This window comes from Haliotis rufescens, unplaced genomic scaffold (assembly GCF_023055435.1).
Source record: "Haliotis rufescens isolate VD_foot unplaced genomic scaffold, xgHalRufe1.0.p SCAF_30, whole genome shotgun sequence".
NCBI lineage: Eukaryota > Metazoa > Mollusca > Gastropoda > Lepetellida > Haliotidae > Haliotis > Haliotis rufescens.
Genome location: NW_025964002.1, coordinates 155,422 through 227,510, shown reverse-complemented (window position 1 = coordinate 227,510; position 72,089 = coordinate 155,422). Strand labels below are relative to the sequence as shown.

The window sequence follows — 72,089 nt, the reverse complement described above, 5'->3', positions numbered from 1 at the left end:
CGGAATTTGACGCTTTTTCGGCACAACATAAAAAGACTGCTTTTACCATTTAAATAATGTCTTGAATAGATAAACAATTGGATAGTTTACAGTGTATTTTATTTGGACAAGACACGCACCTGTTTGGCATCCATTGTACATAATCAAGTACTCAAAAGAATATTGCAAAACAAACAAAATTACATTCAATATAAGACATGTATCTGTTCATTATTATGTAATTATTGTTCATCATCTTGTCTCAAAATTGTACAATAAAAGATGCGAAGAAAGCTCTATTAGTATAGAATTATCAGGATAATCGTATTAGGATAATCGTCCAGCAACGGGGTACATGGCACGGGTTATATTTTAAAACTTTTTACAATTCTTGGAGAAATAAAGTTAACAGTTTAATATCCTGTGGTCACACTATTTAAGAAAGGATGAACCCATTGATCATATAATGCAAAACGAGACAAACAATTCATAAATCGTTTGTGACTAACTCGCACCTGGCGAGATAAGATTAGATATAACTGTTTTGTTTTTCAAACGGCATAAATAAAATTTCCGAGACCAAGACAATTCTTCTTAAAATGTGTGCATATATTTTAACGAAAAACATTATCCATTTTGTTTAAGCAATATCTTCAGTTTTAATTTTAAAATAAAATGAAAAAGCTATTCATCGACACTGTTTATACGAACTTATAATATTGACTATTACACTCCCTAGAAATACATACATGTTGCACTTACATTTACATGTCATCTTGTAACACTTGTCCAAACTAAAGAAATATTGTATACCACACCAAAAACTTATAAATTTCTTATGTAATCACTGTTCAAACAAACAGGAGATTATCAAAGGGTCATTTATGTTGTGGCCTATATCGACGTATGATATCATATTTAACATTGATTGATATTCAAAGTGAAATTAAATCTGTCCTTATTTACAGGTTTTCTTTATGGGTCGTTACTGACGTGTCATTTAGCCGACTTTGTTAAATCTTGGTACAAATGTGTATCTAGGGACACTATGCAATATGTTTTATTTACTTTACTACCGTGCTCCCATGGCAACGGAAAGCAGCATTTGCAGAGCTGTTTGATCGATATTCAGATTTCGTTCAATTTGGTATTTAGGTAAAATGTAATTTCAGGACTCAACCCAGTAGGTTTTCTTACAATCATGGCAATGTAACCGAGACATCTGATTGATCGAAATTTAGTTGTACGATTTCATTTGAAGATATTGTCATAACTTTGCACAGAAAGCACATTTTATTACACTAGCAACGGATTAGAGTCCTCTGATTGGTCGACATTTAGATAGTTAACCCTATCTAAGACTATTTTCCCATACTTATAAGTGTTCTTTGTGAAACTAGGTGTGGTTGATCAGCAAAACATCCAGTAATATAACCTCGTTCAGAAATCAAAGATGGTCTCACAGTTTTGTAATTTGCAGGTCTCAAACATTTGAATGAGTAAATATCTATTTATGAATTCCTTTTGAAAACCCTCGTGAATATAATCTGATTAGATTATTAGTTCATTGTACCCCCGCAACGAAGTTAGGGAGGTAATGGAATCAGCGTGTCCGCCTGTTTGTCGGTCTGTCCACAGAAAATATCTTTCCGGACAATTCCTTCAAAACTAATTGACTGATTTCAATTAAACATTGCAACTTTAAAATGTTGTTTGGCACATCGCATGTGTTGGGCACATCGGAATTATTGCCTTTTATTACTTCGTCTTTACAATTTGTCTGGACAACTTTTAAACTATACTGAACCGCGAAAGAAACATCACCATCGATAGATATATGAGAAACCTTATTTGTTCAAACACTGTAAATATATTAATAACAAGAAAGAAGTGAGCAAAGCTCACATACCCCGTTATCCCTGCTGGTCAACAACAAATAGTAAATAGTTTGTTAATTAATGAAATATTACATATTTCTAACTGATTTTAACTTCAATGTTTTAAAAACTAAGATTGAGTTCCAGGGACAATTGACCCACCCACCCACCAAAAATCTCCCATGTTACCAGTGTTCACTACGAGGAAGTAGATCACCATGAACACCTTTGAATAAAAATTTGATTGAGGAGTTACATAAGAAGTATTATCAAAAGGACCAAAAATTGTTGATATAAAAACACATAAAAAATGAAACAATATCATATAAGAAAATCAATAAATTAATAATTTCCATCTAGCCTTAACAGATATGGTAAAGAATTCATAAATTTAAACACAAAGCACAGATACTTATGATGATCGACATGTGTGGAAACATTTTTGGAAAATATATTAGCTATACAAAACCAGTCATCAAAATTTCTAAATTCCATCATGTTCCCATGAAAACAGCCAAAAGAGAAAACTTTCAGAATCTTATAAAAGATAAAAAACAATCATAGTGGTTAAGGAAGCAAGTTTGCTGAAGCTAGGATACATAATATTGTAAACATGGATCGTACAAAAACTCTACCAAAAATTTGTTTCACCATGATTCCATGGAAACAGCAAAAATAAAAAAAATCAGATTCTTCAAACTAGCACAAGGCATAAGTACTCATTGTGGTAAATGTGTGTAGAAGTTTGGTGAAGCTAGGGTGCATGGTTAAAAAGTTATGGGCCGTACAAAACACCCACCCTAAAAGTTTAAGTTTCTTAATGTTTCCATGGAAACGGCATGAATTAAAAAGTTCAGAATCTTCAAACTAGTAAAAGGCACAAGTACTCATTGTGGTAAATGTGTGTAGCAAGTTTGGTGAAGCTAAGGTGCATGGTTAAAAAGTTATGGGCCATACAAAAGCTCGGACGGAAGGACGGATGGAAGGACGGATGGAAGGACTGACAAACGCTCGGGCAGAAGGACGGAAGGACGGAGAAACGGAACGCTTTATACCCCCGATTTATTTCGTAAACGGGGGTATAATAAGCCATATTAAAAACTTGGCAAAACTGATCATCAAGGTCAAAATTAAAGTGTCAAATGTTCTTAAAGTGAAACACAACACCAGTCTCTCAGAAAATGGCATCACAAGTCAGTATCTCATGTGTTCACCATGTGCATTGATGACTGCCGTGCAACGTCAATACATGGAATGGATGAGGCGGTTGATGAAGGCCATTGGCACTTGAGCCCATATTCCAAGGAATGCCTGACGCAGATCAGGTGCAGTTGTCGGTCTTGGTCGGACGTCATTCAGCCGTCCAACAGGTGCTCAATTGGATTTAAATCGGGACTGAGGGCAGGCCACTACATGGTTCTGATGCCATTCTGCTGGAGGAAGTCTCTTCTTGCTCTCGCAGTGTGGGCACGGGCGTTATCACTCTGAAACTTTTGGTTGCGGACACGTGCCAAATGAGGTATGGCGTGTGGTTTCAAGACTTGATCAATGTACCGAGCTGCTGTGACACCATTGCCTCTCCCTGGACCGATGTTCTGGAAGACCAAAGGGTGGACCTCTCTGTGCAAGACCAATTCCACCCCACATCAAGATGCTCGGACCACCCCATGAGTCTCTCTCAACAACACAAGCATCCGAATAACGTTTCCCATGGCGTTGCCAGACAGTCTGCCATCTGCTGTTATGATACAGTAACGGCCCTCGTCTGAGAAGAGGACTCTTCTCCAATATTGGTGTCGCCAATGCTGGTGCTGTGTTGCCCACTGAAGACGGTCCCAGCGATGATGTGTCAGAATAGGTCCTCCGTGTGGCCTGTGACAGTGGAGGTGTCTGCTCGTCAATGGTCGATGCACGGTGTCCGCACTAATGTGTCGCTGGTGTGTCCCCATGGTCTGTCAAGCAGTTTCCACAGCAGTAACAAAGCAATCTTGAAGATGCTGTCGCACAATTTGATGATCCTAACGTCTGGTGGTGACCCTTGGTCTTCCACTACGTGGTCAGTCATCTCCAGTGTTGGTTGTCTAATATCGTTGCTGGAGCCTGTATATGGTCCTTACCTGGACTTGAAATGCATTGGCTACTTGCTGGTTTGATCGGTTTATTGTCATCTGCTTGGTTTTTTTATCATCAAATTTCATTTTTCCGGACCAGGTAAGGTTAAATTTTTGAAACTTTGACAAAAATTGCCAAGATATTGAAATGACAATTTTTCATGCAATGTTACTTAGGGTGACGTTTCTTTTGTGGTTCAGTATACTACATCGATTTCTTTCAGATATGTACGTAGGTGTAGCTATGGACACCGTGCGATATGACTTCATTAATTCCAGATAGAATGTTCTAGTTAGCTTATTTTTTATACATACATGCAAGATGTCTTTGTAGGGCATGAGTCATCCATCATGTGAAATCTATTCACAATCCAATATGATTTATTCATAAAATATGTCGAAAGATAGCATTTACAGCTCATCTGGTACAAAGTTCCGAGGTGAACTTATATCAGCTCCCCCAGAAGATCGAAAGGTCTGTACCTAACTGACATGAAATACTCTACAGGTCGTATGCCTAATGTTCTGTTTTCAATCAACAATGGTCTTACTACAGGATATGCTAAACTAATATATAAAAGGTATAGAATTCAAATCCGAATAATATACAACTTTAAGTGGTTTCTTGTTCATTCGACCCGGTACTTGGGAAACCGGTGGGTTGTGTTTTTTTTAAACAAAATATCATTGCATTGGAATTCCTGTCGTTTGTAATATATGGTTCTGGTGTATGCTCAAGTGTCATATCCGTAATACTGCTTCAGAATGTCCATTAATGTATTTCTAAAACTCTGTTAATGGACCGTTCCAACAACCCACCACCATCTTCATTATGATATTAGGATAGTAACGGAAATGAGGTTACCTTGCAGAGTATCGAAAAATAACCTTTGTAAAACAGTAAGTTTGATAGAAATCGCTTAAAAGGGTTAGAGGTCATAAACCCTTTTATAAATCCTGGAAATAGCAAGCATGTGGTCTTTGCAACAAGGCTGAACCCGCAACCCTTAATGTAAACATTTTTACACTAAGAGTAACTTTTACATTACAGGTTGTAACAGGGCGGCACCAATGGAAAAAATGACAACAATCAGTACCAATTTAAAAATTTATTTAGATAAAGTTTTGCATGCATTTGTGCACAGGTATGTACGGTATTTCCTTCAGAATTAGAAGCAATATTGATTATCACTTGAGAACTTGAATGTTTTCACCTGTAATGATAGTCCATCTTTTATATTCAACAGAGAAACCATAGGAATAAACAGGCCTGTGAATCAAATAGGCCTGATTGTATACATTCCCAGCTATGGATGTCTCTGAAACCTCCCCAAAGAATTCTGATCTGATTATGAGCATGATCATAATAAGCAACCTCTCCTACGCTGTGAACAAGTTACAGGAGTGGGAGAGAGCCAGACAAGGAGTACCCTTTGCCAGCAGTGTGTGACAGATCTGGTCTCTCAATGATTGATTCTTTCCAACTGAAAATAAGGGTGGTAACACTTACAAACATCTCATTAAAACACAGGATGTTGGTCATGTACACAAAGAAGCAGAAATCTTTTACAATTGAACATTCCATGACCTTCCACCTCCTTCCCCCAAGGGTGGTATGTCCCAAATCTGAACAAATAAAAACTTCTTGAATTATGAACTTCAAACACATTATCATACCTCAGTGAAAAAATTATGACATCTGATTGGTTTAGGCGACCTTGATAAAATACTATGTATCCCCCTGAGAGGTAAACAAATGTTTAAGGGGAGAATAAATCTCTTTTAGCCGGCTTCCAGGCAAAAGGCCATACACTTTTCAGAGTCAATGAAAGCCACGTGACACAGTACAAGTTAACGTCAGCTCAACTGAACAACTGTTTTCTAAAAATATTGAATTTGTTTTTATTTCCTATACAATGTTGATAATGATTAAAACATGTTGAAAGATATTTTCTCTGGCTCCGGCTCCTGGTGTAAAACCAAATGCAGGATGCACAAAATCACATGTACCCCTCATGATACTGCTACAACTTATAATGTGTGTATGACATATAGGGAGAATGTGACGTTCAATTATCTTCCGAAGTGATAGACAGCACACAAAACAAACATGATGTCTCCAGTTGGAATCCAAGAACTATGATTATGACATGTTCTAATAATTGAAAGAAGGCCAACATGAAATAAGATAGTCATCACTTGTCATCCCTGTGTCTTCAAGTCGTATAAACACAGAATCAAAGGGTCTAAAAATATTTGCAGCAAATCAAACATCGCTTATGTGACCTTGACTCTTTGTGTAGGTCAGTCATGACCCATTCAGATTACAGCCCGGCCCAAGGGTAATGTACCTGAGTTTATGAATGTTTCTCAAGGTTAACATAGAAGCAAACATTTTTTCAGATGATGACCTTTATGATGGCCTTGAAATTTGACATGCCTGATTAATTTCTGAACTGTAGTAGCCACCTCCATGTTACAGTGGATAAGGTATCTGCCCGGAGAGCTGAAAACAATCAGTATGTGTCACAAGACTCAACATTGATGCCATTTCAAAACTATTTCGGGTTCAGATAACTTAATGCTCCTGTGGTAGTATGGGCGCTAATGGATATCCACTCAAAGTCCAATTAGATGCAAAAGAGTATGGATGCTGGAATAACTGAACTTAGGTAAAATGTCACGTGTAAATTTGATTTTCCTGATCTGATAAGAATTACACTCAATATATTGATGTTTGGACAACCCATGTCAGATTTTCTTTCCTCAGTCACTTGTTTCAAACAAGGAACCGTTTTCTAAAAGAAGCAAAAGGCATCACATAAACTTTGCTGCTGATAGATCCTGTCACCCTCGAGCCCCGGGCCCATTGTAATGTCTGGACACTGAGTGTTCACAACCAAGAATACCTAGGACTCGCAGATTACCTGTATATAGATCCAGGTAAATCCCCCTGTTCTCTCTTGAATCTGGTTGTGTCAAATTATCACTGTAAATCTTGAAATCATCATGCAACTGCTGACCCCTAACTAAAAAATGTGACTCAATATTAATGCGACCTCCCCACAAGCCCAGCGCAATATTAGAGAGAGAAAATTACTTCCATGAATTTTACCCACTTAGCTTTGATCCAACAAAACAGCACAGAGAACAACTTATTAGGGCTGAGTAGATTACATCATTAAAATATCAATAAAACAGTCAATAGTATTATCCAAAATACAACAACACATAGTTGGAAATGGAATCTGTTTTGATGGATAATCTAGACATGTTATTTTCTTGCATTGACAATTTATGTTAAGTTTAAAAGAAATAAATTAATTGAGCCAACTCATACGTGTATGCTTATATACTAATACTGTCATAGTAAAGTATTCACAAATACTGTCATAGTAAAGTATTCACAATCATGTTCAAGTATGCTACTGTCTTTGGGAGGCTACCTCATCTACCTGATCAACCAGGATGGAAACAGTAAATAAAAAGATCAAAAACACATAATCATCATCCGGGTGTCAAGAGAAAATGACCAAACAGCAACTACTCACCTAAAACTGGTGCTAAGATTGCTAAGTATACTACTGAACATGATAACATTTTAGTAAACTGTTAGATGAGTGAAAGTGTCATTTGTGTGATGACTAGAGCTTATGTAATAACAAATCTGCAAACAAAGTAGCTGCCTTCACTGAACTATTTCCATCAGAAACGTGGTTGACCAATTTGTCATAGTGTCATTGCTGCTGCCCATGATACTGTTCTACATAAAAATACATCTCATCTTTCTGAAAAAATATAAAATAAGACGTGGTCAGATTCAGCCTTCATCAGGTCGTGACAAGTTAGAGATATGTCATAAATAACTGATAATAACAATACCTTGCACATCTACAATGAGCTCCAAGTGACATGGAATGTGCTGACTTACAAGGGAGGCTGGCCTGATGAATCACACAGGTGCTGCCAGTCAGACAAGTCACTTTTGTCATCACGTTATTGTTCACCATTCCACTGTAACAACTATTACCTATAACCTCAGTTTCAATCACTGGTTCAGTGTCCTTAACCTGCCAAACATTGGGCACCTGTTCAGTGAAGTCAACAATGTCAGGAACACTGTCAATCTGCAGCACATTGGGCACCTGTTCAGTGAAGTCAACAATGTCAGGAACACTGTCAATCTGCAGAACATTGGGCACCTTTTCAGTGAAGTCAACAATGTCAGGAACACTGTCAATCTGCAGCACATTGGGCACCTTTTCAGTGAAGTCAACAATGTCAGGATGAAGTTCTACTTGGTCAGGAACACTGGTATTGATCTCCTCCTACCCTGCTGCAGGAGAATCACTTTCCTTCACATGAACATTTTCAGATTCAGTCCTTCCAAACTGCTGTTAGAGACAGAGCCTTCCTCTTCTACAACATTCTGATCTGCACCTTCAACAACTGGTCCTTATTGACAAACGCCCTCTCTCTGTAAAAACCACTTGACAACTCTTCAAAGTTTCTTGTTGGTGAATCCTACTTCTGACACCATTTTGTGAATGGGTAAAAAGGACAAAAGCAAATCCACTCTTGATTCTCTTCTATTCAGCAAGGTAACCAGTATTCATGGTACTCATGACATAACCTAAGACAAGCACATAAAATATTCCATGAAACATTGCTATATGATCATTAGTGTACATCAGTTATTTAGGTGAAAATGCATTTGAACCACACAAGAAACTTAACAATATTCAGATGAAGATATATTGCCCAACACTTCAATTATATGATAAACTTAGTAAAATCGAAATATCTTTTACATTTGTATACTTTTCCTGCATTACTCTGTATTGCATTTACTGCTGTCTTTGACAGAGAGACGAACTGCGTGAGATCCAGCTGCTGAAAAAAGGTTATTCCCATCGGTAGAAGGCAGCCCCCTCGCAGAGTCGGCATGTGACCCAGAAGTCATGATGTCACATCAAAACACATAAATGCTTGAAAGATAACATCTGAAACTTCGTGGGGAGGCAGCGTAGTGAAGGGAGGTCACTTAGACTTCGTAATGCAGGATAAGTATACATATGTAAAAAATATTTAGATTTTACTAATTTTTTAAACTAATCCTGCATTACTCCGTATTGCATCAGACAGCATGGCCAGTGGGCATACCTTCAGATGTGATCCACAATAAACCCTGTCCAATGAATCCGCACCGCATACAAGTGATGACCGGAACATCTATGACCATTCCTGTCTTCAGGAGTCGATGCAAAAGGAAAAACTCCAATAGGTGACAGAAATAGAATGAGGCTAGTAGCCAAACACTACAACTTACCTAAGAGCGAAAGAGGAACGCAGTAGAGCCCTCTAATCTGAGGTGATAAACACCAGAGAGTTCGACGGGCCCTGCTCAGGGTATCGAAGAAATCAGCGGCGGCGGTGTCAATATCTACGACCATTCCCAAGAGCGAAAGAAGACTGCAGTAGAGCCCTCTAATCTGAGGTGAGGAACACCAGAGAGGTACACAGGTATCAGAGAATCAGCGGCATTGGTGTTTGCATTGGTGTCAACATCTACTACCACTCCTGTTCTTATATCGAGGTGACGATATATGAAGGATGACAACACGATACTAGGCATGTAGTCAACGGGTCGATGGAATGGTCTTGGGACGAAATTAGAATATCGACCGCTGTATCTGGAGGCCAAGGTTGAACTTATTCCATCCCTTGAACGACAATATAAGCGTTATCACTCTTATAGCGAGGGGGCGATGAAATGTGGTGCCTATCGACTGCCGTGTTGGCAGCAGAGGTCTATCTTTTCCATCATCTGTACATGGATGGACTGCGTAAGGTGTCTGGTTGAGTGGTTGCACCATGTGTACATGTAAGCATGCAAACCAATCTGTAGCAATACATTGCACTGCTTGCTATAGGTCAGTTGACCTAATTCCGGTCGCAGTTGTTTACAGTCGGAGTACTTGGCACGTGACATGTAAATCACTCTGTGCAGCAGCCGAAACAGATGGAAACGAGGTGCAATCTCCACACATAGACAATCCTCAATAAACTGTGTGGTAGACATACAAGTGGTGTTTTGCAAAAAAACGCAGGAGCACCAGAGCTTGGTGGGAAACCCGGGGAGCGCCGAGGAAGAACCTCTTTGAGGAACACTGGCGCTAAGGGTAGAGGAGGGTTGGTGCCGGCGATGTCGACGAAGAAGACAGTGGATGTCGCCGTCGGATGGCTGGGACGGTGCAGAGCTATATGATACACCTTGATATGCGAGACCAGTCAACGATGATCCCGAGATGTGGGTACCCGGTAGCTTATGACGAGGGGTCAAACAGGCTTAATGAGCTGGAACAGTGAAGATCTGCCAGTTCTGATACAGACGCTGTCCACCAGAAGCTCTGTTTCGATGGAAACCTGCAAGTCATCTCTCCTAAACCATGGCGCTTTAAACAACGGGGTTAAAGAGAACGTCGCAAAACAAAACCTCGTCCAGACAACCAGTGGGCAAGTTGAATCAGACCAAATGTCAACTGGTTGAAAACATTCCTCCCAGGAAGTTGACCGATAGTCACGATCCCAACGATGTATGGCGACAATTCTGCAGCAACAGTACGACAATTGAAAGACGTGGTTTCCCCTTGCCAATCAGTGTGACGATCTCAGTAATAGAAGGAGAGACAAAGGGTGCGATGTGGTAGTTCTGGCAAGGGGCGACAAGGGCAATGTTGGGATGACCTAGGCGCTGACACATGAGATGAAAACCTTGGGAGAAAGCTTCCATTCCAAGGGAGCTACCCTGTCTAACCTGGAACTTTCCAACATCCGGGAATGTGCTGAACCAGAACACGTATGCCCTGCAGAATGTCTGTTGAAGGAGGGAGTGAGAGTGTGTCATCCTCTGACAATCATGGGCACTCGTGAAGAGCAACCTCCTCGTGGTGAGTGCTGGGTAGCGCTAATAGCTCTTCCCCCGTGTGGAACCGGGGTAGAATATTTCCACAGCACCCCATTGCTGGTCGTAAGAGGCGACCAAAGTGGGCAGCCCGTTTGCCGTGGGTTGCGTCCCTGTGTCGGCGGAGGACGGGAGTCTGGTAGTTGAGGGCACTGGTTCCTGGAACTGTGTTCCTTTGCCCAACACACTACTTCGACCCTTACTTCGCCTAGACGGGTGGTATGATGGGCCCGGTCTTATCAATCGGCTGGTCATGCCAGGCCCTGTGCGTAATATTGTATATGCACACCTGTGTTGTATTTTACTGTATATTTTGGTCTTGGCCGTGCATAACTTGTGTGATTACTCAATTTTGGATGTAATAAATTGCCTAGAGTCTTACGCCAGAAGGCGGTGGCTCATGGGCCAATCTGGTGATGTTGACCTCTGTATTCTGTATGTCTCCAGTTTCTTGTCATGGACTGAACCTGCCTGGCACTACATCTGGTAGATAAATATAGCTATTCAAGTCATATTTGCTGGAGTATAACATCCCTGTATCCCTGGTGTTTGCATCCTGGATATCCGGTGCAATATAACACTGTCCTTGTTGACACTCGATGGCGGGTGGGGAACAGGGGTGCTGAATTATATTCTTTTCATCATGGCTCAACAACAATCTGGTTCTTCTCGAAATGAAAAAAAGAGACGTCTAGAGGAAATTGAATTTACAACTGGAAATGTTTCTCAAAATATTGATTCCTGGGCTCGATTCCTGGTAATTGAGGCTGCTGACAAACTACCCATCAAATTGAATCCTTTTGCCATATCTAAGGCTGTGTCTGGGATTTGCGGTGAGGTCAAGAACGTCACCCGTCTCCGTAGTGGTTCGCTTCTGGTGGAGTGTGCACGGAGACAGCAATCTCTCAATCTTTTATCTATCTCTACCTTTGCCAATATTGAGGTTGCTGTGTCTGTGCACAGAACATTAAATTCTTGTCGAGGCATTGTTCGTGACAGAGCTCGTTGTCTGTCCGACATGTCTGAAGAAGAAATCGTTTCAGAGTTGGGAGACCAAGCCGTTACTGAAGTTAAACGTTTCACAATGAAGAAAGACGGTGTCATCACAAACACTAATACTTATCTCATAACGTTTGCCCGTACATCCCTTCCACAGGCAATTAAAGCAGGTTATATGAACATCGGAGTGGATGTGTATGTCCCCAATCCGCTCCGATGCTACAAGTGCCAACATTTCGGTCACGGTTCCAAATCCTGTCGCAACTCTGTGGTATGTCATCGCTGTGGTGACAGCCATGAGAGCTCTGACTGCGATCATGATTTGAAGTGTGCAAACTGTTCTGGCCCACATGTTGCTTCGTCAAAATCTTGCCCTGTGTGGCAAATGGAATCTAAAATAATGAAACTCAAATGTGAAAGAAACATATCCTACCTGGATGCCAAAAAACTATTTAAAGATCAGACCACGACTCCATCTACCATTTCCTACTCTGCTGCAGTCTCTTGCTCTGTAGCAACATCCTCTATTTCGTGCCAGACTGACTTGACATGGGTCAAGTCAGAAAAACCTGTTGCTACTATTCAACTCACTGAACATATTACTGCCACTCACTCTAGTTCAGGATCTCAAACTGAGATTCAGCCTGAGAAACATTCTCAAACGTCTATGAAAGAACCTGTTAATCAGTCGAAAAAAGGGAAAAAGAAATTGCATAGAAAACAAGCACCGATCGTCCCTTCACCTTCAGACGTTCCTTTACAGAACTCATTTGGGCCTCTGGATATGGAGGTTACTCTGTCCTCACTGGACAGGCGGAGGAGTAGTTCCTCCTCACATTCACGCGAGCGATCTCCAATTGAGCCACCATGACTCAATTGTCCAACATAATACAGTGGAATTGCAGAGGACTTAGGCATAATTTTAATGAGATACAATTATTAATACAGGATTTTCAACCGTCAGCATTGTGTCTTCAGGAAACATACCTGGAAACTACAGATCAGTTCACCTTACGACAGTACAATGACTATCATTCATTTTCTCCTCCAGGAGATAAAGCAACGGGAGGCTCTTCTATCTTGGTGCGACAGGGGATAATACATAGTCCTGTCCCTCTTAATACCAATCTTCAAACTGTTGCTGTTCGTCTGACTCTGCACATTGCTTTTACGCTGTGCTCTTTGTATATCCCTCCTTCTTCTGATCTTCGACAGTCTGATCTTCAAAATCTGTATGACCAGCTCCCAAAGCCCTGCATCATCATGGGTGATCTGAACGGACACAACCCGCTTTGGGGAAGTGCAAATACCAGTTCTAAAGGAAAAATCATTGAGGAATTTATTTCTGACAACAACCTGTGTATTTTTAATGATGATTCTGCAACATATTTACATCCAGCCACTGGAACTTATTCTGCCCTCGATCTGTCACTCACAGACTCAAACTTGTATAATGAATTTGCATGGTCAGTCCATGATGACCTGTGCGGGAGTGATCATTTTCCCACAGTACTTAAAACTGTTAATCCTACTGATGAGCCACCATCATGCAGATGGAACTTTACCAAGGCTAATTGGTCCTTATATGAGGTACTGTGTACTGACACGATAAAACATCACATTTTCCAGAATATTCCAGATCCGATACAGTTGTTTTCGGATTTACTGAATGACATTACTGACCAAACCATTCCTAAGTCCTCTGCGAATTCCCATATTCGTAAACCATGGTTCACAAATGACTGCAAACAGGCCAGAAAGTGTAGGAAGAAAGCAGAAAAATATTTTCGCCGACATCCTACAGTCCATAATTTGAATAAGGTTAAAATTACAAATGCCAAAGCACGACGTGCTTTTAAACAAAATAAGCGTATGTCTTGGAGGAACTATGTCTCCAAAATAAATTCCCGCACGCCCATATCCAAGGTGTTGAATATGGTGCAGAAAATAAAAGGCAAAGGTTCAAGATCGTCTGTTCACCATCTTAAGGAAGGTGACACGTTATTAACGGATAAAACAGATATTGCCAATAAACTTGGAGAAACGTTAGCGAAACATTCTTCAACTTCTAATTATGTCCCGGAGTTTCAAAAATTTAAGAAACAACAGGAGAAGATCAAAGTTAATTTCACTTCTGATAATGGTGAAGACTATAATGAAGTCTTCTCATTACATGAGCTACATACCGCCCTTGGGCAAGCTCATGACACAGCAACGGGAGCTGATAACATTCATTACCAGCTTTTAAAACATTTACCAGATTCTTGTCTGGAGACACTTTTAGACATATTTGATCAAATATGGACATCAGGGAATTTTCCTACTTCATGGCATAATGCCATTGTAGTCCCAATACCGAAGCCTGGCCGGGATCATACAGATCCCTCTAACTATCGACCTATATCCTTAACAAGCTGCGTATGTAAAACCATGGAACGAATGGTTAATAATAGATTAATTTGGTATCTGGAAACCAATAATCTAATTACAAATATCCAATGTGGTTTCCGAAAAAATAGAAGTACTATCGACCATTTAGTACGATTAGAATCCTTTGTGAAAAATGCTATTGTAAACAAACAACACGTAGTATCAATTTTCTTTGATCTTGAGAAAGCCTACGATACTACTTGGAAGCATGGCATTTTAAAGGATTTACATGATTTTGGTTTGAGAGGCCGTTTGCCTCATTTTATATCACAATTTTTAACAGACAGACAATTTCAAGTCCGAGTGGGTTCCACCCTGTCTGACCATTATAATCAGGATCAGGGTGTCCCACAAGGCAGTATATTGTCTGTCACCTTGTTTAGTATTAAAATTAATAGTCTGTCCAAGGTTTTAAGTAATTCAGTGGATGGATCACTGTTCGTGGATGATTTTAATGCATCTTGTTGTGGTAAAAATATGCATACCATAGAGAGGCAGTTACAAATCTGTCTAAATAAAATTCATAAATGGTCTCTCGAAAACGGGTTCAAATTTTCTATGTCTAAAACTAACTGTATACACTTCTGCAGAAAATATAAGCCGCATAAAGACCCTGAATTATTTTTGAATGGCACCCCTATCAAAGTTGTTAAAGAGGCCAAATTCTTGGGACTCATCTTTGATAGCCATTTAACTTTCTTACCACACATTAAATCTCTTAAAGCTAAATGCCTGAAAGCACTCGATTTGTTGAAAGTTGTTTCTAATTCCAAGTGGGGAGGGGATCAGACTACCCTCCTACACTTATACAGGTCACTGATCCGTTCCAAACTTGATTATGGCTCCATCGTCTACGGTGGAGCCTGTAAAAGTAATTTAAAAAAACTTGATACTATCCATCACCAGGGACTGAGGCTTTGCCTTGGAGCCTTTCGCACTTCTCCTATTCCAAGTCTGTCTGTTGAGGTGGATGAGCCTTCTCTTAAACAACGCCGTCTGAAACTATCTTTACAATACATCACTAAATTATATTCCAATCAGTCAAATCCAGCCTTTAATTGCGTATCTAATCCTTTGTACGAAGATATTTACAATAAGAAAACATCTCTTGTTCCACCCCTAGGAATAAGAATTAAATCAGTCATTTCTGCTGCGAACATTAACTTTCAGGATATAGCTCCGACAAAACTTTTTTCATCGCCTCCTTGGCAGATGGTAACACCAACTGTAGACCTCACATTAACAAAACTTAAGAAATCTCCATATTCACTGCAGAAGCGCACGCAATTTTAACAGCACTACAATATATCAAGAAGAAATCAAAATATAAAGACTTCATTATATTTTCAGATTCACTTTCGTGCCTTCAGGCTATTAAAAATATGTCATCTAAACATCCATTTTTAATTGAAATTCTTGAGTTATTTAATGATCTTGCGACTGGCCAATATGACATCGTTTTTTGTTGGTTACCAAGCCATGTTGGGATTGTTGGTAACACACTGGCTGATGCTGCCGCAAAAGCAGCACTCAACAAATCTGTGACACCACTTCTTTTACCATACAGTGATTATAAACCTGTCATTAGATCTTACATCAGAGATCTAATGCAGAAGAAGTGGGACACCCAAGTGGGTATAAATAAATTACATGCAATAAAAGCGAATATCGGTTATACCTACTTGGGTTGTCAGTCCAGATTTGAAGAGGTCATTTTAAGACGATGTCGTATTGGCCATTCACGTTATACTCATGAATATATTTTAAAAGGTGAAGATCCTCCATTCTGCGTCCCTTGTGATGAAAGAATCACGGTCAAGCATGTCCTGCTTGACTGCATTGATTTTTCCATCACAAGGGATAAATATTTCAAGGTATCAGGTATCAAGGATCTTTTTTATCAGGTAAGTAGTCATTTAATTATTGGTTTTTTAAAGGAAATCGAATTACTGCATAAATTTTGATTGTTATAGTTTGAAATTAAATAAATAACTTTTATAATTGGTAGAATTATTCAGTAACTGGGATTGTTAGTGGCTATATCCTCGAAGGGGGTTAAAGTAGTGTAAAATTATTGTCCCCCTGAGAGGGTATGTAAGACCACGTCTTTCAAAGTATGTTTATTTCTGCTCGTTTTTAGACGTAGTATATATGTTCATTTATTCTGGCTAGATTTGTCATTAATCGCCAACAGCGGAAGGGATGATGTAAATCCGGCTGGGGTCCATGCAGGTAGCAAAAGTACTGTAAGTCCCCATGGACCCTAGCATGGTGATCTACCTTCAGCTGCTGGCGATCTATAGCCCTTTTTTATATTGTACCGTTATATATAGTGATATATTTTATAGTTGTATGCTAGTTTTAAATATTAATCTGTGATATTCTAGTAATTTTACTGTCCATCGTTGACAGCTTTTTATGTTGTATACATTTATGTATTATTAATGTACTTCTCGTCACGATATGGCTGAAATACTGCCGATGTGACGTTAAATCATAACTCACTCACTCACTCTGACAATCATGATGTTGTCGGAGGAGATGGCGAGTTAATAGTACTGGAGGTGCCCCTGCCAGTGTGATATCATCAGATTGCCTTCACCTTCATGCTGTTGATGTGCCAAGTGCGCTGTACGCAGGACCACAACAATGAGGTCACGTGGTCCTCAACCTGTAGAGGTGTCTACAAACAGGTGGGACATCAGGGATAACTCTGTTAAGGAGATGCTTCCTAAGATGTTTGACTCTACTGTCCTACAGCTGAAATGACTCCTGAGGTGAGGGGGTAGAGCAACAGATAGGCCAAGGGTCCTGACCTCTTAAGTAAGGTGCCAGGAACTGTTGGATCAGGTGCAAATTATAGTTGACCTCAGCTCGTCACATCCTGGGCCGACGTGAGTACTTGCCACTGACAAAGTAATAGCGGCTGTTGAAGAGCGGCCTGTCAGATGTAAGATACGGCTGTCTGGAAGACTTCAATAGTCAATTTCAAGAGTGTCTCTGATTGTGTCGTTCCTTGACAATACATTGCAGCATTACGTACAAATACACTGCATGGCTCCCATTAGGTCAGTTGATCTAATTCTGGCTGGTGATGTTTGAAGTCAGAGTGTCCTTGACACATGACATGTAAATCACCCTATGCAGTAATCTGGAATCCTGCATTTTGTCGTAGACGAGGTTCAAGCCCCACACACATTAATAGACAAGTGGTGTTTCTGAGTTCTGTATAGAATGTGGAATGTGTGATAAGTGTGTCGTGTGGTCCTGTGTTGTGAATGATGATTCTGTCAAATCGTATTACAGCTAACTTCTGTCTGCGAGGTCTGACTGCAAGGTTGTGAGCTATGTCTGCCGCATCCAATGCATGGATATGGAAATCATCCTTACACACCTGAGGAATCTTGAACACCAAAATTCATCATCCAATGCTAAGACCTTCAGGATCAGGTCCAGCGGAATAGGGGTAGGCTTGGACCAATAGTGTCTTATTTATCCACACCTGGGCCTGTGTCTGCTGGAACATTGACTACATCATCTACAGCCAGGAAGGATCCAAGGAGGGATCCAAGTAGGGAGCCTGGAGGAGCTGTTAAGGCACAAGCTGGAAGGGTGGGGTCAAGAGCACTGGCACTGGTGTTGATGACAGGCCTATCTCTGGTTTGTTTGGGCCCAGGGTGGTGCCAGTGTCATGGTGGTCACAGAATCCCAGAAGCGATGAGAGCAGCGATGCACAGTGTAGCTGCTCAGGAGTGAAGTTCCGAATCACGGTGAGCCAAGGGCGCCAATGCTAGCACCAGTAGTGCCCTTTGTAGTTCGGGACTGGGGTGGTCATAGACATGTTGACATGTAGATATAATTTCCCATTAACATAGACAGAAGAGACAATGGGGCGGATGCATCTTGAGGGCTAGACGCTGGAAGGGGCTTCCAGCCAGACGAAGATGGAATAGCCTTAGCTAGTGGAGATGTAGCAGTACTTGGAGAAGGCTGTGGGAGAGAGGTGTATGCATAAGCTACATTTTTAGCTGTCAAACATGTATCGGAGCAGTCCAGACAAAGGGTGGAGGTCCAGCCAGACTTGTTACCTCGGCACTGAGTACAACGGGACATAAATCTGCAATGGAGCAGAACATGTAATCACAATTCGGTTCCACCATGATTGTGTGTGTATGTAATATTCTAAATCCCAGAACACTGAGGTTATGGGATAAGATTACACAAAGAAAGGTGAATAAAACACTTTAATAACCATAGGGAAGCATAGGTACAACAATGTATAAGAAGTACCAAGCAACATAAAGAATGCAAAATGCATGACACAAAAGAACGTGACCACGTAGTGTGAGTGAGTGAGTTCATATTTAACATCACATCGGCAATATTTCAGCCATATCATGACGAGAAGTTATATGTTAAGAATACATATATTTAGATTGAATAAAAACCTGTCATTGATGGACAGTAAAATAACTAGAATATAACAGATTAATATTTAAAACTAAAATACGACCATAAAAATATATCACCATATGTAACAATACATAATAAAAAAGGGCTGTAGATCGCCAGCAGCTGAGGGTAGATCACCTAGGGGACTTACAGTACCTTTGCTAAATCCCCAGCCAGATTTACATCATCCCTTCAGGTGATGGCATATATTGTTGTCAAATTTAGCCAAAGTTTTAATGCGATGACACGTGAAGTTATCACTTCCGTGGTCACATGGGAGTTGTGTTATGGGATTAGTCACAGAACCAGTTGGAACAACTTTTCTGCAGCAAGACCTCACACAGCTCTTCTTTCTGGTTAAGGTGTAATGCAGGACAAGTTAAAAAATGATAGAATGAATTCACATGATAATGAAAGGTGTTTTTATGTTTATGAAATAGATCGCTTTACTTGAAAACCACTTAATACTGATAAGTAACATAATACCCCAAAAGACAGTGATTTGTTTGGTACAACTGAAGTATCATGTGTAGCTGATGATCAGCACTCACCACCAAGGAGTCGACAACAGCCAAGACAACTTCAGCATCCACTTGAACAAGAGATCTCCATGACTCCTGTTCAAAGAAAAAAAACCTGCTGTTATGGTTTTAACAAAGAGTCCCATCGGGGATTCAAACCAACACTGCCAGAGTGAGGCACCTCATCGCCAGCACACAAAGTCAGCGATCTAACCCACTCAACCACCAAGGCTTCCACAAAAATGAAAGTCTGACAACTGGTTGTTCAGATCACGTACTTTGCGTACCCCTCTGACAAATGTAAATTGGCATGGCTCCCATGGCGGAAAGCTATGGACACAAAATTGCTATTTTAGAGAGTTGTCAAATGTAGAAATGATATACTTTGGATAACACTTTCTAAGTATAGTACAGATTCCAGTACTTTTCGGGGGTTGAGTCCCATCGGGGATTTGAACCCACACTGCAACCTAAACCTTATGGTTTTGTCTCCAACAAATAGTGACCATAGAAACATGACAAAGTCTGAATGGCGACATTACTACTCATTGACACAGTAAAATAATGAGGTTTACTAACAAGGACAAAATGAAAAAGATAAAGTAATTAACTACTTGCAACACATTGAAATCATAATCCATAAACCTGAAACATTATAATTACTTTAATCATGAATGATAGTGAAGTTTATGCAACAACAATCGATGATCATGAGTATAACACTAACAACTGATAGTACACAAGGCAGATCAAATATTAGTAAACAAAGTGCAAAGCGACGTAAGTCATGTTTTGTCTGAAGCACCTATGCCAAACGAGATATAATGACTCATAACAGTAATTCAAAATACTCATATGAACTGAGATAAACACAGTAACTGAAATATTATTTGTAAAAACAAAACATCTGGATGGCAACCCTCAATTGTACAACAATATGTACCAAACAGAATAAACATGTGGCATGCAAAGCTTGTGGTCTCACAGTGGTTTGAATTAACAAGTAAAATACAACAAAATATGACTACATTGTATTCGCAAATCAATCACAAACATACCAATAATATGCTACCACCAAGGGGATATTTGTTGAGAAAATGAAATAACTACAGTTGAGATAGCTCGCTGAGAAAGGACACTACATCAGTCAAAGCTTGGCACAAGGTACACCAAGGCAAAAATCGAAATGTTTGTTACAAGAAATTTGAAAAGTGAAAATAATAACTAATTATATGAATTTGGAAAGCCATAAGCTTAGCCAATGTTGTAGTCTACAGAAAAAATGTAATTATATAGAAATCAAATTGCATTTACATTTACTTCCAGAAACTGCCAAAGATTATGGGCTTACAAGCAAAAGACTGTAGATACAATACCCGGTAAGTGTGTATTAAAACTCCTTATAAACCTATTCATTGGGATCGCTATTAAGTAAGAGACTTCTTTCTATAGGCATTAAAACCTATTGTGAGGTTTTACTTTCCAGTCGGGTTAAATCTCATAAACAGGTATGTTGTAATGTCCCTGGGATTTTATAGGATATTCAAGTCATATTTGCTATAATATCCCAGGGATTTTATATAATGTCCTGGGTATTTTATTAATGTAACTTCCGTTCAGATTGTAACATGTAATGAAATGTAAAATCAAATGACAAATGTTTTCTTTATATTCCCGAGGATCGAACTCGCAACCTTCATATCTGTAGCCCAGTAAGTGTACCACGAAGCTACAGAGGTGTTGATAAGCCACACTGCTTTTTAGAATGTCCTTTTCAAGATCTGTACGCCAGCAACAGATATTTTACGCGCGTTTCCTAAGGTTCATGGAAAGTATGTTCGAAGCATAAAAATTTTGATAAATGTTGTTTTAAGTTTCTTTTTTCGGTTTATAAGTATGGAAAAACACTTTCCCTCGGTTTTGGTAGACAGAGCATACCCTGGGGGTCGGGAAAAACCGGGGAGGCTTCGCCCCCTTGGTTTTTCCCTCTCCCCAGGGCAGGCTCTGTCTACCAAAACCTTGTAAGCATGATTTCTCCAATACTTAACATTTAACACTTAACCATTGATGGGATAGGTTGGCACAACCTTCTTTTGAGAGAAGAAGAGGAGAGGTTCATTTCATTCAACCCTTGCTGGGACAGGAAGGTAGGGCCATCTTTCGAGAGAAGGAGAGATGTTATATATCCTTTAACCCTTGCTGGGACAGGAAGGTAGGGCCATCTTTTGAGAGAAGGATAGATGTTATATATCCTTTAACCCTTGCTGGGACAGGAAGGTAGGGCCATCTTTCGAGAGAAGGATAGATGTTATATATCCTTTAACCCTTGCTGGGACAGGAAGGTAGGGCCATCTTTCGAGAGAAGGATAGATGTTATATATCCTTGAACCCTTGCTGGGACAGGAAGGAAGAGCCATCTTTCGAGAGAAGGATAGATGTTATATATCCTTTAACCCTTGCTGGGACAGGAAGGTAGAGCCATCTTTCGAGAGGAGAGATGTTATATATCCTTTAACCCTTGCTGGGACAGGTAGGTAGAGCCATCTTTCGAGAGAAGGATAGATGTTATATATCCTTGAACCCTTGCTGGGACAGGAAGGTAGAGCCATCTTTTGAGAGAAGGATAGATGTTATATATCCTTGAACCCTTGCTGGGACAGGTAGGTAGAGCCATCTTTCGAGAGAAGGATAGATGTTATATATCCTTGAACCCTTGCTGGGACAGGAAGGTAGAGCCATCTTTCGAGAGGAGAGATGTTATATATCCTTTAACCCTTGCTGGGACAGGTAGGTAGAGCCATCTTTCGAGAGGAGAGATGTTATATATCCTTGAACCCTTGCTGGGACAGGAAGGTAGAGCCATCTTTCGAGAGGAGAGATGTTATATATCCTTGAACCCTTGCTGGGACAGGAAGGTAGAGCCATCTTTCGAGAGGAGAGATGTTATATATCCTTGAACCCTTGCTGGGACAGGTAGGTAGAGCCATCTTTCGAGAGAAGGATAGATGTTATATATCCTTTAACCCTTGCTGGGACAGGTAGGTAGAGCCATCTTTCGAGAGAAGGATAGATGTTATATATCCTTTAACCCTTGCTGGGACAGGAAGGTAGAGCTATCTTTTGAGAGAAGGATAGATGTTATATATCCTTTAACCCTTACTGGGACTGGAAGGTAGAGCCATCTTTCGAGAGAAGGATAGATGTTATATATCCTTTAACCCTTGCTGGGACAGGAAGGTAGGGCCATCTTTCGAGAGAAGGATAGATGTTTTATATCCTTGAACCCTTGCTGGGACATGTAGGTAGAGCTATCTTTCGAGAGAAGGATAGATGTTATATATCCTTTAACCCTTGCTGGGACAGGAAGGTAGAGCTATCTTTTGAGAGAAGGATAGATGTTATATATCCTTTAACCCTTGCTGGGACAGGAAGGTAGAGCCATCTTTCGAGAGAAGGATAGATGTTATATATCCTTTAACCCTTGCTGGGACAGGAAGGTAGGGCCATCTTTCGAGAGAAGGATAGATGTTTTATATCCTTGAACCCTTGCTGGGACATGTAGGTAGAGCTATCTTTTCTCTGACAAGAATGTGCGGGGCTGGTGTTGGATTAGTGTTGTGACTGAACCATGTCACAGATATCATAACTTTTGACTACAGTTTTTGTATGATCAAATGAGCATTCTTAAAGTTAGTACTGTTGACATATTTATTTATAAGATTGACTTCAATATGGTTTTGCAATGATAAAGATAAGAACTAAAACTGATGTGCACACTTTGTGGAGAAATACACTATGGAAGCATGGCTTCCTCAGAACTCTCCTGGGGCAACTTAATTCAACCTGCATTCAACATTATTAATTTTTGTTGCTGAAGGTCAACTCGCCTTTAGCTATTGTTTAGTCAGACCCGACATATATAAACTCCAATCACAACTGTCCCAGGGCTACTGCTTACTTTGTCAGACGGTCAGTACACAGAAACCACAACTCTCTCAAGGACAACTCTATAAACACTTGTTTCAATTTATATTAATGTATATATACTTCAGGCCAACTCGCCTTTGAACCAGATCAGGCATCCCTACATTTCAACATGTGCCGAATGTTAAACTTAAGCTATTACTTTGAACATTTGAGCAGCAAACTACACCCCTAAATCTACTTCCTTCAGGCCATTTGAGTCATCATCAGCCAAGACTTCAAATGATTTGTCCGGCACAACATCCAAACACTGCCACCACATCTCTCCCAGGGCTACTGCATTCACCTTTATGTAACATCATCATTTTGTCTTGCCTCAGACCACTTGAGTCATCATCAGCCAAAACGTTATTTGTTTCGTTGGGCTGGCATCCAAACGCTGCTATTACCTCTCTCCCAGGGCTACTGCATTCACCCTGTATGCAACATCATGATTTTGTCTTGCCTGACCATTTGAGTCATTGTTTTTGACCATTTGTTTCATCAGCAGCAGAGACTTCAAACTGTTTCGTAGGCTCTGACATCCAAACACAGCCATCTCATCTCACCAAGGGTTACTGCATTCACAGCATATGCAAAACCCCTGTTTTGTCTTGCCTCAGATCATTTGAGTCATCATCAGTGAAGACTACAAATTGTTTTGCCCAGCCCAACATCCAAACACTGCCATCACATCTCTCCCTGAGTCACTGCATTCACCCTGTTTGCAACATCATCATTTTGCCTTGCTTCAGGCCAACTCGCCTTTAGCCATTATCAGCCAAGACTTCAATATGTTTTGTTGGGCCCAACATAAAAAAACTGTCATCACATCTCTCCCTGAGCCACTGCATTCACCCTGTTTGCAACATCATCATTTTGCCTTGCTTCAGGCCAACTTGCCTTTAGCCATCATCAACCCAGACATCAAATTGTTTTGTTGGGCCCAACATCCAAACACTGTCATCACATCTCTCCAAGGGCTACTGCATTCACCCTTTTGCAACATCATCATTTTGTCTTGCCTCAGACCACTTGAGTCATCATCAACCAAGACCTCACATTGTTTCATTGGGCCCAACATCCAAAAAATGTCATCACATCTGAGCCATCGCATTCACCCTGTATGCAACATCATCATTTTGTCTTGATTCAGACGAACCCTCCTTTAACCATTATCAGCCGAGACTTCAAATTGTTTTGTTGGGCCCAACATCCAAACACTTCCATCAAATCTCTCCTGGAGTCATTGTATTCACCCTGTTTGCAACATCATCATTTTGTCTTGATTCAGGCCAACTTGCCTTGAGCCATTATCAGCCAAGACATCAAATTGTTTTGTTGGGACCAACATCCAAAAACTGCCATCACATCTTTCCGTGAGCCAATGCATTCACCCTGTATGCAACATCATCATTTTGTCTTGCTACAGGCCAACTCGCCTTTAGCCATCCAAAAACTGCCATCACATCACTCCGGGGGCTACTGCATTCACCCTGTTTGCAACATCATCATTTTGTCTTGATTCAGGCCAACTCGCCTTTAGCCATCATCAACCAAGACATCAAATTGTTTTGTTGGGCCCAACATCCAAAAACTGTCATCACATCTTTCCGTGAGCCACTGCATTCACCCTGTATGCAACGTCATCATTTTGTCTTGCTACGGGCCAACTCGCCTTTAGCCATCATCAACCCAGACATCAAATTGTTTTGTTGGGCCCAACATCCAAACACTGTCATCACAACTCTCCCAGGGTTACTGTATTCACCTGTATGAAACATCATTATTTCGTCTTGCATCAGACCTTTTAAATCATTGTTTTGTTTGTTATGCAATGCCATACTCAGCAGTATTCCAGCTATATGATGGCAGTCTGTAAATAATTGAGTCATGACATTACAAACCAGTGATTTTTTGTTTTTGTTTGTGTTTGTTGTTTAATGCCACACTCAGCAATATTCCAGCCATATGACGGCGGTCTGTAAATAATCGAGTCTTGACCAGACAATCCAGTGATTGACATTGTGAGCATCGATCCTCGCAATTGAGATCGATGACATGCTTCAACCAAGTAACTGAGTCTGACCACCCCTTCCCGTTATTCGCCTCTTATGACAAGCATAGTCGCCTTTTATGGCATGCATGGGTCAATCCAGTGATTGACATATTGAGCATCGACCCACATAATTGCGATACATTGACATGTATCAACCCAGTCAGCAAGTCTGACCATCTGATCGTGTTAATTGCCTCTTATGGCAAGCATAGTTGATTTCTACCACAAGCATGGGTAGCTGAAGACCTATTCTACCCCTGATCTTCAGGAGCAATTGTTTAAGACCATTTGAGTCATCAACAGGAGACTTCGAATTGTTTCATCGGGCCTGACATGCCATCACATCTCTCCAAGGGCTACTGCATTCACCCTTTTGCAACATCATCATTTTGTCTTGCCTCAGACCACTTGAGTCATCATCAGCCGAGACTTCAAATTGTTTTGTTGGGCCCAACATCCAAACACTGTCATTACATCTCTCCCTCAGCCATTGCATTCACCCTCTATGCAACATCATCATTTTGTCGTGCTATGGGCCAACTCGCCTTTAGCCATCATCAACCAAGACATCAAATTGTTTTGTTGGGCCCAACATCAAACAACTGTCATCACATCTCTCCCTGAGCCATTGCATTCACCCTCTATGCAACATCCTCATTATGTCTTGCTAAGGGCCAACTCGCTTTTAGCCATTATCAGCCAAGACAAATTGTTTTGTTGGGCCCAACATCCAAAAACTACCATCACATCACTCTGGGAGCTATTGCATTCAACCTGTTTGCAACATCATTTTGTCTTGATTCAGGCCAACTCGCCTTTAGCCATCATCAACCAAGACATCAAATTGTTCTGTTGGGCCCAACATCCAAACACTGGCATCACATCCCTCCTGGGGCTACTGCATTCACCCTGTATGAAACATAATTATTTTGTCTTGCTCCAAGACAACGCGCCTTTAGCTATCATCAGCCGAGACATCAAATTGTTTTGTTGGGCCCAACATCCAGACACTGTCATCACATCCCTCCTGGGGCTACTGCATTCACCCTGTATAAAACATAATTATTTTGTCTTGCTCCAAGCCAACGCGCCTTTAGCCATCATCAGCCAAGACATCAAATTGTTCAGTTGGGCCCAACATCCAGACACTGTCATCACATCTCTCCTGAGGCTACTGCATTCACCCTGTATGAAACATAATTATTTTGTCTTGTTCAAGCCAACTCGCCTTTAGCCATCATCAGCCCAGACATCAAATTGTTCTGTTGGGCCCAACATCCAGACACTGTCATCACATCCCTCCTGGGGCTACTGCATTCACCCTGTATGAAAAATAATTATTTTGTCTTGCTTCAAGCCAACTCGCCTTTAGCCATCATCAGCCGAGACATCAAATTCTTTTGTTGGGCCCAACATCCAGACACTGTCATCACATCTCTCCTGGGGCTACTGCATTCACCCTGTATGAAACATAATTATTTTGTCTTGCTTCAAGCCAACTCGCCTTTAGCCATCATCAGCCAAGACATCAATTTTTTTTGGTCGGCCCAACATCCAGACACTGTCATCACATCCCTCCTGGGGCTACTGCATTCACCCTGTATGAAACATAATTATTTTGTCTTGCTTCAAGCCAACTCGCCTTTAACCATCATCAGCCGAGACAGCAAGTTGTTGTGTTGGGCCTAACATCCAGACACTGTCATCACATCTCTCCTGGGGCTACTGCATTCACCCTGTATGAAAAATAATTATTTTGTCTTGCTTCAAGCCAACTCGCCTTTAGCCATCATCAGCCAAGACATCAAATTGTTTTGTTGGGCCCAACATCAAACAACTGTCATCACATCTCTCCCTGAGCCATTGCATTCACCCTCTATGCAACATCCTCATTATGTCTTGCTAAGGGCCAACTCGCTTTTAGCCATTATCAGCCAAGACAAATTGTTTTGTTGGGCCCAACATCCAAAAACTACCATCACATCACTCTGGGAGCTATTGCATTCAACCTGTTTGCAACATCATTTTGTCTTGATTCAGGCCAACTCGCCTTTAGCCATCATCAACCAAGACATCAAATTGTTCTGTTGGGCCCAACATCCAAACACTGGCATCACATCCCTCCTGGGGCTACTGCATTCACCCTGTATGAAACATAATTATTTTGTCTTGCTCCAAGCCAACGCGCCTTTAGCTATCATCAGCCAAGACATCAAATTGTTTTGTTGGACCCAACATCCAGACACTGTCATCACATCCCTCCTGGGGCTACTGCATTCACCCTGTATAAAACATAATTATTTTGTCTTGCTCCAAGCTAACGCGCCTTTAGCCATCATCAGCCAAGACATCAAATTGTTCAGTTGGGCCCAACATCCAGACACTGTCATCACATCTCTCCTGAGGCTACTGCATTCACCCTGTATGAAACATAATTATTTTGTCTTGTTCAAGCCAACTCGCCTTTAGCCATCATCAGCCCAGACATCAAATTGTTCTGTTGGGCCCAACATCCAGACACTGTCATCACATCCCTCCTGGGGCTACTGCATTCACCCTGTATGAAAAATAATTATTTTGTCTTGCTTCAAGCCAACTCGCCTTTAGCCATCATCAGCCGAGACATCAAATTCTTTTGTTGGGCCCAACATCCAGACACTGTCATCACATCTCTCCTGGGGCTACTGCATTCACCCTGTATGAAACATAATTATTTTGTCTTGCTTCAAGCCAACTCGCCTTTAGCCATCATCAGCCAAAACATCAATTTTTTTTGGTCGGCCCAACATCCAGACACTGTCATCACATCCCTCCTGGGGCTACTGCATTCACCCTGTATGAAACATAATTATTTTGTCTTGCTTCAAGCCAACTCGCCTTTAACCATCATCAGCCGAGACAGCAAGTTGTTGTGTTGGGCCTAACATCCAGACACTGTCATCACATCTCTCCTGGGGCTACTGCATTCACCCTGTATGAAAAATAATTATTTTGTCTTGCTTCAAGCCAACTCGCCTTTAACCATCATCAGCCAAGACATCAAATTGTTTTGTTGGGCCCAACATCCAGACACTGTCATCACATCCCTCCTGGGGCTACTGCATTCACCCTGTATGAAACATAATTATTTTGTCTTGCTTCAAGCCAACTCGCCTTTAGCCATCATCAGCCAAGACATCAAATTGTTTTGTTGGGCCCAACATCCAGACACTGTCATCACATCCCTCCTGGGGCTACTGCATTCACTCTGTATGAAACATAATTATTTTGTCTTGCTTCAAGCCAACTCGCCTTTAGCCATCATCAGCCAAGACATCAAATTGTTTTGTTGGGCCCAACATCCAGACACTGCCATGACAGAGCTACTGCATTCACCCTGCTTGCAACATCATCATTTTGTCTAGCTTCAAGACAACTCGCCTTTAGCCATCATCAGCAAAGACTTCAAATTGTTCTGCTGGGCCCAACATCAAAACACTGTCATCACATCTCTCCTGGGGCTACTGCATTCACCCTGTTTGCAACATCATCATTTTGTCTTGCTTCAGGCCAACTCTCCCTCAGCCATCATCAGCCAAGACTTCAACTTCTTTTGTTGGGCCCAACATCCAAACACTGCCATCACATTTCTCGGGGGTCTACTGTATGTAACATCATTATTTTATCTTGCTTCAGACCATATGAGTCATTGTTTAAGACCATTTGATTCATCATCAGCCAAGACTTCGTTTTCTTGTTTCTTTTTTCTTGCTTCAGGCCATTTGATTCATCATGTAATAACTGTGATGGTACTGTAGTGACACAGAGTGTGACAAAGTGAACTGAATGATGTTGCACACTGGATGAACGTAGTATCACCTAGCTGGGGGAAGTGCCTTTTGTCCACACCAACAATTCAGTGCGCTTGCCCAGACTGCTCACATCCAAAGGCGAGCACTGGGAACAACAAGCACTGTGCTGGGACCTATTGCAACTGGCGACCAACCCTCTCATGATGTGATTGGCTGTGAGATTTTTTCCTGACGCATGAGATGGAAAATGGTATATCGATAGACTGAACAAGCGATTAGAATACGGGACACGAATCTCCATGGTTTCCTGGAGTGGTGGCTCTCCTGTTCGAACCTTGTTTTCCTTGCAAAGTTCCTGAACGGTCATGAGATCAACCTGGTATCTTCTGTCGGACATGCAGTTTGACGTGCAGTCAGAGTGACTTGACAGATGGGTTGGATGTGGGAGTGACAAATAATTGTTCGCTGCCAGCCCACCAGACTAAACTCCCATCTGATGCTGCCAACCACATTAAGTTCACCTCAAATTCCAAAATTCTATCATGATATAACATTTATACTACCGTATATCGCTGTGTATAAGGCGACCCCACGTATAAGACGACCCCCCTGTACACGCCTTAAAAATCAACCCAAAATCCTATACTCCGTGTATAAGGCGACCAGGAATGAAACACATCACAAGTCTGACTGAAATAGAAGATTTAACGTGCGCTTTCCGACTTTGGCGTATTTTGCACACGGACATCACAAGTTCGTTAGTTAGTTAGTTATTTTGAAGATTTAACGTGCGCTTTCCGACTGATGCGTATTTCGCACACATCACAAGTGCGCACACAAACCTTATATATGCAATAAAAATATGTTTATCTTGCGGGGTTTTTTTTCTACAATGATAGGTCGCGTGTGTAACTCCAGCACACGTCGCCATTTTGTGTTTACACGGTATGACACCAAATTGGTGCCCGTAAAATAAAATTCATTAATGAAGTAATAACATATAAGAGACAATGGTGAGTAATTTAATCGCCAGTTAACTATGTTGTAACTAACTAGGCTTATGTTTGCTTCACATTCAGCGTGTTTATTCCACAATCACTTGTACACACCGTCTCCAACACTTGTTAATACAACTGTTAAAACAGCGGGAATTGATTTCAGCTTCACCGGTTATCACATGTTAGGTCACATGTGCAATATGCAAATGCTTACCGGTACTTCCGGCTCTCAGCTCACGGATGTTGATTGTTTTACCGTGTCAGGTGGTTTGACAATCTGCATCGAGGCGAGGGTCATTTCAACTTTATTTGCAGAAATTATTAAACTTTATTCAAGGAAAAGAGATACAAATCATGTTTATGTATGGAAATAGTTATTGGAACAGTTATTTAGGACGAAATGCGAAGTTTTATTGTCAAATGCTGGGCTGGCTATCCGACGCCGGTTGACATCGCCAGTGGAAAAAAATGTGAGATCTTCGACTCCGTGTCTAAGACGACCCCCCTTCTTAGCCCCCTCATTTTAGGTACGAAAAACTCGCCTTATACACAGCGATATACGGTAAGTAAGTATATACTAATCAGATCCACAGCAAGCGCTTTTATAAGCTATCATTGTGTAATGTTTATACAAAATTTCATATGATTATAGAACGGCGAGTAGTACATATTAATCATGGGAAAAATGACCTATACAAAATATTAGTAATTTCAGTTATAGCTTTGTAGATAGATGATAGCCTGAGGTAACGCGAAACCCATCTCCCAGACATACTATTCAATAAGACAAAAGTTATGTCTACATAGTTTAATAGATCTAAAGCTTTCAGATAAATACTAGCCTAAGGTAACGTAAACGCATCTTCCAGACATACTATTCTATAAGACGAAAGATATGTCTACATAGTCTTATAGATTGCCTTGAACTATTTTTTTTAAGTAAATCTGTCATCACCTATATTAGAATAACATTAAGCAAATACTTCAATTTAGACTCATTAAGGATTAGCCCCCATACAAGCTCGTCTATAGTGATACCATAATCTCTTTACAAGCACCCAGTAAATGTCACAAGATTAGTGCCAGTCCAACAGGATTAACAGGATTAAGTATTCCCTTCTGTCTAGCCATTAATCCCCATTGTGTATCAACCAATCATATGCCTTTTTATTGTTCTAATTTTTGTAAAATACATACAGAAGGAAAATGTTGAGCAGAAGGAGTTTAGGCATTCTAACCAAGCAGACCTCTCACCAACAGCCCAGAGTGTTGTACAAACTCTCTGTGGCACCCTCAGCTATATTTTATATATTGTAAATTGTTCATTGTTAATTTTTCTTGCAAATAAAATTGTGATTAGTCTCCTGTGACTCCGGCTCTTTGCTCACTAATTCCCCCAAGAAAACCAGCACGCCATTTGGAAGGTTTTGTATCTCAGAACAAAACCATAATAATTCCTTGATGCTACTTGGACAATAATGCAAAATCTCAGGCCATTCATTCATGATGATCTTTGTAAGGATCACATGTTGGTCATCTTCACTATTTTCTTTTCTAATCTGTTCTAGCTTCTTGTCTGATACTTGTAAGTTACTTGTCACCATATGCACATATGATTGAATATCTACCTCAACAGAAAATCATTGTTTGATGAAGAGTCTATGACAACATGTGTGCTACAGGAACATTCTTCCAAGGCGTGAATTCTACATCCGCATCATAGATCTGAAGTCTCAGAGAAACATGTAATGGCTTCTTGAATACAACTTCCGGCGGTTTATGATCAGTCCTGACTTTGAAGTTTCTTCCAAACAGATAGTAGTGAAACTTTTCGCAACCAAATAGAATCGCAAGCATCTCCTCTTATATTTGGGCATAATTCCTCAGTGAATCTGTCATCACCTTAGATGCAAAAGCTTCTGGTTCTTTTTCTTGAAATATGGCAACCCCAAGACAAGGCAATGCATCAGTCTCTAGAGTCACTGGCGTTTTTTGTCAAAATACTGTAATATAGGCACTGGTGACTTTGTGATCATATTCTTAATCTCTTGAAAAGTTTCCTCATGCTCTGGTGCCCAACAGAACAAGTTATCGTGCGTTGTTAGCTCATAATATGTGTGTCTTCTCTGACAAGCTGGGAGGATATTGTGCCAGATAGGTAAACATGCCTAAGTTGCCTTTCTGTTCCTTCTTGCAAGAAAGAGTGTTCATGTCCTTGACTACCGGAACTTTTTCAGGACCTGGCATCATGCCTTCAGTCATAAAAATGCCCCCAAGGAATTTCACTTCTTGTTGACAAAGCTTAGTTTTATCTGATTCAGCTTCATACCCTTCTATGTGGTCCTCTGGAGCGTTTATCTCAGGCGAACATCATGCTAAGCTGTTGTGCTATCTGTGATGAGAATGTCATCAACTGTCGGATAAGTATGTTCCAAAAACCCTCAAAAGCACTGCCCATCCTCTTTTGAAATATCTCGCTTGCATTCTTGAAGCCAAAGGGTAATGTTAGAAATCGGCATCGCCCAAATGGAGTATTGAAGGTTGTGAGCAGTGATGACTAGTAATCTACTGGCATCGTAATGTTGTAAGTCTGGGTTGAGTTGGATGCAGTGGATCTGCTCTGATATGAACTCTGTTGATTTCGTCATCAGATAAGACACTTATTTGGGCACATGAATCAGACTTCATGTTTATTTTGGCTCTGCCATTTGCAGCCATTGTCACAAAATTTCCTGACCTTTCTCAATAGATCCAATAAAGAAATGCTCAGAAGATTCTTCAGTGATTGTTGTTACTTTGGAATCTTCCTAGACCTCATCTAAACTGAAAGTTTCCTCCCAACTGCAGATATCGATTCTCACTTTTACACTGATGCAAAGTGACCTATCTTATTCAAACAGGCTCTCCCAACTGCAGGACATTGTTCATCAGCTGAATGACATTTCCCACAACTTTGACATGTCTGATTCACTCTACCTTTGTGGTTGCCATGGTTACCATAACTGTGTTTCTTTAACCTCTGAACTGCATGCACATCACATTGCCTCTCGATTGGGTTCCCAGTGACAATTATTTGTCACTGCCACCCCTACCCATCTGTCAAGTCACTCTGACTGCATGTCTAATCGCCAGTCTGACAAAACGAACCCAGTTGATCTCTCGAATGTTCAAGAACTTTGCAAGAAAAACATGTTTGAACACAAGAGCCACTGCTCCAGCTGACCATGGAGAATTGTGGCTTGTGTTCTAATCGCTTGCTCAGTCTATCGATGTACCATTTCTACCTCACACAACAGGAAGGAAGCTCACTGTCCAGTCACGTCATGAGAGTGTTGGTCGCCAGTTGCATTCGGTCCGAGCACAATGCTCGTTATTCCGAGTGGTTGCCTAAAGGGGCAAGCGGTCTGGGCAAGCCCACAGAATCTTCAGAGTTAACAAGAGGCACATTCCTCCAGCTAGGTGACACTGCCTTCATCTAATGTGCAACATCATCCAGCTCTTTTTGTCACCCTCTGTGTCAGTACACAACCATCGCAACTCTCCCAGTGCTAATGCATTCACCCTGTATGCAACATCATCATTTTGTCTTGCTTCAGACCATTTGAGTCATCATCAGCCAAGACGTCAAATTGTTTCGTCGGGCCCGACATCCAAACACTGCCATCACAACTCTCCCAGTGCTAATGCATTCACCCTGTATGCAACATCATCATTTTGTCTTGCTTCAGACCATTTGAGTCATCATCAGCCAAGACGTCAAATTGTTTCGTCGGGCCCGACATCCAAACACTGCCATCACAACTCTCCCAGTGCTAATGCATTCACCCTGTATGCAACATCATCATTTTGTCTTGCTTCAGACCATTTGAGTCATCATCAGCCGAGACTTCAAATTGTTTTGTTGGGCCCAACATCGAAACACTGCCATCACAACTCTCCCAGTGCTACTGCATTCACCCTGTATGCAACATCATCATTTTGTCTTGATTCAGACCAACACTCCTTTAACCATTATCAGCCGAGACTTCAAATTGTTTTGTTGGGCCCAACATCGAAACACTGCCATCACAACTCTCCCAGTGCTACTGCATTCACCCTGTATGCAACATCATCATTTGTTCTTGTTTCAGGCCAAGATAACTTTTAGCCATCAGTCCATATTGTTATGTCAGGCCAAACGTCCTTATACTGCTATCAATGTTACCATATGCAATTTCACCAGAAGCTAGAAAGGAACAGGGTATTACACTTCATTATGAGTAATGAGATTTTCACGAATACCATATGGTCTCAAGTACCATATGTTGAATGAACCCCTGGTAGAATTCAACTCAACAGTGAAAATATATCATTTTCTGCTGATTGAAAGACCATCCCCATGACCTGCCACTGTTTATAATAAGAATGCCATCACTTGATATACCTACGTTGAAATCATACAAAAACCGAAAAACATTGGTGATGCTGACATACTCATATGAAATAATTAGCATGAATAAGATGTCATTTGGTACAAAGTTAATATTGGCATTGCTGGAATCATCAAAATGAAATCAGCTAAATGAATAGAAACATCATAAAACCAACAATACAGAAAGTAAAAGCACATGGGAACCACATGCTGCATGAGAAACATCATGATTAGGCCTACAAAAGTATGTTCCACAGAGCACAGCCTCAAGACATTGTAATTGGCACCAACAGCAATTGGTACATCAGATGACAGAACCTTGTCAGGACAACCCCACATATGATACAATGCCTGCCCATGACCCCTTTATACAGCTTCATCATTTGCTGCAAAGGTGTACAAAAGCATCCCAAACAGGACTGCACAGATATCTGACCAAATATTTAAAGAAACACCTCTGTGAGATGATTCCTGAGCCATGCACCCTGTCTTAAAAACTGTGTGGCAGTGGCAGTGGTTGTCAAATTCTTCAAACCTTTTAGCACCCAAATTAGTCAATAGATGTTGATGACATGCTACAACATTATGACAACCTCAATCAGCTAAAATGATGCACAGCTTTTAATGGATGAACGTCAACACACATGGTGACTAGATCCTATGGTGACTAGGGCCATATCAGCGTTAGAAAATAATTTCTATCTTCATTTGTCTGCAAAATTGATCTGCTACAGAGTGCCATCTAGTCAATGATAAAAGAGGTACTACACAAGGAAATGTCACTGGTCCTTCCAGAATCATAATAGACTTGGACTAGCGTTTTTTATATTAATTTTCATCCATGTGTACATTATATTAACCAATCATGTTGTCCACCGACATCTTCCCAAGGAAAGGGAGTTAACTGACTATAAAGTTCAGTTTCCACACTTCTTGATTTGCAGTTTTGCTGGACTAACGAAATCGCATTACAAACTAAACAACATGGATTTCAATGTGCAGATTTCAGTCGACTGCAGGATTTGCAAAGTATTTGTACCTTCAACTTGGCACCGACAGATATTTCACAATTTTTTTTATGTTTTTAATTAAGATGCTCAAGTGATTTGATGCACTCCGCAGGGTAAAACCTGTTTTATTACAATATAGATCTTGATTATCAATCAGATCGTCTTCACGGGGCCCTGTCATTTTGTTTGAAGCAAATGCACGCGATATAAGCAATGGAATCTAACAGGTCAGGAGGAGGGACATAGAAGGGACATTACTCGTAAATGCCTCTGGTGGTGCTACGATCAAGCCTGGAATTTCCAGTCTAGTTCGGCAAACATGGAAACTGGATGTTTAGTCAGTTTATGCAACGGGAAGATGGTCCAATGACGGAATAGATGGAATGACAAATATGGCATCATCATTGGCAGTAGGTCACAAAGATTTTCAACAGAAATTTCTTGAAAAGGCAAAACAGATAAAAATAGCAAATAGCAAATAGCCTTCCCTTTGACCTTGAACATATGTAGCGGTTGATACACCTCAGAGCTTTACAGCTTAAATGAACTTCAGGATATGTTTTCCCAGTTTTATGTTTCCGGTAAACTAACTTGAAGGAGATGACCTTGACAAATGACATGAATGATCTGTTTCAAAACAATTCACAAAGGCTAAAATGAAGGCAAACAGCAGAAACAAACATGCTTGTCATAAGAGGCCACTAAGGGATCAGGTGGTCAGACTCGCTGACTTGTTTGATGCCTGTCATTGTATCTCGATGCTGATAATATCAATCACTGGAATGTCTGGTCCAGATTCAATTATTTACAGACCGCCGCCATATAAATGGAATATTGCTGTGTGCATTGTTAAACAACAAACAAATAAAACATATTACTGAACCTTAAAGAGTGTCAAATACAACCAGCAGACCTCTCAACCCTCCTGCATTTTGTAGAAGACTCCCGCAATTTGATAAAATCTCCCAGTCTCACGCATGAGATACCATTCTCCTGCAAAACAGAATTTTTCATTATCTTAAAACTTCCCCTCTATTGTCCCGTGAGCAAAAAACAAAGAACAGGACGTCTACGATAACGGAAATCTACGAGTAAGTTTTCTGAATAATATTAAATGAGTTTGCATACATGCATATGATGCCTCCCGATCGGTCCAGGAGACTCCCCGATAAGCAACTTCTAATGACAGTCATCCACCGGCTGACCCAGATAGGCCTATGTCTAGTAATCAACTGGTAATTAAATCCATATGGTGAATGACTTAACATTGTAAACTGTTAAGAAACTGGGATAGTCCTAACAGGTGCCTGAAGCATGTCAAGGGTTGAACTTGAAATGAATAATCAACTGAGTACTTATCACTTCCTGAAATGAACTATTATCTTAATGTTCTTAGCCTGTTTATTCCTTCATAGTTTAAGAACAAAAATACACATGGCCGGCCCAGTTATACATGACTTTATTGGTTATCAGATTTGTCAGAAACTTTGTAAAAACATCAATACAGTATACCTCAAAGTTATGCCATTTGAACTCTCGGAAATGAAAACAAAACATGACCAGCAAGTGCCGTCTCAAGAATGATTGGTTGATTCAGTAGTCGAAATAACAATGAGTTACATGTTCAGACTTCCTCACAGCTGGGGTTTCAAAGTCAAAGTTTAAGTAAAATTTTTAAATTTCCTTTTGACTGACATTGTGACTCGTCTGCACAGAAATATCAACACACAGAACTCAAATCTCGCAAGAATTTATCATGTGATTATTTTAAACAAGCTTATTGGCAAATAGTTTGCTGGCGTTGCTGATCGGCAATCTTATTTGAATTTAACAGTACTGGTCAACCAATGAGATTAATACACATCAAGGTCAGAAAGGTCAACAACGACGAGGCTCATTTCATTCATAGATTGTTGTAAAATATAATAGTACTTCCAAATATGGCATACATTTCTTGGAAACGGAATAACATGAACATTTCTAGAACATTGATGAAGCAAAGTAAACAGACTACCGCAGACAGAATGAGTGCTGCAATATTTCTGTTGGTAAATGTCCAAGTAATTCCATAACAAATTTCATTCTTTCACTAGTTTATATGAAATTAAGTTTCCAATACATTAGTGACCTGTAAGAGCATGTTGAATATGAATGGTTATATACAGTTGTGTTGATTTGACCATGACTAATATGGATCGTGGGCACATCCAAAATGTCAGACTAAGTTTTGGGTGGATAAAATGAACTGCTATCAACAATGATTTGGAATTCATTATAACAAGGTTTTACTGTATGTCATATACATTTGAGATGACCAAACACCCTGACATGTCCATTAATTGTGTCTTAGACATTAACCTGCGTGAGATTGTTACAATACAGCAGGATGAATATATTGGCAGCAACAACTTAAAGGTTTTCCATTCCCTCATTGCCCTGGCAGACATGTGGTTTGGATGGGACAGTATTAAGTTCCTATCACCTTACTGTCATGTGTAATGTTTTAGCCTGAGCTTCTGCCCAGTATATACTCATGTATGTGTCAAGTTGTACTGTTTGTTTTGGCCACAGCAAGTCCATTGACCTTCATGCCTACCATCTTGTTCAAAGGACATCAGCTATGAAGGTCAAGGCAGTGAATACTATGACCAACTAGCTGCTTATCACATTACTTTGTCACAAAAGTAAAAACAGTATTTTTTACCTTGCACTTGTGTCTGTACCTTGCCCTCTGTTGTACTTGCCATTGTGCTGATACCTTGTCATGACCTTGTACCTGGCCCTGTTCTGGATTGACCTTAGTGTCAGTTCCTGAAACACACATTAAAACACATTACTACTGAAGACAAGATAATATGCAAACACTGATCGTATCAGATAAAAACTGGATGTGAGCAGGGTTTTTCCATGCTTCAAACATTTAAGGGTCAACATGATTGTTATTTTTATATAATTCCACGATATTATTAACAATTATACCATTTCTCAAAAGAATTTGTAAGAAGACTTAACTTTGGTCTTGTGTCTTTACGTTAATATTTAATTTAGGTTACAGGAAATAATTCAACTGACCAGAACCATGCACCATTTACCATATTTTCAGTTACAGGAAAACAGCGTTGTAGAATGTGATGTATATTGTACACCCATTAGGGGCTAAAACAAGGACTGGTCAGCTCGGGGCAGTATACTGTGTCTGAGTGGGGTATTCATGGTAAACTGTGGCATGGCATCTCACTGGGCTAGCGCCATAAATCGGCATCAGTCCGGACTAATACAAGCAGCCACACCCACCCCCACACCCACACCCACATACAATGAACCTACAAACAAATATATGTTCAATGTAATAATTTGACTGATAACAATAGGTGAAAGTTGTTGTTATGCCAACTGTAAGTCAATATTTGGTTTATTTATGAAGTAGCATTGCTTCATAGCATCTCCCTTTTCATGATAACAGATTGTTGGAAGAAAAAAGATACTTTTCAAAATATTTCAAAGCTAAACACTTACCAGTACTGTAACAAAGTGTTAAGCATGTCTATATAATCTTAGCATATACTTTTATTTAGATGATTATTCAAAGCAAAGAACTTGCTTGCCAGTCCTGGGTCTTAAGTTGGTTATGTGCAGTCTAGTGTCCTCATCTGTTTCATATCTCAGTTCATTAATTTGGTTACATTTAATTGCATACCCACTTTCAGTTTACCTTTCAGTTGGGGTGTAACGATACATCAGACTATCGATGTATTGCAATAGTAAGTGCCCCAATATCAATTTATCGATGGGAGTCATGATTTGCAATCGATACTATCGATTTAATTGTCGAATATCGATAGTTTCAATAGTGTACATACTTGTTTTATTTCATAGCACTTTAGTGTTGTCTTTATGAAAAGCTGAAAACGTATTCTGATTGAATAGCACACAGTACAGTGATCCCTTGCTACAACGCTACCTGCGGGGTATAAATAATTGATGAGCGTTATAGATGATCAGCAGTTAAACGAAGGTCAACAATAGTTATTGCAATAACATCTCTCATATCAATAGTTATTGCAATAATTGTTTGCAATAGTTATTGATATTGCAATAGTCTTTTTGGCTTAATAGTCCCCCCTACTTTCAGGTGTCGCTTGGTATGCAGATAAGGGAGGTATTCAGCAAAGAATTGAGGCGACACAGTTGTGGGGTCCAGATCCTTTCCATTACAAAAGGTTCCAGAGGAACGCCACCTATCATCATAAAGGTCTCGGGTCAAAGGTCAATGTGCCACAGCAACCCTGCTCAATATTGCCCCTTGCGCTCTTAAGATGAGTCAGTCTGAGATCGGGGAGACAAAAGATGCGATCTGGTAGTTCTGGCAAGTGGCGACAAGGGCAATGTTGGGATGACCTAGGCACTTACACACGAGATGAAAACCTCAGGAGGAAGCTTCCATTCCGAGGGAGCTACCCTGTCTGGCCCGAACGGTCCAACATCGGGGAATGTGCTGGACGAGAACACGTATGCCCTGCCGATCTACCAGATGCAAGACCCGGAATGTCTGTTGAAGGATGGGGTGAGAGTGTGTCGTCCCCTGATGGTGCAGGCACCAGGCCACCATGAGGTTGTTGGTGGAGATGGCGAGTTGAGTGTACTGGAGGTGCTCCTGCCAGTGTGATATGGCCTGAGCGCCTTCAACTCCGAGTTGTTGATGTGCCAAGTGCACAGGACGACAGTCCCGAGGTCGTCTGCTGCTCTAGATGTGCACCTCACCCTGTAGAGGTGTCTACAAACAGGTGTTTGATGTTTGATGTTTGACTCTACTGTCCACCAGCTGAAATGGCTCCTGAGGTGAGGGGGTAGAGCAACAGATAGGCCAAGGATCCTGACCTCTTATGTAAAGCGGAATTAACTGTTGGATTGGACCAAGTGTAGTCAACCTCAGCTTGTCACACCCTTGGCTGACGTGAGCATTCCCAGGAGCACTTGCCACTGAAAAAGTGTAAGCCGTTGAAGAGTGGATGGGAGATGTTAGATTCGGCTGACTATAATACTGTAAAGTTGAAAGGTCCAGGTGGGTCTCTGATCGTGTTGTGCCATGACGATACTTGGAAAATGTCTTCATCAGCCAAATCCCATGTAGACAAAATCAACCCGCTCCTCAACCATTCACCGAGACATTGATGTACCAGGGTGCCATGTAAGCACTCCCATTCTTATTTTGAGGTGACCATGAAGGGAGGTGCCTCATTATCTAAGGCTGTCAGATTTGTCATGGGAAGAATTAAAATATCGACGTATCTAGTCGTTAAGGCTGAACATAGATAATTCCTTTGTCTGAAAGATTGTACAGTACAAAGAAAGGTGATCATTTCCATACCCTGGGAGTCGTATAAGCGCTTCCATTCTTATATCAAGGGGACGATGAAGCGTGGTGGCTTGTTACTCTGCCTGTTGGCATCGGAGGCTATTCCTGCATGTAAACAACAATGGCGACTTTGTTGTCCCTGATAAAATTTAACGATCTTGTGAAGATTGATGGATAATTGGTTGGAAGAGTAGTGAACATAATACACCCATTGACCAGTTTCAACGTCTTTGTGGTAAAAACTGACACGGGTGAGCAACAAGTCCCTTGTTATAGGCTACGCGTGATTCTGCCACTCTCCAACATTTTGGAAAAGCTGAATGAGCAATGCCCAATCAAAGTTATCCCTCCCACTGAACTTAACACGATCATTTGCCAGGTTTTCATTGGCGTTAGGAAACAGGATGGTTCCGATTACAAAACAAGCTCACTCATTGGATTCAGGGGCAGTTTAGATTGTCACTTAAAATGCAAAGATTATGGCTTCTCACTTTCAGATTCAATTGAATTTTCCAAAATGCAGGATGTCATCAAGTCAAAAACAAAATCACTAAAAAGCAGGGAAAGGGTTAACCTACCTTACAGAGAGGAACCTATTTCCAACAGTGAAATAAAACAACTCCGAGATGCAGGCCAGCTTGGCACTAACACACCTGAATCCATATTAAACACTCTATGGTGGAACAATACAATTTTTGCGGTCTACGGTCAATAACTCCACACAGAAGAATGACTTGGGGGGGGGGGGGGGATGTTCAGTTGAATCGAGATTCTGATAACCATGAATTCATTGAGTATGTTGAACGGCAATCCAAAACCAGAACCGGAGGCGACCCCATGGTTGTTCCTGCTGTGACACCCAGGGCCTGGGCCCAACCCAATGACCCCTCATGTTGTCCAGTCAACGTGAAGAAGGTGTTCCGCTACTTAAGACCCAGCAATTTTTCGGGGAAGGGAAGATCCCTTCTATCTTGCAGCAAACACAAGAGGGTGTCCCAAATCTGGCAAATCCTGGTTCAAAAGGCAGTCATGGTGCTATAATAAAAAACATGGCTTCCAAAGCCAACCTTTCATCCGCCAAACGCGTCAGTAATCACAGTGCTAGGAAACACATGATAGAATCAATGTCCAGTAAGGTCGTTCCAGCCCACCAAATAATGCAAGTGTCTGGGCACAAAAATATACATTCTATAAACACATATTGACAATTCACTGAAGATCAACACCGTCGTATCTCCCAATACTTTGTCCAATACCAGTGCACACTGTCAAGATCACAATGTCATTTTAATTTGGTTTAACTGTATGGGTTGTGTGCTTGAGAGTGGTCTGACAGGAGTGGTTGAACTGTAAGTGATTATGACTGTGAAGTTATGTAAGCTGGTTGAAGTGAGTGGATGGGCTTGCATGCTTTGCTTGATTTGTACATATAACCATCATGCTATTTGGACAATTTGAATCTTAATTCTGGGCAGTCACTGGAGAAACGTTGACCAGGTTGGTCTGTGTGTCTGGAGTGTGTGTCATGCTTAGACCCTGTGGTTTGTGTGATGTCCCTAGCTTTCGTGGCGTGAGTGTTATACTTTTAATGATTGTATTGTTTGTACGCATTATGTCTTCTTTAATAATTTGTAAATATATGCAGTATGTCATTTGAGATTGGAATTTACATAATTGTGTATACAGTCTATACCTCACAAAGTCGGACATATGAGCCTCGCTTCGGCGCCAATGTAGTACGTCCTGTCAAATAGTACATAAACATCACTTTATAAGTTCTAACTACGACATGTAGTTTCATGTCACTGTAACTGTACCTTTGGGCTAGCAAAGTAAGTCTGCCTGCAGTAAGTTGGGGTCAGTGCAGTTGATAAAGGTTATTTGAGCAAGGCACATTTGTATGTAAATAACCTCTCATTGACGTTGGTTTAAGCTAGGCATGTTGAAAAACTTTGTTATTTGAGTAAAACAATGTCAGCTTACCATATGTAAGTTACTCCATTATGTATGTAAACGCATTCTTGGTTGTTATAGGAATGGTATCAGACACTGTTAGTAATGTGTCTTTGGTTGTGTAGTGTCCGGGACTCGTAGCTTGGACTGGCACGGGACTCGTAGCAAGACGTATGGATGCAGCTCACGGTCAAGCGACGTGAGGGCGTAGCTCGGGGCACTCAAGGTGTAAGGGCTGCTCACCATCAGAAATAGCCGGCTTTGTGAAAGGCTAATATGTATGTATGTTTGTTTGTTTGTTGTTTAACGCCGAACTCAGCAATATTCCAGCTATATGACGGTGGTCTGTAAGTAATCGAGTCTGGACCAGACAATCCAGTGATTGATATCATGAGCATTGATCCACGCAATTGGGATCGATGACATGCGTAACATCTTGAGGTAGATTGTGGTTCCAAAGAAGTGAACAGGGGTATATACTTGAATTGTAAATGTGTTGAAATAATTGCTACAGCTCCAAGTGAACTTGTTCAGTTGCGTAGCAGCATTGGTACAATTATATTTCGCTATCTATCTATGTCCTGTTTATTATGTATGCCTAGGTAATAGATTATAGATAGGAACTAGGAGTACGATAGTGGCGGAAATATGGAAGCCGTATGAGAGATGATGAGAGTGTGAGCAAGCTGTGTGGGCAGTGTTGGAGTAACGAGTGTATGAGCATGGGATATTCAGGAAATTTTGGTTTAAGGTCAAGGCCACGTCACATTCCAAAGGAAGGCAGAATAGCGGAGAAATTTAGAAGTAAATGGGTTCGTCAAGTGGCTGTCCCCCTGGACACAAAAATGGACAAGTTGTGAAGTCATGATACTAGACGAGTTTGAGGTAGTCTACCAAGGGTGCAAGCAGATTAACACTCTAATTGCTAAAAAACAATAGAACAGGTAGAACAGCGAAAGAAATAAGCACTAAACATGCATCCTTAAGGAAGAGGAGCAGGGTTTTAGCCTGGCTATGGATAGTTCAACTGAACCCCTAGTGGGTGAAGGAGAGATTGAAGAAACTCCAAGAGAGATAACTGATGATCAAAGACGGTAGCAATTCTGAATTTACTATGAGAAGGTTAAGGACACAATGTGTGACAACCCACATGGCTGTAGCTCTGCTGCATGATTGTTTAGCTGGACATGCATCTGTAGAGGATTATGATGACATGCTTGTTCAGCTAGGGCGAATGACAAACAGGGCAGAATAACAAAGGAAGAAAAGGCAAAATGTCAGGCAAAGGCAATCTATGGGGGGCCGATCTCAGGGGCAAAGTGGCGGAATTTCGAAGGGTGCAACAGCTCTGGGCATATAATCAAAAGTGGCAGAAATCCTTGATGGCAAACAGGATACTTCATGTCCGTTACCTATTGCCTAAATAGAAGGTGCATACAAGAAAAGGTTCGAGGGTGACTCCATCGAAGTTGATCTTACTGGCTACCCTGTTCCTGGCAAGTTGATTGACAACTCTGACATACTGAAACCAATTGAACCTAGGGAGATGCTTTCTGACGTGTCAAGGATGAAGATTGGGGGGGGGGGGGGGGGTAATGGTGCCACTTTGCAACTGCTTTTTGTTTGCCAGAACAATCCTTAACCAACTCAAGCCGAATAGGAGTATACTACTGCCGAAAGGGGGGGTGAGCCATAGGCAACTGGCGTCCACTCAATATTGCATCAGTCGCAGTAAGGTTATACACAAAGGTTCTCACTAGTAGGTTGCAAACATCAGTCACACTACATCCTAGACAACGTGGTTTCACTGGTGGTATTGGCGCAAGTAGTGGCATGGAAGGTCATTAAACTAACTTGGGCCTGGTCGAGATGTTTTGCCGGGATACTGGTCTAAAGCTAAACATGCGGAAGTCATACTGCTTCACTATCACACCCAAAGACGGGAAACAGACGTACACGGTGAACATGGAAGTGGCGGCGGTACTCGATGAAGGCGAAATCCCATGGATTGATCCAGGTACGTCAGTAAAGTACCTTGGCGCTCTTGTAGATCCGTGGGTAGGGACCACAGGAAGACCTGGACCCATTCGCTGATCAAATGGTGCAAAGGCATATCCTGAGTGCTGCTTAAACCCCGCCAAAAAGTGTGCCTCCTCACCAAGTACGCGATTCCCAGTCTCCAATATTCTCTTGCGACAGTGGGACCCGTTTATGGGTTGCTCGATCGCTTGGACAACATTGTGAAAGATAAAGTCACCTTCATCCAACAGTTGCATCGGCTTTTCTTTACACCTGTAGTAGAGACGGAGGATTAAAGTACTCACGGAAATGAAAAAAAACTGTTTTTCGACCTCAGATCTTAAATAAATGCAGTTAATATACAAAATATGTAAATATTCAAACAACTAAATTAGTACTAATTTGGCCGTGGCACAAATACAGCGTATCAAATGTTTTTATGCCTGTGTGTAAAAATGTGAATAATACAGACTATTGTGAAACAGGGCATGACCAGGTGTAAGTACATCAAGGTGACCTATGACACCTTGACGACAGGTGGGAAGAGGTACATAATACCTATAGTCTGTTTCTGCCATGTCAATTTGGACTTAGTTTTATTTTTGAATGTTGAAAGTGCAGACAAATTACCTCCTGTAAAGTACATTTTGTATTGTTCACTGAGATGAAACTAGCAAATCCAGACTAGTACTTTTTCGAGTTGTTTTGTTATTTCGTATTTACAGCTACGTAACACTTTGTGTCGATTTTTAAATTGAGAAAAACATTTGTTTTTTATTTCCGTGAGTACTTTAGGCCTCCCTTGTCTTTGGTACATGGTTCCATTTAGCATTGTGCAATCAAAAAGTCGGGTTATTTACTCTAAAGATCTGTTGCATACAATCAATGAAGAGATAATTGCGGAGGAGTGCCTTAGACGACTGGAAGATAAATGGGGGCTTCCTGAGTGCCATTCAGTCCAAGGGCTAGGCACATGTCTACTGAGGAACAATAAAGCATCGAACTGGTGGTTGCAGGGGGAGACCCTCTCAGAGTCCGAGTACTCACTGGCTATTAAGCTGTTCACCAACACCTACCCCACAAGGGAGGCGCTGCATCGGGGACGTGCGACAGGTGATGTGAAGTGCAGACAGTGTGTTTTTCATACAGAGACGCTTGGACATGTCAGTGGGCAAACGGAGCCGAAACAAATGACATAACAAGATATGCACCGCCGTACTGACTGCTGCCAAGCTCCATGGTTGGGCAGTATTGTCTGAACCCAGACTCGGTAAGAGGTGTGACGGTCCTATGGGACCCTAATAAGGGGGCCTTAGATGCGGTGACTAAGGAAAAGGTGAGAAAATATTTGCCATTCATACCATCAGTACTTGAAAGAACAGGAGCATCACAGTGCGAGATCTATGGCGAGGGGTAGCTGGTTGCCCAGAACCTACAAGGTACTCGAGGTCCATGGCATCCCAAGGTATAGTACCAAGTACTTTTGTCTCCTGACTTCTGTGCAACTCCATAAGGCTCTGATGATTGTTCATGGACCAGTAAGGAAGATCGAAGACGGTGATCCCAAATTGAACCAAATGAACGCCGCATCTTCATTTTGGAATCTTACTCAGGACTGAACAGGGACACGTGTGTGGTATCGGCAATATGAGTCAGATCGTCATCTTGGTAACACTGAAATATTGTACAGATAATCATAAGATTATTTTATGACAGTTATTCTAAATAACTCATACTTTGTTATATATGTATATGTATAGATAGAGATAGATATAGATAGATACATACTCAACAACAAAAGTTCCTGTGGCACCAATATTTTAGTGTATTTTTCAAACTTGTAAAGTTTGGTTTTCAGTATTGTAGTACGTGTATGGAATCAAGATACAAAAACGCAACTGATACAGAAAAAGCATGCATTCCATGCAAAAGTTGACCTTTGCAAGCCCAATACATTTCACTGTCCAAGAATGGGTATAAAACATGTGCGTTAACGGGATTCCATATGCATTGTTTAGCATCGTGCTGACAACAACCACTCAGAAAAACAACAAAATTACGCAATTATTCAACATTACGAAATGCCACGCCTGTCCGAAAATGAGCGCCTGCGAGCCATTGGTATGCTTGAAGCAGGATCGAGTCAACGTGATGTTGCAAGACAATTTAACGTCCACAGAAACACCATTTGGTGTTTATGGCAACGTTGGCAACAGACGAATGCAGTCTGAGACCATTCTCGGAGTGGCAGGCCAAGCGTAACCAATAATCGACAAGACAACTGGATTCAAACAACACACCTACAAACTCGATTCCAGCCAGCAACAGTGACTGCAAGAAGCATCCCTGGCCTTCGACAAATATCTTCACAAACCATACGTCGTCGCCCCAGATGTGCAGGGATTGTGCCAGAAGACCCGCCAGACGTCCTATTTTGACAGGAAACCACCGTCAAGCACGTCTACAGTTGTACAGACAGCGTCTACGCTGCACGGCCATGAAGTGGGGACAAGTTCTTTTCATTGACAAGTCTCGTTTTCACCTCAGCCACAGCGATGGAGGGATTTGAGTGTACCGACGTCGAGGTGAACATTACGTCAATCATTGTGTCATGGAAGAAGATCGGTTCAGGGGCGGCAGTGTTATGGTATGGGATTACAGCAAGACAGAGGACCCGTTTGATAGTGGTAGAGGGAAATCTCGATGGACAGCGCTACCGCGACGAGATCATCCATTTTTGCCGTTTCAACATGACAATGCCCGGCCCCTTATTGCTCGACTTGTTCAGGATACTCTTCAACAAAACGTGAATGTCGTCCCCTTGCCGGCTTGCTCTTCTGATCTCTCACCAATCGAGCACATGTGGGATGAAACATGCTCCAGCAGATATGGACAGATATCCAAGAGGACTTTGTGCGACGCCTGGTCCATTCCATGAAACGAAGATGTGTTGCTTGCATCGCAACCAGAGGTGGACACACGCTATTGATTTGTAAATTGACATTTTGGCATGTTCATGTTTTTTTATGAAATCACGCATTTTCTGAAGTCAGTATGGCAAATTAAACCATTTGAACACTTACAGGAGTCTTTTATCTGTTGCAAACCGAAATTGTTTCAGATTTGGTAAAAAATCATAACTTTGCATTAAATCTTATTCAATATCACAGGAACTTTTGTTGTTCAGTATACATGTAGTCAGTCGAATGATTCATCAAGGTAAATTATCTGGATGCCCTGACAGTGGCAGTTATTAATTGGTTCGGAGATAATGTGACCTCATAGACAGGATGGAATATTTTCCCCTGAAAAGTGCTTGGTCATTGCCACGGGCAGTGTATTGAAATCCCATCTCTTGAAAAGCAATAGTTAGTGCAGTCTGGGAAACATTAATTGTATCTTTAATTCCTCCCAAATTCTACTACAAGTCAGGGTTACCTTCTGCTCATAAAGCTTTACACTATATGCCTAATCACCCCGTATCAAAGCTGTCTAATATCCTTTTGTGTCCCGGTTTTGTTTTTGAGACCGCCCCTATACTGTCTAGTTTCCTTATCATACAGTAGACTTGATGGTATGAATTGAAGAGTTGGGCAATCTAAATTAATAAATGGTTTCCCTCTATCTCTCTAAAGTGTAAAGAACTTGTATACATTTCCAAGTACAGACTCCAGATCGTGTACCATGGTTATGGGTATGCAAGTGTAATGTAACATGCCTCATTGGAGCAAGGTTAACAAACCAAACACAGCGTCATTTTGTCATTTAGAAGATGCACATATAGAATTTTCTCAAAATGTTTTTGTGTGTGGATTAGATGTTTTATGAAGACTACATAATAATCATTATAACGCAGTCACGTGCGCATATTTCTATAGTCTGTTTCAGATTGCCATCATTGGACTTAGAATTAATGTGAACTTCGGTCGAATTTGCCTCCTGTAAACTTGTCGATGGGACTCCTTGTGACTGAAATACTTCAAACCACAGGTAGGGCGATCGGTAGTTTCTTGATATTTCAGTAACAGTCTTTGGAAAATTATATCTTTTTTAACAGGCAAAAAGCAGTTTTCTAGCATTTCCGACAGTACTTTAGGGCGTATCCCCTGTTTATTTCCGGCGAGTAAATAAACAGAAGGTATTATTGCATTATACCTAAGAATCTATTCCTCTATACAAGGCATATTGTTTTTGTAGAATGGATTGGAATGAAACAACCACTAACCTGAAACACATCTTGGCGAGTGAGATGAACAAAGACATCGCTCTACCAGAGGGTACAGTTGACAGGATGGAACTGGGATGCTCTCAAGAAGGGGACACCACAATGAAGGTCTGCAACAAGCCTATGATTGATCAAGAGATTGACTACCTCTTACAGATTGGAATCGGTGCAAGAACTATATCACGAATATTATCGCAGAATACTAGGTGGTATTGCACTTATATAGCGACGTGCATGCACATGTATCTGTGTGTGTGGCTGCTTGTACTAGTCCGGACCAATTATAGTGCTAGCTCACTGAGATACCATGCCGCAGTTTAACATGAATACCCCACTCAGACACAATATACTGACTCCGAGCCGACCAGTCCTTGTTTTAGCCCCTTAATGCCGAGCGCCAGACAGGGTAACAACAAGTATAATCGTATGATGCGGCTCGGGATTGAACCCCGGACGTTCCACTTTCCGGACTCTACCACTAGACCACGGGGGTGGTCCACAGAATACTAAGATATATCTCATTATCATTATTTTTCTCCCATTTTGTATTCCCTTCTCGTGGGAAATAGTGCTGTCATATGGTGATATGACAGCACGGTAGTATAGAAATATACATATCAATTTTTCTATATACTTTTTCAATGTCGGGGAGTTCGCATAGCCTCATACGGAGGTTAGAAGAATAGTTCTATGTATATATGTACCAATTTTAATTTCCAAAGATATTCTAATATGATATGTCTCGAGTAATATACTCCTTCATACGGCTTTGTTACAAGTTTTAATATAAAATATACCCCATATCTTTTCATTCATGCAACAAACGCATCATATTTTATAATACCAAGGCGCCGCCCAACACCAAGGCCTTGGAGGCAACAGAATATATCTCTGAAAAGCACATACTTAAAAGTTTTCATGGTGTTGGTTTATATATATATATTTATATATATTTATATATATTTATATTTGTATCCATCCGTAACTGACAAATATTTGTTTTTCAATTATCCATCATTGAGGGGATCTGCATTTGTTTGCATCCACGAAAATTGAAACATGACAAATAGGACTCGACATACATGCTGGTGGCGGTAATAGTTTTAATATAATCATAGTCTCGAAAAAAGCTAATGTCCACAATAACAATAATACTCTGTGTAAACAAACTCACATAATATAAAAATGTAAACACAATTGAGCATGAGAAAATAAAACATGCTCAATAAACTGTTAACAGTTCTATATACAGTGATCCCTCGCTACAACGCTACCTTCAGGGTCCAAATAATTGATGAGCATTATAGATGATCAGCGAATTAAACGAGTCGTAGTTAAAAGGTGGTAGGTGGTAGATGACCAACAAAACAGTATACATGCTCTGCCTACCTAACACGATCTACGTTGCACGTTTCAGAGTTTCAAAAAAGATTAGAATAGAAGTTATTTATGATTGTGGAAAAAAATTGTCGAGTATTAATATGCGCTTTAAAAAAACCCACGAACTTGTTCAATAAATGTATGAAAATTGAAATAAAACATCACAAGTCATGATGATTTATCATTTAAAATGTATTTCCTGCTTTCCAAGGCATTTTTTTATATGCAGAGATTAAGATTACCATGTGTATTTTCTTGTAAACTAAGCCGGAAATAGCAATCAGCTGTGCACACGTTTCCTCCCAATCTACCGGTGATTCAGTTAAAACGTACCCAATGATACAACTTCAAAGAATTTGGATGCAATATGGTCGGAAGAAATTGTATCTGAAATTATTATTTTATCAGGGATAATATATTCCAATATCGTGTTTTTTAGTCGCAGCTTCCAACATAGATACTTAAAATTATAAGAACCATAAGCGTTGCCCTTTGGTACAGATGGTATGCCGGATATATTTTGACATATGGAACGATTTTGACCAGTCACCGTAGGGACTTCCTGCGCTACATGTATTTCAATTGCAAAAACGTTATGTTGACATTTAATGCTCAAACTGCCTCAAATATGACTTTAGCAAGTCATGGTACGGCATTTATGATATGTGTATCCATTCTCTTGCAACTAAAGTTTGTTTCAAGGCGTCAATAGCGGTAATCTGGTTGCTTTAAATAACAGTGAGTTGTGCGATCTACCGATCACTTCGCATGCGATTTAGCCGTAATTATTGTAAACATTATTATAATTATAGAATGAAATTTTGAATATAATTAATAAAATATATTGCAAACACCCAGTCCAGATAAACAATGAACAATTTTTTTATTACCAGATATTATAATAATAGGATTAAATTGCGTACTTCAGTATGGATTTGTTGACTGGTATTTTCGGTGTTACATGATCAAGGTGATCAGCTGATAATGTTTTCTGAGATGGGGAAAACATTGGGTCATTGGAAAAGTTGAGTTTATTAAAAATGTTATTAAATTTTGGGAGCCATGCTTTACCGCTACATCGAAGAGCGCAATAACGAGGGACCACTGTATTGTCTTTTATACCATGTGGAACAAGGAACCGGATCACATCTTGTCAATAACATATTACCCGTTACTGTAATCTGACATCATGGGATGTACAGACTATTCACTCAGACGACAAATGAGTTTTCATCCCTCAATAAAAACTCTATTTTTTTATGTTACACCATATTTTCTCTCAATATGGGAAACATCCTGTCGAGGCAGTTGAATTTCTTTTCCGAAAATGACTTGTTCATTGCCTGATAGGTACACACTGTTCCAACTTGAGCTCAACAAAAATGGGTTGGAATGCCGTCCCGACATGAAAGCCTTCTTATAAGCTGGAAATGACAGCTTGGAATCCTCAGCGGGGAAAGAAGACCCTGTTGAGCTTGACTTCAGTTAGGCATTGTGAAGCGACATGAAAGGTGTAGCATAGGTGGGAGTGCAGCAATGTACGCAGTTGAAATACCACTACTTTCATCGTTTCTTTACTTGTTCAGTGGAGTAGGAGACGTGGCCTTCGTGGGCACAGTTCCTGGCTTTAAGACCGTCAGCCTCGGCGGCTGGGCGACCCGTTCTGAAGTTTGACAGGGGCAGTACATCTGTCAAAGGGTAATGCAGGTGTCCTAAGGCGAGCTAAGCGAGGAAAAAAACCTCGCATAGAGCATAAGGGCGCGCTTGATTTTGATTTTCAGTACGATTACAGACCATGAAAGCCTGTCCCTTTGAGACAGTATGTCAATTTATTGTCACACTTTAAAAGTTACCACAGGGATAACTGACTTATGGCTGCCAAGTGTTCATTGCATTGTTGCTTTTTTATCCCTCGATGTTGGCTATTCCTATCATTGGGTCAAGAACTGATCAACTTAGAGTATCGTTATCTGATCAAGTTTTATCTCTCTGTTCACCTTGCTGTACGGACTGGCCAGGGGTCAAAGCAATGGGTGACCAGTCAGTCAGTCGACAGTAACAAGATGTTTACTACATTTTGGCTTGGAAATGATCCTTCTGCAGGCAAAAGTTTAAGGTCAAAACTCTGCATAAATAGCAAGGTGATTTGGCAAAACAGGGAGACACTTCAAGACCACAGACGGAGATACTTCTCGTGAATAAAGGTATTGAAAAATAGGATGTCCTCACAAATGCAAACGCAAATCAGTTTAAGCTAATTGCCTACTTGAGTAGCTCGGGTGCAGGGAGCCTTTTTTTATTCACAGGTGTATGAATGACCATGATCAAGTAGCATGAGAAGAACTAAAAGTAGAATTTAGAATTATCAAGGCGTTTCACCTCAATTTACAGACCCACAGCATGCACTCATGCTGCTTAGGTCATTGAGACAAAAATCGGGGGAGAGTGTACAAATGTTTCCGGAAAGACTCCTGAATTTAGCAGAAGAGGCACATGCTGTATTAGGACAAGATGGCAATGGCATGGCGGTCGAGAGATAGTTGGTAGGATTTTTCATTGATGGTTTGGCACATGGTTTCTAAAAAAAGAAAGTAATTAGGGAAAACCTTGACATCAGCCACTCACGAGCAGAACATTTGGTTCCAATTTGACATTGGTTCATGACATGAAAAAAGTGAAGCAGAGACAAGCAAAATATGCTGACATAAAGAGTAAACGAGTGAGTGAGTGAGTTGGGTTTAACACCGCTTTTAACAGTATTCCAGTTATATCACAGCATGTCAGCTTAATATGGGAGGAAAGCCAGAAGTGATGCAGGTCTCAGACGTTTACCACTTCGGTGAAACCCATGAGCACGGGTATGGTGCTGACAAACCTAGAAACATAATCGGGGCGAACCAGGATTTGAACCCACAATCATAGGTTTCTGGCATGTTCAAGGGACGCAACTCTGCACAGCCAATCGCGGCGCCTTAGACGACTGGGCAACCCGTGCCCCCACAGAAAGAGTGAACCCAACCTTATCAAAGTGGGAGATCCCGTCAACTACAGGTCCTATCAGGGAAAGATTTTGGTTTGATGTTTTACGCCGCACTCAGCAATATTCCAACTATATGACGGCAGTCTGTAAATAATCGAGTAGGGACTAGACAATCCAGTGATAGACATCATGAGCATCCAGACCACCCGATCCTGTTAGTCGCTTCTTACGACAAGCATAGTCGCCTTTTACGGCAAGCATGGGTTGCTGAAGTCCTATTCTACCCCGGATCTTCACGGGTCCATCAGAGGAAGAGTAAGCTCCAGAGTAATAGACCAAATGTCACCTGTAACATTCATAATCCGTAGTCAACTTGATGGAATAACCACGAAGGCACAAGCAGAACACGTCAGAATTGCAGACATAGAAGAATGGGACATCCCAAAGATAGTGGGCATCCCAAAAGAAGAACTCACCCCAGGAAAGGTTGCATTTCCAAGGACGGAGATTACATCGCCCTGGCAGAACTAGCTTAGCGATTAAATGTCAAGAAGTCAAACTCCCACTCATATGCCAAGTGAGCATTGTGATTCTGACTGATCCACAGACAGACAATCTGACACAAAACAGTCTGATCAAGAGGACATGGTGGTCAAAATTTTAAACTGTACACCCCCAGTAGCCAACAAGGCAGTGACTAGCAGCAAGTCCATGACAGATGGCAAGGTTAGAAGTCCGCAGGAGGCTGTAGCAAAACTATTAAGAGGCTTCATAGTAGTTCACATCTCCTCAGCAGTTTGATACAAGAATACTGTAAATCTTAAAATTAACATGAGCGCATTAATGAAACATTGCATTTATGTTTCCAGAATGACTATCAACAATAAGACGGCCTCACTGCACACTTTGTATAGCTAAAATACCAACTTGAATATGATACACAAACACAGTTAAGTTGTAACAAGTATATAACAATGTCATTCAAAGAATAGGAATTACAGAATAGGCATCCAGTGATGGGGTCAAGAGTTCTACCCACTTGTGTCAAACTTGGCATCACTGACCACACCAGCAGTCCAGACAGACACTACCCACGCAACATTTCATCAAAGGCTGACACGACTCAGCGCGCACCGATTGGCTTCATCACACCCCTCAGATATACAGCCTTTGTCTTGTCATCTGCTTTCAAGTTTGCTGACACCTTCTGCCTTTTTGAGATGCATTAATTTCAAGATTTAAGGTATGATAGGTGTGTACAGATTTTTACAAACCTGTAGAGGTTATGAATTCTCTGATGAAATCCTCCATGGGGCACTTATTGCATTTTCCTTGCTCAAGAAAATCTACATGACATAGTTGAAACCATTTTTCCTTAATAAAAAATGTTACCACACAAAAAACTTCGTTTTTGTATGATATACAACCACCTTTACAGTGCCTCACCCTCCACGGCGCCCCACGCCAGGGGGAGTAACTCTCACCCAAAACACTTTCCATATGTCTAATACTGACGGAATGTGGGGAGGTGGGTGGCCGTGCCCCAAGGAGAATTCATAACCTCTACAGGTTTGTAAAATTCTCTTTCAGATTAAATCTTCCTTGGGGCACTTATTGCATCAAGATAGACTCCTGAAGATAATCTAGGAAGTGGCATCCGTCAGCAACAAGTGTAAATAAATACATCGTATTCTGATTATTTCAATGAATAAAAAAGAGTTCAATAAATGGAACCAACCTTATCGTGAGGCACCACCGTCGAGAGGCGGGGGCTAGAGACAGGGCGTGGTCGACCATATACTATGAAATAACCAGTAATGTGTGGCTTATCATAAATCAAGAACTTGAAACCTTCCCCCCCACCCCCAAGACATGAGCATGTCTTGCAGTGGTCCCCGACGAGGAAGGCTGTGAAAGAGCAGGTAGCTCAATAGGAGCCATTCATGTGGAAGGCGTGTGCGACCTTAGGACGGTAAGAGTCCGGCAGCCGAATACTGACTCTGTCCCGGTGGAAGACAGTTAGTTCGGGATTGGCTGAAATTGCATAAATGTCGCCTACCCGTCTGCCGGACGTTACCGCCACAAGGAACGCCATCTTCCAGCTCAACAGCTGAAGAGAGAGAGACGACAGATCCTGAAAGGAAGGACTGGACAGCCAATCAAGAACGATTGACAAGTCTCAAGGGGGACTGATCCGCCGAGAGGCGGTCTGATCCTGTCCACACCAGCTAAAAAGCGCTGCATTAATGGGTGTGCACCCAGAAGTGCCCCGTCGACAGGGACATGAAAAGCTGCAATAGCTGTAGAGTACCCCTGGACTGTCGATGCAGCCAGGCCGTCATCTAGTCGCAACTGGAGGAACGCGAGCACCGCTACGAGGTCTTCAGAAAAGGGATCTGCAATCCCTCTATCGACACACTAGCGCACACCCATCTATCCTTGTACTGAACGTTTGTCGAATCCCTCCGCGAAGCCAGTATTGTGTCTGCAACTCGTGCAGGAATACTGCTCTTCTGGAGGGGATTCCTGACAGTGGCCAAGCCACCCATTGAATCCTGGGATTGGGGTGGAGGGCCCTGTTCTGGGATAGGAGGTCCGGTCGTAAAGGTAATAGAACAGGAGACTGAGCCAGAAACCTGAGTATTACTGGAAACCAACTCTGCGCCGACCAAAGAGGTGCCAGGAGCACAAGTAGTCGCGCAGGCTGAGTGGCTAGCTGAGATAGGACCTTGGAAATCAGAGGGACTGGCGGGAATGCCCACAGAACTCTGTTCGTCCAATCTAGCTGGAAGGCGTCCAGTGCCACCGACCTCGGGTCCGGGACTCGGGAGCAGAACGTTTGTGTCTAGTGATTCACCCCAGACGCAAACAGATCCACCTGGAACGACCTGTATTACCGGGAGATAATCCCGAATATCCCCGGGTCGAGCCTCCACTCGTGAGGAGTGAGGATCCGGCGATACAGAGCATCCGCACAGACGTTGTCCACCCCCGGGAGATAAACAGGTATCACCCTGATATCGTGAGTGTCGCACCATAGGAGGAACTGTCACGTCTCTTGGAGAAGCGACGGAGACACATGTTCCCCCCTGCTTCCGGATGTAAGTCATCGCCGTTTGGTTGTCCATCTCTAGACGAACCACTTGGCCACGAAGCAGATCCAGGAAGCGTTGGAACACCAACCTGACCGCTCTCAGTTCTAGCACATTGATGTGCAGTTTGATCTCCTGCTGGGACCATAGTCCCGAGGCAGTGTGATTGTTCAGAACGCCTCCCCAGCCAGAGAGTGACGCGTCTGTTTGAACTGTGAGAGACTGAACAGGAGTGTCGAGGGAGTGCCCCTGGGACAGATTCCCGACCACGGTCCACCACTGAAGGTGTGTAATGAGCCACTGCGGAGTCTCAAGAACAGTCTCAAGATCTTCCGACTTCACCCAAAGTCAATGGAGCGCTTGCTGAATGGGTCTCATTCTCAAGCGCGCCCGCCAAACCACATCCACTGTCGCCGCCATGTTGCCCAGTAACTGGAGCCATGTACAAGCAGTGTGTTTTGTGGACAGAAGGAACTGGGAAGTAACACTTCTGACCTTGACTATGCGATCTTGTGATAGAGATACATGTCCGCTCACTGTGTTGAAGTTCGCCCCTAGGAAGACAAGATTCTGAGTAGGGCTCAGATCTGACTTCCTGAGATTGACTATCCACCCTAGAGTGATCAGAATGTCTATCACTTCTTGTGTAGCTATCTGACTCAGGGATTGCGATAGAGCTCTTAGTAACCAGTCGTCGAGGTACGGATGGCAGAAATCCATCATCACTACTCTGTGCTGGTCCCAAAACATCGTGAGCATGACCTTGCCTGCAGAGGGTTGGACACGTGCCTTCTTTGGGGGTGAAGACTCCACATGCTTCCATTGCATCGACTGAACTTTAGTCTCAGGATCATAGTGATGGACCCACGTTTCATCCTGTGTGATAAGTCTGTCAAAAAAGTTTGCCTGGTAATTTTGGCATATGTCCAAAAGATCCTTTGAGCAATTGACTCGTTCCTGCTTTTGGAAAGGTGTGAGCAGCCTGGGAATCCATCGTGCAGACACCTTATGCATGTTCAAATTGTCATGGATGATTTTTTCCACAGATCCTACACTGATCTTGACATCTTGTGCTAACTGGTGAACAGTTATACGTCGGTCTGCCAAAATGGCGGTCTCCACTTGATGGATAGTGTCCTCATCAATGGGGGCGACCAGGAATGGCAGCTGTTTCCACAGATGTCCGACCACACTTGAACTGGCGATGCCAGTGTTTAACAACGTCATATGATGGGGCATCTTCCCCATAAGTTGCTTTCATTTCATCGAAAGTTTCTTTTGGTGTGCGACCTTTCAAATATAAAAACCTAATCACTGCTCGGTATTCTACTGGCTCCACTGTCACAACCTACTCGATCATAACACCTGTAAAAGTGGTAAGATTAATAGTTCTGTGCTGCAAATTCAGACATAACCCATAGATACATGTATCATTACACATGTGAAATTTCAACCAAATATGATAACCCTAAGTGGTTTAGGGGAAATCTTTAATGAACACCCCTTGTAGGTCTGAACCCTCCGTGACTAGGAAATATGTCGAGTAGAAGCCCTCGTTTTCCTGTCCCTTGGGAACCGGTTCGATCGCAGCTTTCATAAGAAGTGCGTCGACCTCGGTGAGGAGCAACTCCGCCTTCTCTTGGGTAGCAGGCACCGGGGTGTGCTTTATCCCGGAGAAGGTGGGTGGATGGTGTTTCCACCGAGGCAAATGGCCATCATTGATAGTGGACATGGTCCAGGGATTGGATGTAACTGTCTCCCATTCCTTGAGGAATAGAGCCAGTTGGCCGCCTACGGGGACATCCAGATTGAGGCAGTGGATCCCGGCTGTTTGAAGTTCGAGAACTGGTGACTGTAGGTCATCCCGGGGCTCTTCGGGCACTAATGGGAACCCGAGGGGTTCCCAGGCCCCGCGAAAAGGCTGCTGGCCTCGACCAGCTGCCTTGCCCCAGCCCTTGCCTCTAGATCTCTTGCCTCTCCCTGCACTTTTACCTGAAGGAAGCGGCTGCTTCCAAGCAGGTGCAGACTTCTGACCCAGCGTGTCAGTGTGGGAAGAGTCAAGGGGAGAGGTCCACTTACGCGGCTTAGAGCTAGGTACCTCCGGGACCCTAGAGCCCTATCCTTGCCCATGGAGAAGGGGCGGAGGAGACAGTAGCAGAAGGCGTTGATTTTGCCTTATTTTCACGCTTTTTAGACATACGGGGGGGGGGGGGGGGGAGAATGGCCTTCTTGGAGTGAATGTCCACCCCTGCCTCAAGTAAACCCTTAAAGTAGATAGGGTCGGCATGCCGACGCTTCATAGTCCTCTTGAAGACCCTCTTCTATCAAACACTTCAGGCAGCTTGGGTCCTAGTCCTGGGCTGGGATATTCAGCCCACATCCCGAACAAAGTTTGAAGGTCTGTAAAAAAGACCGTAAATTCTGAGTTGGGCGGGGGACGGGAAAATAGTGTACCAGTGCGATATAAAGATCGGAAAGATACATGCAAAATTGTGAAAACAGAAGCAAAGGCGTAATGTTGAATGCGATTTGTAACGCGATACTAATAGCCAATGTCCGTAGTATAATTATAACACCAAAGGGGCGTGTTACGCGCTAAGGTGTAAAACCCGTAAAAAAGGTAAGTGTAGTTATAATCTAGCACACCACCTTGGGTTTATGTAAAGGAAAACCTGTAGTTCAATTCTGTATGATATAACAAAAAACCAAGCCGTTTTGATGGCCTTGGTGTTACATGTGTCAGACAACACAATGGACGCCATTACGGCCATTTGAATTCAAATGTACCGTGCATGTGGCGTTTCTTCTATCGAATTACAACTCTATAACTTTACAATGCGAGGTATTATGCCTTTGCAAGGAAAGAAATGTACCATACATACAGTTTGGTCAGCCATGGTCTCTCAGTGAACGATTAGGTTCCTCTTTGAAAACTTTCTTGAAAAATCAGACGTCTTGTCAGTCGAAAGACATAAAGGAAAGTGATATGGGTGAGAGTTACTCCCCCTGGCGTGGGGCGCCGTGGAGGGTGAGGCACTGTAAAGGTGGTTGTATATCATACAAAAACGAAGTTTTTTGTGTGGTAACATTTTTTATTAACTGTCATGTAGATTTTCTTGAGCAAGGAAAATGCAATAAGTGCCCCAAGGAGGATTTATTCTGAAAGAGAATCTATGATATTGGTAACAGATGTTGTTGTATTATCTTAGTGTATATTTATGATACCATATGATTCAAATATTGTGGGTTTTTTCAGAACACACCATGGGTGATTTTATTCGTTCTAGTTGGCGTAGCCCATGGTACATTGACGTTCGAAAACATCATTTTTCAAAAGTAGAATGCCAACACTTGAACTCAATCAAGGTGGTTCGTTACAACCCTTATCATTCCTTCATATCCAAGTGTGGCAGCACTAGTTATACATCGGTTACTGAATAAACACTGTAGATCTGTCTTACTATTTATTGGGAAAGCATTAAGTTTCCTTTTTGGAACAGTTTCAGAAGAAGACCTTAGTGGCATTAAGAACAAGAGTGTCGATTCCTCAGGTTTCGATCTGTAGAGGAAGCGAGCTGCTGATCAACTTAGGTATGATCTGGTGAAATATCGACAAAATAATCTCACGAGGAGCAGCGACTTTCCATGGAGGAATGGCGATTTGTCGATAAAAGTGAAGCAAAGCGATTTGGCGAGTCATTGCTCCGTAGATCCCTTAATGGCTCGGGATCCAACAAAGGATGACGACATTGTATTGGAAGCTCTGTTGTCCGACGGAGAACGCTGGTTTCTCTGCTACAATGCCGATCATCCAGCTCTCGTTCACATGAGTGAGTGAGTGAGTGAGTGAGGTTTTATGCCGCTTTTAGCAATATTCCAGCCATATCACGGCGGGGGACACACGAAATGGGCTTCATACATTGTACCCATGTCGGGAATTGAAACCCGGGTCTTCGGCGTGACGAGCTAACGCTTTAACCACTAGGCTACCCGACCGCCCTTCGTTCACATGAGCTATCCCCATTGGAAGTCGGAAGAGCTGTAACTGTATCCCGATCGCGCATGGAGCGAAGAAGAGACGAATCCCACTCGGGATGGGGGGAAGGGCACCCCTCAGCTCGATGTTTAGATTTTCCCAACGTTTGGTCAAGGGAGACTCCCATCTTCAAACGAAGGGGGGAAGGCTCAGACAACAGTACAGTCCGGTGGTCAGTTGATAGCGGGACGACTGTAGGAGACAGCGAGCTGTCACGTGCAGGGGGCGTGGTCTGTTTACAAGCGGGAATGTCAGCATTCAAAAACGAGCCGGACAACAAATCTTCCTCTACGGAAAGCGAAGTAACTGTTGCCAAATTAGTAGATTTATTCCCCTTCTTGCAAGACAATGAAGGCATATTCACATGAGATATTACTTGTCGGTTGGGTTTCTTCACGGAGGAAGGACTGTGCTCCCTCGAATAGTTTGATGCTTTGGATCTACGATCAGTTGATCGTTTGGAGCACTGGCGTAGGTAAGTTTTGAAATCTGATTCCGATAAGTTTGCACACTGTGTACAACGTGTTGCAATGTCACATACCCCACGACAATCACAACAACTGAGGTGGGGATCGAGAGGGGAAAACAGACTATGGCAGTCGGAGCAGAGGGGGCGTGATGACTCCATATCGTTTATTAGATTACAACAAAAATTCTCTGTTCAAGTGACGTCTTAACATTCAGGCGATAGAATTGAGAATGAGTGTGCTTGAATATGTCAGGTGACCAGATCGCTGGGGTCGTGCCGCATGGGATTGCAGTGGTGCATGACCCATGATCTCAGTGGTGATTTGGTGATGTGTGGGATGTGTTGGGGTGATTGATGTTTTTGAAGCTGGAAACTTTGTTCTAGGACGTTTCCACATCAGAATTTGAAGAATAAGAGGAAATGCATAGTGTGAGATAGGATAAGTTTAAAAATTTGTATCTGAAAGTATTATTTTATCAGGCATAATATATTCCAATATCATGTTATTTTAGTTACAGCTTTTACAAGATATTTTAAAAATAATAATGACCCTAAGTGTAGCACTTCTGTGCAGCTGATCACTATTGCCGATTATTTTTTTTCACATGGAACAATTTGGCCAGTCATCGTCGAGTCTTCCATGCGCGTGATCTCGAGAACTACAGGTTGACATAGAATCGTCAAACTACAACAAAAATGACTTTTTACAAGTCAAAGTATGGCATTTATGATGTATGTATCAATTCTCTGTCAACTAAAATTTGTTTCAAGGCACCAATAGCGGTAATCTGTAGTTGCTGTTAATAACAGTGAGTTATGCGATCTTCCGATCGTTTCACACACGATTTCGCTGAAATTAATTTAAACAATATTAAACGGAATTTTGAAAAAAATTAATGAAATAAGTAAGAAACATAAGTCCAGATATACATTGAACACTTCTTATAACCAGACAGTGGAATTACAAGATTACATTGTGTACTCCAGTACAGATTTGTTGACATGGTATTTGTAATACCTTTGTATTAATGACAAAACTCGAGCTCAATACGAGCCAACTTTACTTCGGCCATGTGAAGATAAGTACAAAAACTTGGTCCGGCAATCTCCAATCAACAATACATATAAAACTGGAATCTGTAAACGAAACAGGATCCATTACATCCCCTTTTTTCCATAAGCTAAAAATAAGGATAACACTACTTTAAGTGTCACACTTTTAAATGAAATGTCTATCTGTCGAATAGAAGGGTGGTTTGAACAGTCTTAGCCGAGCCTCTGGTAGGTCGGCCATCAAAGGAATCACTGGATTTGCTCTCCCTTTCTGACAATCATGGCATTGTCTCTGATGTTTTTTAACAGCTTCACGGCCTCGAAGAATCCAGAATTTTCTTCTGATTTCACCGTGTAGTCTTTCAGCACCATAGTGGTGGAGGTCAGAGTCATATTTCTTTATGAGAAGCTTCGTAACATTATGATTTGGATCTAGAACAATGGGATGTTTTACATCGATTGACAGTTATCACATCTTCTCAGTCTACCACCAACACGTATGACGTGATGGTCTTTATCATACTCTGGACTGAGTTGCGAGAGCCTGCTGTTAGATGCTATTCTCAGACCTTTGGATAATGCTTTCATTTCATCTGGAAAGCATTCTTCCTGAGCTTGGCGATACAATTGTAGTTCAGCTTTCTCAACATCAGTAACATTGATGGAGGCCGCCCCATCGGGATCCTCGATAGTATTGATTGTGGCATCAAGGAGTTTTTCCCATGATCGATGTAGAGATGTATCAGCTTTGGGTTGAACTGTGATGTGACTGCAGAAGGCTTTCTTTAGTTCAACACTACAGGGATCAGTTTCAGGTTTTGGTTTTGCATTACTGAGAGGCCATTCAGTATCTGAAAGGTTTAGAAATGCTGGGCCATTTCTCCATCTTGTCTCTGCACACAAGTCCTGCAGTGTCTTTCCTCTGGTGATATCATCAGCCGGGTTTTCCTCTGACGGGATATATCTCCAGTCATGATATTCAGTAAGTGTTTGAATTTCTGCTACTCGAGTTCCCACAAACACTTTGTAGCGACATGATTGGGACGTCAACCATGCTAGGACAGTTGTTGAGTCACTCCACATGATCACTTTGTGAATGTCAATGGTCATTTCACTGGTGAGTGTGCTGGCAAGCTGGGCTCCTGTTAGAGCAGCTAACAGTTCAAGGCGGGGCATTGAGAGGGCTTTCTTAGGAGCTACTCTGCTTCGTGCTGCAACAAAGGAGACATGAGATGATCCATCATTGGTCTCTGACTTGAGGTATGCGACAGAACCATATACTTTTTCTGATGCATCACAGAAAATATGTAACTGTCTCTGATTGACTGGTTCAGGTGGATCAATGCATCTTGGAAGTGAGACTTGGTTCATAAGTTTCAGTTCAGATTCCCACAGATGCCATTCTGTGAGAAGTTCACATTCTGGAAGTGGTTCTCCCCACTGAGGTTTGTGTTGCCACAGTTGCTGAACGATGACTTTGGCTCTTGCTAGATAAGGTGTGAGGAATCCAAGAGGATCGTACTGACTTGCTAGTATCCTATATACTACATTCAGTGTCAGAGTAGAATATGCAATGGGTCTGTACTTGTAAGTGATACGATCCTTTTCACATTGCCATTGAAGGCCAAGAGTTCCTTCGTGTGGTTCAGTGTTGCCTTGCATGAGCCACAATTCACAAGTTTCAGATCTGGCTTCACTGGGCAAGTCCTTAACAACGTCAGGATCATTGCTTATCCACTGTCGGATATTGAATCCACCAGACTTCATAACATGACGTAGTCTACTGATGAACTCCCTGGCCTTATCAACTGAAGGGAATCCAGACAAGCAGTTGTCAACATAGAAGGAATCTTTAACTGCTTGGTGCACATCAGGATATTCCTCTTTGTTTTCTGTGCCCAGTCTCTGAATTGCATATGTGGCACAACATGGTGAACAAGTTGTACCGAATGGTAATACTTGCCATTCATATATTGAGACATCCCTCTCTGTATCCATTTCCCTCCAAATGAAACGAAGCAGGTTTCTGTCTTCAGGCAACAGTCGAATCTGATGAAACATAGCTTTGATGTCTCCTGACACAGCTATGATATGTTGGCGAAATCTCAAAAACACCCCGAGTAAGGAGGCACCTAGTGTCGGTCCTGGAAGTAACTGCTTATTCAGTGAAAGTTTCTGATATTCGTATGAGCAATTGAATACCAGTCTGTGTTTACCATGTTGTGCGATAACGTGATGTGGGATAAACCAGGACTCTGGTGTTGAAGATGCTTCTTCTTCACTTATCAATTTGACATATCCCTTGACAACAAGTTCTTGGATTTTCTCATTGTGTATGGATGCTATGTCAGGATGCTTGCTGAGTCTTCTCTCAGTTCTTCTCATGTTCTCTAACACAGACTCTTTACCTGTTTTGAGTACAGTCTTGTCAGGTATTCTGAAAAGAGGAGTGGCGAAGTGGATTTCACTATCTACTGTCACTTTGACGGTTTTGTCCTCAAGGGTTTTGAAGGCAAAATGGTCTAGCTTGGATCGAGTCACCTGTTTTGTGGTGTATGGCAAGATGTCGATCTTCCATAGCCTCTCAACATCATCAGTGATCTGGAGTTGAGGTTCGTGTAAAGTTCGAGTCAGGAAGCAGTGTTGCTTTCTGTTAGGTTCAAAGGCACATGGTCCCTGCAGTGACCACCCTAGTCTTGTGTAGATGGCCACTGGAGTTCCTTGAGGTCCAGCTCTGACTGGTTGCAAGGGCAATATCAAGTCAGCATTATCTGATCCTATCAAGATTAGAGGCTTGGCATCACTGATGGCTGGTAGAGGCAGGTTCTTTAGGTGAGGATATATTTCCTGAATGTCTTTGACAGGATATGTATAGTTGGACAGGTTCATTTGTTCAGAGGTGAACACATTTTTGATTTCATGCTTTGTATCTGGATCAAAGGGGGATGAAATAGAGAGGTTCACTCTATGACCATCACAAGGAAAAGGTTCAGATTGGATCGTTGTCAACAATATGGAGTCAGGTTTTATTGACAGTTCAAGGTCATTCACCGCAGATGACAAGATCATGCTTCGCATTGACCCATCATCCAGCAAGGCAAAAGTTTCAATGTCACATTTGCCATGTAATGTTACAGGAACAATTTTCAACATCACATTGTTGGGATTGTCTAGATAGAATGAAGTTGTCTTCTTCACAGTAATATTGTTCAGTTTATTGATAGCATGAAGTATGGTTAGATGTCGACCTTTGCACTCTCGGCATGGTTTCTTAAGGTTGCAGTCTTGCTCTTTATGATTTCTGCCACAACGGATGCACCTGTTTTTGTCCTTTATCCATTGAAGTACATCCCTTGTTTCCAACTTGTGGAAACTTTCACATGCATTCACGTGATGGTCCTTGCTGTTACAATAGGCACAGTAAGATTGGTAAGACGTACTCGGAGTTTTGTACCCGGTAGGTGTGTTGAGCATAGCTGTAGCTTGTTTTGTTTTTGAATCTGACTTAGTGGTGTTTGTCTTGTCGGCAACTGCATGAGCTGCAATCCTTCTTGCCCTTGACTTGACATTCAACCACTGTGAAAAGGATACAAGATCATAGTTTTTGGTATTACTGATCACCCCTTTATTCAAACAGTACTCGACAAAGTTGTCACGTAAGGAGCCTGGCAACTTCTTAAGAAGTGTGTCAACATGTGAGGCAGTTTTCAGCTCATAGCAGTCATTACCATCTACAGATGTCAACAATCCGACAAGGGACTGAATTGATAAGGCGAAGTTGTCAAAAGCTTCGTAATCACCAGGTTTGATAGTGGGGAGAGTCAATATGCGATTGATCTCGCCTCTAGCTAGGTTATGATATTGCCCATAATTCTCCTTCAATGCTTCAACAGCCTTGGTGTAAGGTGTGGGATGACGGAGAAAACTGGTAGCGAGGGTGAGTGGTTTACCTCCTAAACGGTCAAGGAGCACTCCATATTTATACCTTTCACTGAGCTGTGGGTGAATATCAAGGAGACTTTCTCTTTACCACTGATAAACATGGGTAATCTTGGTTTTGGCACCCCATATGCTGATAGAAGAAGTTCATAATTTGGTGCATTAGCAATTGGCTGTTGTTGTTGGGGATAGTAACTACAGGCTTGTGGCATGACATTTGGTTGAGGTATTATTTGTGGAATGCTTGGCATTGGATTAATACCACTTGTGTATGTTGGATATGTATGAAATGTAGACATTCCTGTCTGATATGGAGGCACAACTGGGTCATATTGTGAAAACACTGGCTTGTAGGGTGAGACATTTGGAAAGTCTAGACTAGACATGTGACCAGGATATGTGACATTTGACACATGTTGGGGTTTTACTGGTTTATGTTCATATTTCTGTTTCATGATAACCTGAGGTTTCTTTGGAATGGCACCACTTGAATTGTGAGTTGATATTACCTCCGACTTTACAGAGATTGGCTCTGCAAATGTGAACACAGATGTGGTTGGCTCAGTTGTCTTGGTACTAGGACAGGAGGCTGTCCCTGAGGTTTCAGATGTTGAGACTCTTGTCATGGTAACAGGCGTAGTTGACACTTTGGAAGCTGTAACATTCGAGTTCAAGTTCAATGAAGTAATGTCAGGTAATGAAAATTCAACATTCTGAGAAGAAATTGGCACTCCAAATTGTAAGTTGAATTCCTTTGCATTGGCATTGAGACTTGATACCACACCAGCTGGAACACTGGCACTGATACTGTCAGTGATATTTGTAGCACCAGTGACCTTTGACACTTCAGACACAAATGCATTAACATTTAATTTATCATCAATGTCAGTTTCAGTCTTAATTGGTAAAACAATGTCCTTATCATTTTCAGAAACCATACCATGAATAACGGATGCCATTTCTAATTCAGCTTCTACTTGCCTCATTTGACGATGTCTCTGCAGTGATGATTGAATTCTCTGCTTTTCTCTCAAGCATTCATCAAGCTTATCTTTCATTTTATCATGAAGAATTTCTTCTTCATGTTGTTTTTTCAGTTCACATAATTTCTGTGCTGCTTTAATTTTCTGTAACTCAGCTTGTTGTTTTTCTGACAAATTTGAGGAAGCGGTAGATGAAAAATCAGAAAAACATGAGCGGGAAGGAATTACAGAAGTCACTGACCTGACATCATCCTGAATATGTTCACTTGGATCAGGTACACTATGCAGATAGTCCTGCAAATGTTGAGGAATTCGACGCTGTCTCTTACTTCGTCGAGTGTCACTCATTTTCAACTATTATCCGGCTCGCGGGACCATTTGTTGCGTGGTTCATGGGTACGTTTAATAACAGTTGAAACAAGTCGGGTCTGGTACACAAAGTCAATTCACAAGGCTCAAAAATCTGGTTCACTCGGATCAGGATCAACACATGTGCTCCACATGGTGGCTGACACCTTGGATCTAACAAAAGTGGAATTTCAGATGAATTGGATATAGACTGGGTTAATACTAAAACAATGAATAGTATTAATTAATTGAAGCCCAGGTAAAATATCTCCAAACACATAAACAGCTATCACTGTATAACACTCTGAGCACAATAAACTTTAACACAATCAAAACCATTATTGCAATTTTAGAGTCACTCAGAGAATTGCTGTGGTCTGAAGATTGGTCGACCACTGGATGAGAATGCAATGGGGTTCCTCGATGGAACAAGGCTTTGCGACACATTCATGTCTGGAGGAGTGTCTGGAAACTGTACAGGAACATTCTCTGGAGTAGCATTAGTTGCTCCTTGAGTGGTTCCATCAGGACTTTGGATTGTACTGCAGTCGTCAGGAAGATTTTCCTTTGTTGGAATCAGGTCATGCTTGTTCCGTAGGTACTCTGAGCCACCTTGAGTTCTTACTACCAAAGAACGTGGAGTGCTTGCAGATTTCACAACTTTAGCTGGGATCCAGTCCTTCCCTTGCCTCAATCGCACACTGTCATTCACCTGTATTGGTGGTCTTGGATGAGCACTCTGATCATAGTAGACTTTCTGGGTCTCTCGTGACTGTGAGATTGCTTGTTTCACTGCATCACAGTCAACAACTTCAGGTCTGAGCATTTCATATTGCACCGGTAAGTCACTTCTCAACCTGCGTCCCATCAGAAAGATAAGGGGAATACTGTGCAAGATAAGTGAACATTCCCAGATAACCTTCAAGCTCCTTCTTGCTTGTAGGAGTTGTCATTGTGCGCACTGCTTCAACTTTATCCGGGTCTGGTTTCATGCCATCAGAGGTAAGTATTTCACCAAAGAATTTCACTTCCTGCAAACACAGTTGAGTCTTGTCTGCATTCAACTTGATACCACATTCTTTTTCAGTCTCAAGAGGTTCTTGTTATGTTCCTCAATGGTTCTGCCACTGATGAGAATATCATCTACTATTGGGTGAGTTTAGTTCAGTTTTTTGACGATTTTGTCCATTTGCTTTTGGAACACTTCACTGGCACTTTTAATTCCAAATGTAAGACGTAAGAACCTATATCTACCACATTGAGTGTTGAACGTGGTCAACATGGAGGAGTCGTGGTCAAGTTGTACTTGCCAATATGACGATTTCGCATCGAGGACTGTGAAGTATTTGTGGTCAGCAATCTTTGAGGTCACATCTTGTATCCTGGGCATTCTGTAGTGCTCACGTTGTATCGCCTTATTTAGGTTTAGGTTTAGTCACAACCTAATTTCACCACTTGCTTTAGGGACGACTACCATAGAATTTACCCAATCAGTGGGCTCTTCCACTTTCATGATCACTCCCAAGTCCTCCATTCGCTGAAGTTCCACTTGAACTTTCTCATGTAGGGCAATTGGAACTTTTCGTGGAGCATGTACTACTGGTTTCACTTCTGGGTCAAACTGAATACTGTACTTGTCTTCAAGACATCCTAAGCCTTGGAAGATATCTGGACACATCCTGAGTATTTTCTCAGAACTACTTGCATCAGTAATCAGGCGTTCAATGTTCAACAGGACTTTTATCAGGTTTAAGTCCTCACAGGCTCGAAGTCCTAAAACTGAGGGTGCCTCTTCTTGCACTATATAGAACTTTAGGTGTACAGACACATTTCTGTAACTACAATCCAGGTAAGTCATACCTGCAGTTTTCAACCACTTCTGTCCATAGCCGTAAAGCCTTGTGTCCGGTTTCTCAAGAGGACCTGCAAACTTGCAGACTTTTAGAAAGTCTCTCTCTGACATAGCATTGTGTGCTCCTGTATCTATCTTCATAGGTACTATGAACTTTTTGTTCACTAGAATATCTGCATATTGTTCTGAATAGTCTTCACCACTTTCACCCTTCCTATCCTCTATTGTCCCAATAAAGAGTTCATCAGTCTCTAAACTGTGGACTTTTGGGTTGCTTTGACCTTGTTTCCATCTTCCGGACCCTCTTGAGTTCTGTGTTCTAGGTGGATTCCTCGCTACTGTTCTGGACCTACAAACTGATGCATAATGTCTTAATTTGTGACACTTCAAACACTCTCCAGGTAAGTCATACCTGCAGTTTTCAACCACTTCTGTCCATAGCCGTAAAGCCTTGTGTCCGGTTTCTCAAGAGGACCTGCAAACTTGCAGACTTTTAGAAAGTCTCTCTCTGACATAGCATTATGTGCTCCTGTATCTATCTTCATAGGTACTATGAACTTTTTGTTCACTAGAATATCTGCATATTGTTCTGAATAGTCTTCACCACTTTCACCCTTCCTATCCTCTATTGTCCCAATAAAGAGTTCATCAGTCTCTAAACTGTGGACTTTTGGGTTGCTTTGACCTTGTTTCCATCTTCCGGACCCTCTTGAGTTCTGTGTTCTAGGTGGATTCCTCGCTACTGTTCTGGACCTACAAACTGATGCATAATGTCTTAATTTGTGACACTTCAAACACTCTGCACTTCTCGCAGGACACATGTCATTCTTTGAATGGGATTTTCCACATCTTTCACACATATCACTACTTGTTTTCACACTAGCCTGTGCACTTGCTGATCGCTTCTGACTACTGTCCCCTAACTTCCTCTGATGAGTATAACCACCACTTCTCTTCTGAATGCTACAAACTGCCTCTGACTGAATTTCTTTCATCTGTTTTTTACTCACTTCAAAACTTCTCACTATTTCAAGGGCCTTATTTACTGTCAAATCTGCTTCTTGTATGTTACTTGTTCCACAAACTATTCTATCACGAACCATGTCATCAGCAATCGCACCAAAGGCACACTCTTTCACGAGGGTTTTGATTTCTGTCACATATGAATCCACTGTCTCATTTTGGCCCTGAACACGTGTTTTAAAGCGAAAGCGCATGATTGTCACATTCGTTTTAGGAATACAATAGTTTTCAAATTTTGTGTACAGAGGTAGCAATTTATCCTTTTCTTCATTTGTCAGTGTCCAAGTATTAAATACATCTCGGCCCTCCTGACCAATGTACAACAGAAAATAGCTACACTCGTCCTTCTCATCTTTCGCCACGAGTGGTCCACTGAACAGCAATTCTATCGTCTGTTTCCACTTTTTCCAACTTTCTGCCACATTAGCGGCATCGAAATTCATTGGCGGAATGTCCATTCGACCCGCCATGACTTCTGACACCATATAATACCTTTGTATTAATGACAAAACTCGAGCTCAATACGAGCCGACTTTACTTCGGCCATGTGACGATAAGTACAAAAACTTGGTCCGTCAATCTCCAATCAACAATACATATAAAACTCGAATCTGTAAACGAAACTTTGCGTTTGGGGGAAAAAACATCAAAACTCATTATTGCGCATATGATGAGCACCTCCTTCTACACAGCTGTGATTTTTGGGGATTTTTCAAGAAAATACGGTATCTGAAAACACCTTATATGCCAGCAGCAACATCATTTCCTGCAATCTGGATCAGTGCATGTGACTCACTCAAGACATTCAACTGTGCCAAGTACTGGACTGGACTTATGTAATAGTACCTATTATATATTGCTGCTGCCACATATCTGACACATTGTATTGCCTTTTATGATTTTAAATCTAATCCTAAAAAAAAAATGTTAAATTTAATTTGTTATCTATTCATTGATTTTGTATGGTTATTTGCTGATAAGTTCTGTACAATCCACTTTCTGGGTTAATCATCCCGTTTAAAAATTGGGAAGCAACCAGAAACAGAAATTGGGGCTTGAGTCTACAGGTGAGGAACAAATCAGGGTTTTGAAGAAATGGGAATTGTTAGCGGTAGTTAAGTGTTATAGCCTTCAATGTGCAATTCACTTATAACTTTTGAAAATAGTTCATAAAAAAAAATAAAAAATTATAAAGGGTTTGCATGTGCAGAAGTTTTCTTATCTGCATCACCAAGTCTACAGGGACTAACATATCACAATTTCATTTCATCATCATGACCAATGAATCCCCGACTTGCCACCATCATTGTTTACACTACAGTACTCATTCATATACAGTTTGTCCCGTGGCCGGAGAACCCCCCCACTGGGAGATCATAACACAGTTAGTCCACTTTTAACAAAGATGAATTCATAATGAACAAGTACTAAATAATCTCTTTCTTATCCTCTTCACTATCAACATATACACCTTACATCCCCTAGATATATATTTCTAAATATTATACCAGACTTCAGCGAGTCTACAAGTAATGACAAATCAACCAAGTCGCCACTTGGAAGAGAAAACACCATTTTCAAATAATAATCTCTGTTTTTTCGAAATGAACACATATTTACCGTATTTTCTTGAGTATAGTGCGCACTTTTTTTCCAAAAAACACAGCTGTGTAGAAGGGGGTGCACATTATACACTAATTATGAGTTCGGATGTTTTTTCCCCTGTGGAAAGACATTACCGTGAGCACGTAACACCGGAAAAACCATGTCAACAAATCCATACTGAAGTACGCAAATTAATCATGTAATTACACTG

At 41.5% G+C, this 72,089-nt stretch overlaps 1 protein-coding gene and 2 long non-coding RNA genes across 3 annotated transcripts; 1 reads left to right on the top strand and 2 right to left on the bottom strand.

Annotated features, from left to right (window-relative positions):
• The first annotated feature begins 42,404 nt into the window (after positions 1-42,404).
• Positions 42,405-49,419, top strand: LOC124119268. The gene is made up of 4 exons (XR_006858613.2): positions 42,405-42,491; positions 43,000-43,100; positions 48,772-48,883; positions 49,091-49,419. It is a non-coding gene; the product is annotated as an uncharacterized LOC124119268 (long non-coding RNA).
• LOC124119267 lies at positions 47,723-52,071 on the bottom strand. The gene is made up of 3 exons (XR_007217753.1): positions 51,934-52,071; positions 51,570-51,571; positions 47,723-47,737 (listed from the first exon to the last, which is right to left on the bottom strand). It is a non-coding gene; the product is annotated as an uncharacterized LOC124119267 (long non-coding RNA).
• A 10,306-nt stretch (positions 52,072-62,377) lies between these two features.
• LOC124119260 lies at positions 62,378-67,301 on the bottom strand. Its single transcript, XM_048403978.1, has 4 exons — positions 67,292-67,301; positions 66,577-66,722; positions 62,652-66,124; positions 62,378-62,525 (listed from the first exon to the last, which is right to left on the bottom strand). Exons 1-4 carry the CDS (start codon positions 67,299-67,301, stop codon positions 62,378-62,380), a joined length of 3,777 nt encoding a protein of 1,258 aa, XP_048259935.1.
• Between the last annotated feature and the right edge of the window lie 4,788 nt (positions 67,302-72,089).

Coding starts and splice junctions, on each gene's coding strand:
- LOC124119260 (XM_048403978.1), bottom strand. Junction 66,125..66,576: donor CAATCTCTGTAAAGTCGGAG/GTAATATCAACT, acceptor ATTCACCCACAG/CTCAGTGAAAGGTATAAATA. Junction 62,526..62,651: donor CTCTCGCAACTCAGTCCAGA/GTATGATAAAGA, acceptor CTTCTCATAAAG/AAATATGACTCTGACCTCCA.